The 70,010-nt window shown below is 45.2% G+C and overlaps 4 protein-coding genes across 18 annotated transcripts; 1 reads left to right on the plus strand and 3 right to left on the minus strand.

The window, feature by feature from the left end:
- Window positions 1-4,706: 4,706 nt before the first annotated feature.
- Window positions 4,707-23,460, plus strand: MTFR1L (mitochondrial fission regulator 1 like). 12 transcript variants are annotated; one of them, XR_006278239.1, is made up of 8 exons: window positions 4,916-5,052; window positions 8,449-8,584; window positions 9,425-9,529; window positions 10,301-10,410; window positions 11,435-11,646; window positions 15,863-16,172; window positions 20,687-20,885; window positions 22,555-23,460. XR_006278239.1 is itself a non-coding variant. In XM_038377943.2 (7 exons), exons 2-7 carry the CDS (start codon window positions 8,495-8,497, stop codon window positions 22,658-22,660), a joined length of 933 nt encoding a protein of 310 aa, XP_038233871.1. In that variant the 5' UTR covers window positions 4,707-4,863; window positions 8,449-8,494; the 3' UTR covers window positions 22,661-23,460. The 12 variants fall into 12 exon arrangements, 10 of the variants coding, with proteins under 10 accessions (XP_038233871.1, XP_043361999.1, XP_038233870.1 ...); XR_006278240.1 differs by having other exon boundaries at window positions 4,921-5,052; window positions 9,443-9,529; XM_038377943.2 differs by lacking the exons at window positions 4,916-5,052; window positions 20,687-20,885 and adding an exon at window positions 4,707-4,863.
- LOC119845533 (aurora kinase A and ninein interacting protein) lies at window positions 23,435-33,401 on the minus strand. 3 transcript variants are annotated; one of them, XM_038377934.2, is made up of 4 exons: window positions 33,247-33,401; window positions 29,503-29,609; window positions 28,915-29,068; window positions 23,435-26,980 (listed from the first exon to the last, which is right to left on the minus strand). In XM_038377934.2, exons 2-4 carry the CDS (start codon window positions 29,593-29,595, stop codon window positions 25,938-25,940), a joined length of 1,290 nt encoding a protein of 429 aa, XP_038233862.1. In that variant the 5' UTR covers window positions 29,596-29,609; window positions 33,247-33,401; the 3' UTR covers window positions 23,435-25,937. The 3 variants fall into 3 exon arrangements, with proteins under 3 accessions (XP_038233862.1, XP_038233863.1, XP_038233864.1); XM_038377935.2 differs by having other exon boundaries at window positions 29,503-29,634; window positions 33,247-33,392; XM_038377936.2 differs by having other exon boundaries at window positions 29,503-29,631; window positions 33,247-33,355.
- An 8,136-nt stretch (window positions 33,402-41,537) lies between these two features.
- PAQR7 (progestin and adipoQ receptor family member 7) lies at window positions 41,538-47,219 on the minus strand. The gene is made up of 2 exons (XM_038377937.2): window positions 47,025-47,219; window positions 41,538-42,970 (listed from the first exon to the last, which is right to left on the minus strand). The coding sequence occupies exon 2, from the start codon at window positions 42,925-42,927 to the stop codon at window positions 41,869-41,871; it is 1,059 nt and encodes a 352-aa protein (XP_038233865.1). The 5' UTR covers window positions 42,928-42,970; window positions 47,025-47,219; the 3' UTR covers window positions 41,538-41,868.
- Window positions 47,220-53,623: 6,404 nt separating this feature from the next.
- STMN1 (stathmin 1) lies at window positions 53,624-59,795 on the minus strand. 2 transcript variants are annotated; one of them, XM_038378004.2, is made up of 5 exons: window positions 59,637-59,795; window positions 56,942-57,011; window positions 56,029-56,201; window positions 54,868-55,059; window positions 53,624-54,418 (listed from the first exon to the last, which is right to left on the minus strand). In XM_038378004.2, exons 2-5 carry the CDS (start codon window positions 56,952-56,954, stop codon window positions 54,350-54,352), a joined length of 447 nt encoding a protein of 148 aa, XP_038233932.1. In that variant the 5' UTR covers window positions 56,955-57,011; window positions 59,637-59,795; the 3' UTR covers window positions 53,624-54,349. The 2 variants fall into 2 exon arrangements, with proteins under 2 accessions (XP_038233932.1, XP_043362008.1); XM_043506073.1 differs by lacking the exon at window positions 59,637-59,795 and adding an exon at window positions 57,833-58,268.
- Between the last annotated feature and the right edge of the window lie 10,215 nt (window positions 59,796-70,010).

Raw genomic sequence — 70,010 nt, forward strand, 5'->3', positions numbered from 1 at the left:
AGCATCAACTGGCGCTAAAGGTAGCAAAGATGTGATTGCATTATGGTAAGACAATCCGTGCAAGTATTTCTCTCACTGTTGTGCTAAGGTGCATCCGTCACCACAGCAGAATAACCAGGAAGCAGTGCTGGGAACTCTGGGATACATTCACAGAGTACAAAGTGCCACAGTTAGCATAGCATCAATATGGACGCAGGGCAAAACCTTCCACTACTACAACATTGAATGTGTCTACGGATAGTGGAAATTAGAACAGTTGGGTTGACATTGATTGATAGGGTACCAATGAATCTTTAAGGCAGACAGTGCCTAAAACATTCCCAACCAAATTAGAACCCAAACCAAGACCTATGGTATCCTTAACATTGTCCAAAACAACTACATCTCCCTCTTATGTCCCTGAAATGGGCATTTTCCCCACCTTAACTAGAATCAGCTCATTAGAAATTAAGCTTGGTGAGAAGAATTCTTCTGTTTCAAGAATAATCAATGTACTCCAGGGGCTCAGAAGCTGTTGCATGGCTCTCAAAAGGCATTCGATTCCAGTATTAATCTTGCAGTCGTAAAGCTGCCTAGAAGAACTTTTTGCTGTTTTTACTATTGTTTAATCTTTGATCAAGTTTTGAGAGGTAAACTCTGAACAAAAGCGGTGTCTTAAACTTTTTTAATATGTGCCAAACTTTTCATATTTTACTATATACTTCATAGGCTTTTATAGATGGTTTTGATATCTCTGAAGAGGATGAAGTAGAAGCTTTTTTTTTCCCCTGATCATCTGTGCTTTGTGACGGTCTGATCTTAAATCATTAATGGGTCAGGGCTGATTTCCGACAGCTGTAATTTAGGGAAAAACTTATTTCATTTCCTCCTCCTCTGTGAGTTTTTTAATCAGCATATGTAAAATATATTTTCATCTAGTGTTCTTGCCCAGAGACAATTCACATTTAGAGGTGAACATTCTCAAATCGTGTATTTTTTACAAAAGTAAATGTTTCCGTTCTGATGTGCGAGACTAATTTTAGAACATTGTAGTCCGGCTATGCTGGACAGTTTCTGTAGCGGTATTTGAGAGATCTCAAGGATTATTTAGTGTAGTGGAGGGAAGAATTACCCAACATAAAGTAATACCAGCCAAACTATAACTCAGATATATACTGTGTGTCAACCATTGTTGCTCTTCATTTGTGTTCCCTAGTCATCCTGGAATTAAACAGCGGTGTGGTAATAAGCTAATACACACAGAGGTCAATATGGAATAATGATTTTTGTGTTTTGTGCATACCTCATTCTTCCTAAAATGGCTTTACATACTTAAATACCTATTTATAGGTTTGTTCATAACTGCACCTACAGAAAAACTATTACATTAAGCATTAGCTCAGTGTTCTGATTGAGCTTTACAGGTAATTCTTGTGAGAAATGTTCTCAATTTTATCATCTGTACCAGCTTAGTTCACTCATTTTTGTGTAATAATAATAAAAAAAAATCTGAAAAATAAATGCTTGTTTGGCTTGTCATTTTGATATGTTGGTAATTGGACTAAACCAAGACTTGGTTTCAAAAGAGTAATGTGTGAAAGGATTAGCAGGGTTGAAATGGCTGGGCACGTATTGAAAGATAGGAGGCATAGATAGCGTGAGGGAGAGGACGTCAAAACTTTTAACGTCTCAAGGCCAATGTTTTGAGCCAGAGCCAACACAAAAGTCAACCCAGGGGTGAAAGTAAAATTGAAAACTTACCAGTATGGGGCTGGCTCCGACCCCCACCTCCGGAAGGGGCGGGGCCTCAGGCGGAAGGAGTGGGGCTGGAGGGTCAATGTCCCCCAGCCAGCCCTTCCATGGTGCCTGGCCCATGCCACCCAGGACTCCAGTGGCAATGTAAAGGGCCCAGGGCTCTGGCTGCTGCTACTGCAGCAGCAGCCGGAGCCCTGGGCCCTTTTAAATTGCCAGCCCTGGGGCAGCTGCTCCTCTTCCCCCCCCCCCCATTGGCAGCCTTGGAGGGGGCAAAAAGGGCAGCAATGATAAAGCGCTGCCATGGCAGCACTTTAAAGTAAGGTGGTAGGGTCCAGTACCGGCGGCCACCTTTTACCGGTACACCATACCAGCCCGTACCGCTTACTTTCACCCCTGGGTCAACCCTCTCTGCATACTGCAGAGCCTCAGATCCATACAATTTCATTCTTCCTAGGCAAAACTCCTTTGGTGCTGCTAGAAGTTTGGCAGTGCGACACCTACATTAGAATATTGCTGTCAACTCTGAACCTCACCAAGAATCTTAGAAGGAACAGATGATGAAAGTTCTGGAACTGACAAAGGAATCCAGAACAAAGTCCATTTTTGAGGCGACTGATTCTCCTGTAGTCTGGATGTGGATAGACTCAGATGCCAAGGTATTTAAAGTTTGACTGGGTAAGGCCAAATAGGCTATGTTGCCATAGAGATGGGATTGGAGTTGAGATGCCCTGACTCCTGGACCCTTCCTCATGGGGCATGTTTATGTCACTTTTCTGCCAGTGGCTCTTGTCTCTTCTTTAGCAACTGGCCTATGCCCAAAACTCCTCTGTAAAAGCAGGAAGAAACTGAGTCAGGGAAGGTAAATTCCCTTGTCGCAAACTGAATGTGCTTGACTCCTCTCGGAGAGCTCTGGCCTGAAGGGTTACAGTACTGGTGTAGTGGGCGTGAAGGACGTTCTGAAATGGAGTGGAGATCAAACACCTCACTGCTGAGCACCACCTAACAATCCAAAATCACTCTGCATTGTGTTCTAAAGCTAAATCATCCCAATCAGCTGTCGGAAGGCCCCTTGCAAAGTGAAAAATGCTACTAAATTGCTACTACATATATACCTTGGCCTTCTGGTCTTTGATTAAAAATTGTTCGGGCAATAGGAATTGGTATGGCAATGGTATTTGATAGCTCTGGTACAGTTGAGAGACTAGGTAACCTCCAGCATGGAGAAATCTGTCTCTGGATGGGGTGGAGAGTAGGGATACATTTTGCATAGCTGAGTTGTGCACCTTACCTATGGGAGCACCAACCAGCCCTTGGGAAGCATGTATCCCACCACAGGAATGTAGGCATCTGTGTGTTGGAGGGCAGGGAAGGGGAGCTTTGACAATGCCCCTGTCAAACCAATATGCATCCTGATTTGGGTACTCCTTCAATGTGTCCCCTGTGGTCGTTCCTCACCCCAACCAGTTCCTCTATGGAGGCTTCTACCAAAGCTCTAGGTAGAAGGGAAGGAGCAAGGACAAGAGCAGCATGTTGGTGATGGGGCACTACTGAACCTGAAGGAGATCAGAGGAAGGTAGAGCTGGTTAGGAATTGTCCCATGAAAGAAACAGTTTAGTTGGAAAAGGTCAATTCATTAAACCACAAATGTTTGATGGAAACAATTGCTTGGAACTACAGACATGTTCTAATTGAAACCTGTCTGGTTTCTGGATGGGTTGCTGGGAACCCTGGGTTTCTAGAGTCTGTGACCAGGGCAATCTTGCCCTGGAGCCTGTTAGCCTGAGAACTCTAGCTCTCAGTGGGGCTGGCTCCATAAGTCCCCAAGCTCCAGCCAACTTCTCCCAAGAACTGGGTGCACCTGGCTGCTTCATTTCTTTTTGGGAAAGTTGAACCAAAATGGTTTGATGTTTTTGGAACTGTCCTGTTTTGTTCCAAAACTGACTGAAAACCTTTGGGGAATTGCCAAAGGGACAGAAATTCTGATTTTTTTGACCAGCTCTACAGGAGGGATTCCTAGGGATGGCTCTGTGTCTCTGCCCCCTATAAGCTAATGGTTCCCTGGGTCTCTCCCCATGTCTCTGCACCCCCGCATGGGGTGAAGGGGGTTTCCGGGGGTAGGGTTGCCAAGCGTCCAGTTTTTGACTGGAACACCTGGTTGAAAAGGGACCCTGATGGCTATGGTCGGCACTGCCAACCGGGCTGTTCAAAGTCCGGTTGGCGGTGCAGCAGGCGCCCAGGTCTAAGGCAGGCTCCCTACCTGCTCTGTGCTCCTGGATGCGGCCGCCAGGTCCCTGCAGCCCCTTGATGCTGGGGTGGCCAGGGACTGGGAGGCTCCGTGTGCTGTCCCTGCCCCAAGTACCAGCTCCGCCGCTCCCATTGGCTGGGAACCGTGACCAATGGGAACTGTCGGGGGTGGTGTCTGCAGGCATGAAGGTGCAGAGCTGTCTCGCTGCCCATGTAGCTAGAGACCACAGGGACGTGGGGGCTACTTCCCTGGAGATGTGGTGCCCCCGGGACCCCACCCCCGGTCTGGTCCAGCCCAGCCCCCCTCTTGCAGCTCAAGCCCCTCATCCCTAGTCCCCCCCCCCCAGAGCCTGCACCCTCAGCTGGAATCTTCCCCAGCCTGGAGCCCGCTCCTGCACCCTGAACCCCTCATCCCCAACCTTGCCCCCCTCCCACCCCCCACCCTCCTGCTCCAGCCCCGTGAAAGTGGCAAACAGTGAGTGGCGGGGCAGAGGTGTTTGGTTTGGTGTGATTAGGAAGTTGGCCCCCCTCTCCCCAGGCCCCCTGTGTCTCCGCCCCAAGGAGGGCGGGGGGGGCGCTGGGGGGACCCTCTTGTCTCTGCCTGGCCCCCCCTTGCTAGGGCCCCTCCCTCCCTTCACGCCTCTCGCCCCCGGGGGCGGAGTCAGCCCAACAGAGCCGCGGCACGTCTGGATGTGACGTCACCGCGCACAGGAGAGCCCGTGCGACGCCGGCCCTGCGCGGTGGCTCACGGGAGGGGGCGGAGTCGCTCGCTCGCTCCCCAGCGGTAACCGGCGGGGCGGAGGCGCCATGCGCCGGCTAAGCCGGAGAGACGCGATACTGCGCAGGCGCATAGCGCGGAGCTGGGGGGATGAGCAGCTATCGGAAGTATGTCGTGACAGCGGCCTGAGTCGGTTATCGCCTTCTACTTCCGGGTCAGGGCCTCGATGGCTGACCGGAAGCGGAGGTGAGGGGGGGGGGAGGCGGAGGCGGAGCTGGTACCGGCGGGTTCTTCTGTGGAGAGAATTTCAGGGGGAGGGGTGACTGCGGTGGAGGTGCAGGAGGGGTTTGCGGCAGGTAAGGTGAGCGAGGGAGTCGGGGGCGAGGGCGGGGGGATATGGGGGGCGCGCAGGGCGGGGGAGTCGGGGGCATGGGGGGCGCGCAGGGCGGGGGAGTCGGGGGCGAGGGCGGGAGGCCATGGGGGGCGCGCAGGGCGGGAGGCCATGGGGGGCGCGCAGGGCGGGGGAGTCGGGGGCCAGGGCGGGGGGCCATGGGGGGCGCGCAGGGCGGGGGAGTCGGGGGCGAGGCCGGGGGTCAGGGCGGGGGAGTCGGGGGCATGGGGGGCGCGCAGGGCGGGGGCATGGGGGGCGCGTAGGGCGGGGGAGGCGGGGGCGGGGGGCATGGGGGGCGCGCAGGGCGGGGGAGTCGGGGGCATGGGGGGCGCGCGGGGCGGGGGGCATGGGGGGCGCGCAGGGGGTTGGGGGTTGGTGAGAGCTGCGTAACTGAGTTATGTACGAAGGGGGAGGTGTTTCCCTCGGGTATTGCCTCTGCCACTCTGGGCTTATCTGTAAAGTGAGGGTGAGAGACTGAGAGTCCCAGGGCTGGACTGGGGGAGAGGAGGGTGTGAATACAGGACCTCGCTAACAACTCCCCCAGCTTGATCTTTCTGAAAACCTTTCTTCTCTAGTGCTGCCCTTGCTGGGTTTTAAACAGCAGGGATATCTCCTCGGAAGCAGGTCTCTTTCACACACACACACACACACAAACAGTTATTTTACAAATGGGGAAGCTGAGGCACTGCGAGGTGAAGCCGATAATCAGCAGTAACGGTTGACAAGCCAGGAATAGAACAGAGGCTCCAGCTCTAACCACTAGGCCACACTCCCTCCCAGAACTGGGACTAGAATCCAGGAGTCCTGGCTCCTGATTTGACGCTGAACCACTTCACCCCACTCCCTCCCGAGTTCATCTTGCCCAGTCTTTTTTTAGTTGGAATTAAAGCTGCATCACTAATAGTCTCCAATTCTCTCCCTAACACAACAGGCAACTGGGGAGCATGCATGTCTAATTTTCATATCACTTCCTCAAGGGCCCTAACAGTAAAATGCACTGTGTCGTCATCATCATTAAGTGTTTTTTAAATGAATACTATTAAAATAAAACTCCCCATTCAAACCAAAAAGGCCCCTAGCCCCACTTGGGGCAAGGCTAGGAAAATAGATGAGCCTGGCTTTCTCTGATGGGCATATTGAGTTTCTTGTATTTTCCACTGCATGCATCCAATGAAGTGAGCTGTAGCTCACGAAAGCTTATGCTCAAATAAATTTGTTAGTCTCTAAGGTGCCACAAGTACACCTTTTCTTGTATCGTAACTCAAGAGTGAAGCTTGAGTGGTTTGTCTCTTGAAACATGGGAGGTTTCTCTTCAATTGTGAAGCAGCTGAGCTTATCCTGGAGCAATAGATGTCAGTCTCCATACTGCAGTTGTTGTCAATTCCTCTTTGGCTTCTCCCCCATTGATTACGCTGTGGGCTCCTGGGTGCACCAATGTTTGTACTCTTGTGTAAATGACATGAGCCAGGGAACAGTTAATGGTGGTTCTGTGCATGCTGCAGGCTGAAGAACACTTTGGCAGTGCCCCTCTCTGTCATGCGTAGTTATTTTTGGTTGACTGAGCTGTGGACTGTTAGCATATGCCACTTAACTGACCTTGGCTCAGTATGGAGGAGGGCTGTCATGTCTTGTTTTCTCTACATGGCTGATGTTTATATGTCCTTTGCCACACTTGTTGCTCTTGAGCCACCAATTTTGTGGTAATCACTGCTGAAAAAAGGTGGTGATTTTATCACAGCAAACCTGAGGTGAACTTGTATTTGTATATGAAGGCACCTGGATGCTATGGTGACTGCAGATTTCATTAGAGACAGTTGCTTGCTTCATGAAGTTCTCCATGTAATTCATATAGTTCTAATGTTACTGGAAGGGATGAAAGTGGACTACGACAAATTAACTCTCTCCCATGAGAAATCAAGGAGAGGAAATGAGCTGAGGGGAAAAAAATTCCTTTCAGACAACTAACTGCTAAATCTTGAGAGGCCTGCTTATGTTAGGGAGACATGTCATTTTAAATGCCTTTTTTGGCTTCTCTTTGGATCTTGGCAGTCAGAGCAGCAGCTTCTTTCTGCAGACCTTTGTCAGCATGAGACTTTCTCTGTTGTTTCGCTGGTGCTTAAAACACCCTAGGCATGTTGAAAATAAGGAGCTTAAAAGGACACCATCAGCTGGAAGGTAGTCAACTTCAAAACCCTGAGTTAGATGTATTTCCAAGTATACGCCTACCCCTGAGCGCCCCACCCCCAGCCAATCTCTATGGGATTTTAATCACATTTTACTAGTTTTAAATACCTTTCTCTCTGTTATGTGAGAGATTTTCCCCCCACGCGCGCGCACACCCATCCGCAACTAACCAGGGGAACAAAAATCCTGTCAAAGGTATGAAGTTGACAAAACAGGAAACCCTCCCTCCCCCCCAAAACCTAATTATTCTCCTCTGTGCCCATCACTAGAGGATTCTCTTTCATGGGTCTCAAGCATCCTCAAGGCCAGATGGAACCGCCAAAGCTTAATGTTTTCCGATGGTGTCATCCCCCTAACCCCCCGCCCTTCCCTCCAGTTCCCCTACCAGTAAGTGGAATGTTCTGATCCTGTGATGTGAGTAGTACAGTGTTCAACTGCCTCCAACTGGCAGTTCCTTTGTCACTATTAGCAGGTGAGGAGATCCCCTCTAGCTGCTCCTGTGGGTTGGGGGGTGTGGGTGTGTGTGATTTTTCTGCCTTTGTTCTTTCCACCTTCCTGGGGAGTGTGAGTTTAGATGTGAGAGGCCTGTCTTTACAGAACCTTGCTAAACACATTTCCTGTCCCCTTTATCTGCCTGAAAACCTGCCCTATTGGTACCTACCTCTAAGGAGCTCAAATAAGAGATGCCTCGACTTACCCACCTAGCCTTATTTGGGAGGCAAGTGCCATGGCTAAGAGGGAGAAACTGCCCGTCACCATGGTAACTTCGTGGCAGAGCTAAGAGTAGAATCCAGGGGTCCTAGCATCCAGTCTGGCTCTTGAACCATGTGATCACACACACTCCTTAGTTCATTTTGTACAGTATTTCTCAGCTGGGATTAAAACTGCTTTTTGAGGAAGGCTGCCTGATTACCTCTATTCAAGGTCCAGAAGTATTGTGAGTTCGGAAGGACAACATCCCACTTGATATTCACCTCAGCTGTAAGGGTGGCAGAATTTCTTGGCCTTAAGGGCTATTTTAAAACCACTGACTGCATGCCCAAAAAAGGGCCATGTTAACTACCCTTCTGATAAACGTAGGGCTCTTTGTAAAGTTGACTTAGATATTGATGTTTAAATACACAAATGCAGAACTTGTCCACATCTAGGCTCATCGTGGGGTGTTTTTTTTTTTTAGTGAGAAAATCTGTGTTTTTCAAGGTGAAATAATATGAAGCCGCCTTATGTTTCTTGGCGCTGCAATTTTCATCTCTGATTTAATTGATCATCCAGTTTGGGAACTTTCTCTACAGCCTGAGATGGAAACAGAATCAGTAAGTACAACATTTCTTTGAAAAATACTTAATTTTGCAGAGCCAGGGGATCCCAAAACTTCTCATTCTGCAGAACACATCATGAGAGAGACGGTCTCATTTGTCATCTCTCTTCCCAGTACCCCAACCTTTATTGCTTGTTTAAGAGCTAAAGAATGGACTGTCACTTCATATACTCACTATCTATTCGGTTTTATTATATATAAAATTTAGCTATTCCGTTTGAATTGTGAGATTACAAGTACATTAAGGAACTTCCTGGTATACCATAAATCAAGTGTTGCTTTGGCTTTCAAATCTATATTATAGGAATTGGTGGATTTATAGCCTGGTGACTCAATTTATTGTTTAATATACGGGTAAACAATTTAAAACCAGCACTATCTGGTAGCTTAGGTCCAAAATACAAACTTTGGGCTTCTTAAAACATTTTTGTATCAACCAACTATTAATAGAGGTTTTTGCATGAATTGAAAAATAATAAACTTGTTTTGGATTTAAACATTTACCTCCAGAGTTTGCCAAAGTCTAGAAGATGACTATAAACAGACATGAAACTGACTAAAGAGGTGATTTTCAAAGGCACAAATACCAGTTAGGCACCTCACTTTTTCATTGGCTTTCATGGGTTTGTAGAAAGAAGATCCTAATTTGAAAATAAATATTGGTACTTGCTGGTACGCTTGTTTAACTTTTTATTCTTTTAAAAATGGCTAAAAGAGGTGCCATAGGTTTGAATTTAGTTTATATGGTGGCTCTTGACACTTTCAGAAACTACCTTTTTAAAATCTATTCTTTATTTATTTGAAATATTTCATAAAATGTTGTCTTGATTCTCAGACTATCCCAATTTGGCAGAACAAACCCTATGGCTCATCACGCAGTGTTGTCAGGAGGATTGGGACAAACCTTCCTTTAAAACCCTGTCCTAGAGCATCTTTTGAGGTAAGGGAATTCATGAGAGATTCTGGAAATACATACAGGACTCTGCAGTTCTTTAGCAGCAGAAATAATTCTGATTTGCCATTCCTTCCCATAGCAAAGTAAAGTATTTTTTGAAATTGGAAATGCACCACATGCAGTCAATAGGGTTGTATAAATTATCAGTTTTAACAATTTTAACTCTTCCTAGTTTTGTAAATCCCTGAAATGATCAGTGGCAAAATGGGAACAGCAAGTTCTATACAATCATGCCTACAATCGGGAAGGAGCATGAGCTAATGATTAGAGGGGACTGAGTCCAAACTTTTGGATCCTATTCCCAGCTGAGCCACTGAGTGTGTGACCTTGGGCAAGTCACTTAACCTCTCTGTGCCTCTGTTTCCCAAACCATAACATGAGGCTTATGATACATGTCTACCTCATTGGGAGTTTGAGAGTTAGCTCAATAATGGTATTGCTTTGTAGCTGAAAAGTGGTGTTCGTGTGCTTGCTAATTTTTTCCTTTTTTTTGGCTGCATTTCAGGCAATAGTGAGTACATTTTTGCAGGTTCATTTTCCAGTTTTATGATACATATCAAAAAAGCTAAGAGGACAGTTTCATAAACCAGTACATGAAATGCTGGGTGTGTTTATCTGAATCCATCTACGCTGGCTTCGTACAACGAAGGCTCAGCTTTGAATCTGATGCAGAGAAGGCTTCATCTTTAAACTGTACCAAACGCATTAAACAGAACAAAACCATTGTTTGTTATAATGTCACTATGTTCTCCCTAGGTTCTACCAAACATTTCAGAGCTGTATCTAAACGATGGACCTCCAGTCCCCACTCTGGCAGATATTGCATGGATAGCAGCAGATGAAGGAGAAACCTACGCTAGAGTCAGGTATTTTTTACTTTCTTTCTCTCCCCATAACTTTGTCTTTCCATTCTTCCTGGGTGTTTTTTCTGAAAGATAAAACAGTAATTGATCAAATGCTCAAAATTTCTTGACACTTAAGCATCTGACCAGAACAACTCATTGATTTATTTTTTTTTTCTTTGAAAATTGTTCCATAGAGAGGAGGGGATGAGAAATTTTGGCCAAGGACACTAGGGCAAACTCTTACAGAAAGTGCCAGGGGATACTTAACGTTCAACTAGAGTGGCTGGGCTCTTAGCTTTTAAGATCGTAACTGAAAGACCTCCACCTAGTAAACTACATGGTGCTCGGGGTATCTACTTCAGAAGGATGAAGGGCTGTCATATCCCTTCTGGGATTCACACATGGTGGTCCAGGGTCTACTTCTATCCATTTCACTTTTTGAAGTTCTAGGGAAGGCCACGTTAATGTGTCTTGAGAAAAAAAATGTAGGCCTTTTGCAGTTCGAGAAACTGTGTAATGGGGACAGGTGATGCCCCCATGTGCGCACACTATCAAATGCCACTCCATTGTACAGAAATGTAAACCAGCCAGAAGAGAGGAATATAGAATATCAGGGTTGGAAGGGACCCCAGAAGATCATCTAGTCCAACCCCCTGCTCAAATTGGGGATTGGCCCTGCTTTTTGTCCCAGATCCTTAAATGGCCCTCTCAAGGATAGAACTCGCAACACTGGGTTTAGCAGGCCAATGCTCAAACCACTGAGCTATCCCTCCCCATCCTGGTTAAGGCTCTAGACCGAAAGTTCGGAGGCTTGCTTTTTTTGTTCCTGCATTTGCCACAGACTTCCTGTGTTGGGCAGCAGTTTTTGTGTAGTTTCTGTGCCTCATTTTCCTCCTCTATAGAACAGGGATATCATCTACCTGCCATGAGTATCCTGATGTATTGTTTGTAAAATACTTTGCAGTTCTTGGGTGGAAGGCTGTAGAAATACAAAACATTATTGCTTGAGTGTGTGACTGATGGGCTTTTGTGCTGTACTTCTTAGGAGTGACACTCGCCCATTAAAGCACAAGTGGAAGCCCAGCCCGTTCTTTGTTATACAGCGAAATGCTTCAGTCCCCAACTTGAGAAAGCAGGAAGAGAAGCTGCTGATCTTGAAGAAACCTGGTTTACCGGCCCTCAGTCGGACGACGGAGCTTCAAGATGAGCTGAGTCACCTGCGGAGTCAAATAGCTAAAATTGTAGCTGCAGATCCAGGTAGGAACATAAGTCCTTCTTTTCTAACAATAAAAGGTTTGAGACAGTGAACCGTGATGATTCCACGATAAAAAGCAGTGAGTACTGGTCAGATACTTTATCAAAACATTGCCAGTATTCTGGCTTTTTACATAAAAATGCAAGACAATAGATATTTTGTCGTCTTTGGACCCCTATCTCTAGCATGTGACTTAGCGATCTAATACAATATATACGTTTGTAGCGGTATGCATAGCCAAAGCTGTCCTAACAGCTCATTGTTATAACTACAGCTGAGTGGAACATCGTAGGAGTTTGACTAGTGGGGAGATGACAACCATGCTGATCCTATTGCTTCCTAAGAGCTGGCAGTGCATTAATGGAATACAATCATTTCCAGCATCCATGTAGTGGAACATGAATGACATAAACGGCTAGAGTTGTACTCTGCTATTGTGTATTCTACATGTTCCTTCCTTCCCCTTGTTTGTGCAATGTCCTCTATGATGTCAGTAGAACGAATGGTACTGTTTGTACGTATTGGCATTTGTTTAATACGTTTAATATTTACAAGGGAGGGATAGCTCAGTGGTTTGAGCATTGGCCTGCTAAACCCAGAGTTATGAGTTCAATCCTTGAGGGGGCCATTTAGGGAACGGGCAAAAATTGGGGATTGGTCCTGTTCTGAGCAGGGGGTTGGACTAGATGACCTCCTGAAGTCCCTTCCAACCCTGATATATTCTATGATTCTAATTAGTACTACCAAAATCAACTGTAACTGTACTGGAGAGAGAGAGAGGTGGAGGGTGTTTAGTTTCCAGTCTGAGCGACTTCCATTGAATGAAAATGTTGGGGATTTAGTCTTGTCATTTTTGCACCCAGGCCTGTTGTTTAAAAGGGGTTGTTTTCCTCTTTCTTTGGGAGTGTGATGTAAGTGTTCTGGTTTTTCGTGACCAGAGATGAGTACTAATTGTTCTCGGGCCAGTTAAGCTTTTTCAGAAGAGGCCAGCTGGAGTTCACAGATTAATAGATTATAAAGCCAGAAGGGACCATTGTGATCATCTAGTCTGATCATGTGCACAACATCATCTTGAATTAATTCTAGTTGGTTGACTGCTGCCTGTCATAAACACACTGATTTTAGTTGTGTGTTAAGCTCAAAAAATGCAAGTAATTTTAATGTGAAAGGGGAAATTCCATCCTTCAGTTTGCTCTTATGGTCTAGCTTCTGCTGGGTGGCTCTGGAAATAAACAGGATGCTATTTTTGGTGAAACCCCAAAGTACATAGTGGCATCACATGCTTGTTCATACTGCTGACCAGAATCTCAGAGCTGTGCAAAACCAGAAGTAACCTTGAGGCCTTGTTAATCTTACAACTTTAAAACCTTTTAAAAGTAGCAACTTGGCACATTCCTGGAACTTGAACCTTTTCCAAAACAGCTTCTCTTGTAGGAAGCTGCATCTGTTGTTCGTGTGCAGTGTACTTGAACTGTTGGTGTACAACCAAGGTACAAAGAGTGGTTATAATTTGGCTTTCTGTCAATGACATAAAAGAGGGGAAACTTGTAACTTTGTTATGGCAAAAAATGCGAAAGCCTTTTCCATTTTTAAATAAAATGCAGTGAGCTTTGAGCAGGGGGTTGGACTAGATGACCTCTTGAGGTCCCTTCCAACTCTGAGATTCTGATTCTATGATGTCATGACACTATCTTAAATACTGCTCTTTGTCATGGGAAATTGTGTAAGTGAAATATCCTTTATTCTGCAATTAAATATAGTTTTGCTTGTTTTGTTTTTTTTTAATTTAAAACCCAGGGCACGCTTCCCTACTCGACTACAGAACCAAATCTAATCCTTCAGGGAGAAGGAGACAGTTGAGTAGGGTGACACTTTTATGAAAAATACATCGTCCTAGGATCTGTCTGAAGTCATAGCTGTGATGAACTTGCAACCTTATAAACAATATAAGCAATTGCTTATAGTTAGTCCTGTTACAAGGGGAGACACTTACTCATTACATCCTCAGACTATACTGGATTTAGTTTGAACATTGGCCTCTGCATTTCAGACAGGAATCTTATGTATTCGGTTCAGCCCATTCTAACTTATTTTATCCATCTTTAATATAGGATGTTTTTGTCTAGATCACAATTAATTTTTAAATGAGATGCTGTACAAAGTTGGCCATCTAGTGTATCTGTAATGATCCACTCAGGACAGAATTTGGCCACAAGTTCATGGGTCACAGTTACATGCACAGAATACCTAGGGGAGTGCTTGTGTGAGTTTGTTTTTTCAGATGTGGAAACTGAGGCAGAGAGGTTCTCTGGGACAAGACTACACTGGATGAGAGTGAAAAAGCTGCTTTTAGAACTTCAGATTTTTTGATTCCCAGGCTTGTATTCTAACCACTGGACATGCTGCCTCAAAAGTAACTGAAGGCAGAATTTAACCCTTAAAATGTCAGTGTACACTACCTCTTAATCAGCTATTGGTACCTTTCATTCTCCTTTAAGCCATATAGCGTCAGAAACAGCTTTAACGCTTCCAAGTTGAGTAGTAAAATGGGGGTTTAATGATAGAATAGTTATGACTCTTGCTCAAACCACATGAGCCTTGTCTCATCCCCACCCCCTCCCTATGCCAGAAGATTAAGAATTTTTCCAAACTCTTCCAAGATACTTCGTGGTCATATTTAGGTTGCATATGTAGAACAATAATTACATTTTTTCCTGATCTCTGGCGCATTTGTACTCTTAGAAAAAGACAAAGCACAGATGAAGGGGGAAAGGCATTAGCTGATCTGTACGCAAAACAATCTGTAATTTAACACAGCATGTACTGTGCAGAGGTCAGGTAGTTTAAGGAAAGTACATATGCATCTTGTTGTCTATTAAACCATAAGGTATCAAAGAACATAAGCACTAAAAGGCTGAAAGAACTCCAGGGGTGGGGGAGACTGTGAAAGTGAAGCATGTGCCCTCTTTGGAAAGACTGTTACCCTCATTCTTCCTCCTCATGTAAGATCCAAGAGGAGCAATTGAATTAGAAACACAGACTGGAGAAAATGTCTTGAGAGCAAGATGTCGGATCAGTCAACTAAACTGTTCAACTCCCCTTAATTAGAGGAAGGTGGTGATTGTGAGCGAATCAGAGGTCTACATGGGAAACACTGATCATGTGTTTCTCCCTCCCTGGCAATGTGACCAGGTTTGTCAGCTCGCTTATAAGGGCTTTTTGCAAAGTCTACAGCATATTTTGATTTCAGTACTTTGGAATTATAATTGAGAAGATAGTTGCAGCCAAGTAATCTGATGATCCAAGTGCTAACTACCGTTCTTAATCTCTTTTTGGAGGTGTTGGTGGAAAGTAATGGGTACTGTGCAACTGGCTTTATCTACATCAACAAAATGACTCTGGTCGCTGGAAACTGAAAGCGAGTCTGTGCGGTTTTGTAAGCTCCTTTCTGACATAGAAAAGGCTCTTCTAGAAGATGCGTGTACTCTAATGTTAAATAAATTAGGGAAAAATCCAAGGTCCCAAAGGGCATTCATATCTGTGTCAATATTTAAAATGCAGGAGTGCATAGTTCCCAGTCCTATGTTCATACTGTCATGTGTAGAAATGCCTGAGATCCATGTGTAATGGTTTTCAGAACAAAATGGAAAGGAACAACTTGGTAGAGGCATTGTGTAAGGGGGACAGCCCTGGTTAAAGGCTTGGGATGGTGCTGTAGGAGGAAGACCCTGGACTGGAAGAGGAAGAATGGCCTTCTGCTTAAGGAATTCAACTGGGACCCAGGAGACCTTTGTTCTGTTCCCAGATTTCACAGATGTTTTGTTTGTCCTTAACTACGTAACTTAATCTCTGTGCCTTGGTTTCCCACCTGTAAAATGGAAATAATACTTCCCTGGCTCCCAGGGGCCAGTGAAGATAAAGTCCATCTTTGCAAGATGCATGGTAATATAGTGATGGAGGCTGTATGTGGACCCAGATTTGTAGACAGAAGCATGGTATAAGAGGCAGTGGGGATGAGAGCTGTAAGGGAGGGGCAGGAGGGCTGTAGGAAGCAGTGGGCATGTGGAGGGTAAAAGGGAAAGCCCTGGGTCATATTTATTTTTGCATAACTTGGGGGAGGTTGGCCAAGATCTGAGCTTGATTTATATTTTACTGCTTAGAAAAATAAGGTGGTTTGGCACTAGTTTACGTATCTACGTATATTGTTTTCTTTTTCAGCTTCCGCTTCATTAACGCCAGATTTATTATCTCCAGGAAGTTCAAATGTATCTTCTCCCTTACCTTGTTTTGGATCCTCATTCCAATCTACAACTTCCTTTGTCATTAGTGATATCACAGAGGAGGCAGAATTAGAAATTCCGGAGCTTCCATCGGTTTCCATGCTTTGTTCTGCAACCTCTGAATGTTGTAAACCAGAACCAAAGGATGCTGACGAGGAAGATTCTGTGTCTCTTTCGAAGGCCAGCAGTTTTGCAGACATGATGGGCATACTTAAAGACATTCATAGGATGAAACAGAACAAAGATTTGTAAGTCTCTCCTGAACCTCTTTTATTTTCTGTGTGAATGTTCCTGTCTTTTTTTTTTTGTGTTTCAAAGCATTGTAGACACATTGAATATTGTGTTTATCTGCTTGTCTTTCGTGCTATAATCATGCTTTACAAAGAAATTTGTTGTACCTTAGAACTGCTGATATTTCTAGATCTGTTTTATTTGCCTCCAAAATGATTGCCTTTGAGCCAAGCCAAGCCTTTGAATTTAAGGGTAGAAAACACTGGAAAGAGGGGGGAAGTAGTGCATGTCTGCTAGCATACTGCTTGACAACTCTGCTTCAACCCATCCACACCAAAAATCATCTTGCTTTTTTTTATTGTTTAACAAAATGTGTGGGGAGAGGAGACATCCATGCTGTGACTCTTCATATGTGAAGCCCTCTGAGACGCTGCCTTACTATTGTCAGATATCTGCACACCCCTCACCTCTAAGCTCCGTGCCCACCTCGTGCCTTTTTCCTCATAAGTGCTGTTCTGAAAGCAGATTTATCGTACTGTTGTCTTGTAACCTGGGAACACCAAGTCACTGACATGCTTACCTGTGCATTGTCGGGGACAGGACCCTCCCAATGAAGAAATACCTTCTCTAATATCTCAGTTGGCCTTTGTACTATCCTTGTTTCACATGGACGACATGGAATTAGACTGATGAAGCTCAACCCTTTCACCAGGACACCCCAAAATCCATGTGGCCATTTCTATGGTATTGTGAGGAGCCCTATTCAATATCAGAATAAAGAACATTTTGAATCATCTTTCTGCTCCTTATGAATGTTACGCCTAATCCAATTAAAGAGAGTCTCTGGCACCAAAAAATAAAGCACTGAAATATACTCTGTACAGCTCAGCCTGCACCTAAAGTATCATTACTCTCAAATTTTCCAAAGAAATATTTATTCAGAAGTGGAAATTTATCCCTCCTCCATTACAGTTCTTGTTGTTAATCTTTCTGGAGGCTGGAGTAGGAGTCAAACTTAAATGAATTTCTCCCGCTCATGAATACGCACTGGATCTGTATCCTCTTTTGAATTGCAGATTGAAGTTTTTTCCTGTCCGTCCATAGGACCTTTTTTTGGGCATCCATTGCTATTTTGATTTATCACAGTCAAAGGAGATGTAATTTTCAAAAAAAAAAAAAAAAAAAGTTTTTTTGCAGGATTTAGTAGGGTTGCATCAATTTCCGTTGTCAGGCATTAGGTAATTTCGTCTGCGATGTCATAGTTGGGAAATGTGAATCATCTTCTTTTTCTGATGGAAAGCCAGACTTTCTTCAGACTGTTAAGTTTGAACCCCCATCAGAAATGGGCTAAAACGTAGCTAAAGTGCCTACAAGCATTTGTTACACTTGTGCAACACAATATTTAACCCTAATTGAGTAAATTCATTTTCAAAAAGATAAAGTAAACTTCCCCTGGAGGCTCCACTCTTGTGTGAGGGGAAATTGCCAAACACCTGGGGCATACTGGGCCTAGGAATCGTGCACTATGCAGAACAACGCTGATTAGGGAAAGACCTGCAATAATTTTTTTTTTCAGGTGGGAGATTCAGGAAGCTCATTCCGTGTGTCAGAAGCTGCAGAGAAGGTGGCTCTCACACCAGCATTCCCAAGTTCATGGGGAAGGTGCTCGATGAATAGGGATTGGTGCTGAGGCATTTCACAAGGTCTTTGAGGGGGACCTGGAGCAAGTTCGTGGAGAGTTTTAGAAACAAGCACACTGACTTTCTTAGGCTTATTCTTAAAATGACTCTTGAACTAGTGGATGCACTTGGTTGAGCAGCTTGGTTAGCGTGAGAATGCAGGTAGCAATATTATCCCCATGTCTATTCAGTCATCTTGTGTACGCTCCTGCATGGATTAGATATGGAGTTAGATAACAGACGTAGCTGAAGTCCTCTTAAAGGCTTGTCATGGATGGGGTTGGGGCCTTATGGTACAAGTGCTCATATTTTGACTTTATGCTTTCCTGGCCAAAATGCATAGGGATAACTAATGATGAATGAAAAGGACACTTCGTGGAATGTTTACATCTTGTTCCTGAACCGGCCGAATAGGAGAAGGAAATAACATGAGCTATGGCTCAGACACAAGGAGATTACCACTGGGGTGAATATTGGGCTGGAGGGTAGGGGGAGAGAATGTCAGACATGACCTCTCTCTAGGATCAGCAGGAACGGAGCACGGCCACTGAGAACAGTCTAGGTGAAACTGTGCCCCTGTCTGTGACCAGAGGATTTGAAGGCAACCGCAGACTTTAACTCTTCCAGCAAATATGTACACGCATTCCCCCCGCCCCCCATTGTGCAGGGAGGGCTCTAGTGTGAACCCTCAGGGCGTTTCAGATAAAGTTAAAGGACTTGTCCGGCACAGCAAGATTTGATGGTGTTGACATATATGCGGCTGGTCATGCAGATAGTTCTATAGAAGGTGTGTGTTTGACTTTCAGGGTAGCGCCCTCATCTGTTCCAGTCATTCTGTTTCCCCAGATGAGATGGAATTGCATGATTCCCCGGGAAGTCAGTATACATACACCTGAGCAGTAGGTGAGTCTCAGTCCCCAAGATCAGGCTCTTGTAGGTGGGGGGAAGGTAGTCTGAGCCATGGAATGGTAACACACAGCTATGCAGAACTGAGGGTGGCATAGAGAGAAGAGCCCCAATTTTCTTGCTGCTTATTTATCAGCAGTTCCCATTGACTTCACTGGAAGTCGCTCCGATGCAGGAGCAAGAGAATGGGACCAGTATAATTTTAGGGACTGCGGGTGATATGCATACACTGCTTCGATCATGCTGCTGTAGCGCCATAACATAGACCCTTCCTGCGTCGACGGAAGGGGATTTTCTGTTGATGTAGTTAATCCACCTCTCCAAGAGGTGGTAACTAGGTCGAAAGAATTCTTCCACCCAGCTAGCTGCCTCTACACTGGGGTAGATTGAGTTCACCATGCCACAACATTCTTCAAAGCCCTGAGCAACTTAACTAGATGGATCTAGTTTTTAATTGTAGACCAGGCATGTATCTGATGGTTTATGCCTTTATCCAAAGAAGGGGCTAGTCCTTCTCCAGGTAGCTATGTTCCAATGGCCTTATTCTGTGAAGGGGAGGTATTACCAGTAACTATTAGCACAGACATCTGTAAAGTAGAATGCAAAAGTCTTGTATGAGGATATCTAACAAATTCTATCCCACTGGGACTGGACGGGCAGAGAGCCCTGCTTTTCTGTTCAGCCAAGGCCCGTTTCCCACAGGAAATAACTGCTCGCCTGATTAACAGGAGAGGCTGAATCGCATTGTATGCAAATTTATTTTAGTCTATTACTGAGAGTTCTTTTTTTTCCTGATTAAATTGGTATTCAGAATGACTGGCCCAGATCCTAGGCAAACACTGTGGTAGCAATAACATGAATTGCCATGTCTCCAGTGGATTTACCGAAAGATAACGGCCTTCATTTGTGGAAAGGTTGTGGTGATGTTTTCCCTAATGCTTCCTCTTACGCTGTATTACCAAATCTGTAACCACAGGCTTCACGCCATATATTGCTTGAGCTCAACTGCACTGTTCTTGTCTGTCCCTCTATCTTAGCCTATTGCCTTGTCTCCAAAGTACAGTACGAGCACTTGGAGATGAGGGTTACAATATCTAAATGAGAGCTGGGTGAATAGCTGTGAATAATGTATTCCATGTGACTTAGAAATTAACTGGTGAACAATTGTCTTTGTTGTTTGACCAGCACAAATTGACGATTGCCCTCCAGGCTTGCCTCATACCATGGTGATGTGCCATATATCTGATGAGAGTTGGTTGGGACTCCCTAAAATGCTGTGGCGGTGAGCAGCTTGTACCTCCCTGACCAGCTGAATACAACACTTAGTTATTGTGTGCCTGGAAAGCAACAAGACCCTAAAAGCCTGGATTTATTGTGGTGAATTGCTGGGCTTGAATCGCCCAGCCCTGGAATCTAACTGATACAGCTTTTGCTGTGTCTTATCCTGCTGATATCAGTTCTGTATTTCACATAAAATGTTTAGTGAACAAAAAGTGAATGTGAAAAGATCTAGTGGGGTTATTCTTAGAACATCTGTTATTTCACAGCAGATGTACATTAATGAGTTGTGAAATATCCTTTCCACAGCCACCTATAGTAAATGATCTCAGTCATCTTAGAACTGATTATAGAGTCCTTGATCTCTTTGAGGTTATTGTGGTGATTTATATGGCCATCCCAGCAGGAGCAGGTGTAGAAGCAGCGTCATGAGTGTCTGACTTAGAAGAATCATGAGGCAGCATGAACTGAAGTTGTTTTCAAGCGGCAGCGTCCCTGGGGTCTGTCCCTCGTCTGACCAGTTTCCCGAACTCCGATGGTACCAGAGCCAGCAGTATAAAGTGAATGTGTAAAAAGGGAGTTCAATGACCATTTTAATTTTTGTGGGTGGAGATGCCATTTACACCTAATGATGATTAAATCAATGCTTCTCTGATGCTCCTGTTTAGGAACTGGTGTTAAAACCCACAGCCTGGAAACTTCAGGAATGAGTATGAGACACATTTGCATGTTTCCACCATTAAAATCAGAATAGAGCCCTTTTAATAGCTGATGCCCTTTGGAAAGGAATGGTCTGTGTAGTGTTCCAGCTGATCCGTTCATTCAGTGTGTGGTTAAAAACATTTAGCGTGAGGATCTGCTTTGAATGTGAGTACGTTTTTATAAGTACTGATGGTGTGACTGATCTAATTCAGGTGTAATTGCGCATTAATTTGTCCATGATTACTTTCCTGGTTGTTGTAGTTCTTTGGTGAGAATTTCTAGAGAATCAAGATGCTGATATTTAATTGCAGTGCTGCTTGATGTTGGTTGAAGGTACCCCCTCTGCTGCTAGTTGCCTGGTGTCAGTTTTCTACAATAGCTGCTGGTTGTGCGCTGTTGCTGGAGGCTTGTTCTCTCCCTCTCAGATTTCCCCCATATCTCTTTTAGCTACCCATGGTGGGGATGAGCTTTTTCCTTGTGATCTGTACTACTTCAGTCTTTATTGCTGCAGTCTCACTTTGCCTCTTCCTGCATCTGCTCTTGCCTTCTCTCCTATACCCATTGCCCTTCGGAAGCAGTTTATTGGAACGCTGGATGATTTTGGATTCTCTTAAGCTTCCCCAGGTGGGATTCTCTAAAGCTTCCCCCAGCTTCAGAAGTTTTCTCCCTGTCTCTGCACTCGTATCAGAGGGGATCCTGATTCTGGTGAAATCAGTGGGGTGTTTCTATCTACTGTCATGATTTAAAAGCTGAAGTTAAACAATATATTACAATTGTGGCCCAAGGCCTTGCCCCTTGGGTTACTTGTGAACTTCTTAAATTTAATCACTTTGTCTAGTAAAACCTTTCAGTGCAAATTCAAGATCAGGTGTTTAAAACAAATACATTTATTACAATACAAATACAATTTATTTTTTGCTTTCATCTAGTTAAAAATAATTGGCTCTTTTAAAGGCTTTTAAAAGATTTCAGAACTCATGGAATGTTTTCCAGCCTATAGGAAATTTTTACTCTAAAATATTAAACTCTGAAATCAGTGGCTGTTATCATGGAATCCTTATTTTCAAGTATCATGAATGACCCAATATAATTCATACCTTTTTGGTTTCTTGTGAAGTAGGCTCCCTTATTGTAAAGTAAACTGATCACCAGGGCTCATAAAACACAGGACCCACTGCTTACCTGTCATGCAAGACTAATGTTGGATTATGTGAGAAAAGGGGAGGTAAAGCTGAAGAATCCTGTTTTTATTGTACAAAGACATGCAAGTGAGCATTGTACCCATTTCACAATTAACATCATCATAGATAATTAGTTCTACCATTTCAGTTCAAAGTAGTGTGTCTTTTGGTTTTAATAAAGAAGGGGGCCAGCATGCATACAGCTTGTATTTTTGCACATTTCTTCTGACCTGTTGTTAACACTTCAGATTTAAAATTTGGGGGTGGGGGGAATGAAATGTTGACTGAGATTTTCTACACCACTAGGGGCATTTAGAATGCGCAGTTTCCCCTTGAAATTAATGGGAACTCTGTCCCTACATTTCCCAGGCAGCTTGCAAAATCTCAGCCTTAATGTACTATTCACTTTGTCTTCTATTCAGGTTTTGTACTTTACCCAACTCTGACAGACTGTCAGGGTTCCCAGTGCTGCAGTGAGATGCTTTAATAAAAAGGGGGTTTTAGAGATGCACAATTTTCTCATAATTTGGTTTAAACAATTTTTTTAAACAAAATCCTAAAGCTTGGGCCTAGCAGAGACAATGTCCTCTACAGACTTCGGAGAATCTCTATCCAAATTGCTGTTAATACGTTAATTTTGTATCCTCCATCAGGAACCGAACTTTATTGAAGGAGGAAGACCCTGCTGTTCTTATATCAGAAGTGTTAAGAAGAAAATTTGCTCTAAAGGATGAAGATGTACCCATGAAAGAAAACTGACATTACACTTGCTTACAGATTTAAATGGAAGTGTATCGTGCTCCTGAGATTTTTCTCCACAGTAGCTGCCTTCCTAAGGATAAAACTTTTTTGCCTCTTTACTAATTAGAAATGATTTCTGTGCTGGAAACTCTTTCAAGAAAGAAACTGGATTTCCAGTGTTTTCCACGTCTCTAAATATATATATATAAACTTTTTAAGAAAAAAATTGTTTTCCACATATATTTTGAAGCATTGCTGGTAACGGATTCTTCTACAGAGTGATGTGAGTGTTGCTAAATGAAGTTATCTTCCTATCTATGTTTACCCCAAGGTGACTTTAACTTGAATCATTAATTTGACTCATGATGGTCTTGTTGCAATATGCCTAGCTACTAATTTATAATATAAATGGACATAAATCATCTAATTCTTTCTCCATTCAGGGAAAGTCAGGTGCAAAGCTATCAATGAGAGTAAATTGCTTCTTCCTTCCAGGCTGTCAGTTTTTAGGACATTCTTATTGTATCGAGGGTGGTTTAAGAGCTTGCATTATTTTCTCAAAAAAGGATTCCATTCCCTAAAGTTTCTTCCAAATACTTTCCTGTCCCATTTGGGATGGGAGACATTAAAGTGAATCATCAGACCATTTAACCAAGCTCAATTTGCTAGACTGGTGTTTGCTGGTGAGCGACTTTCAAATAGTTTGTAATATTTGAAAGATCAAAATATCCCGAGTCACATTACATGACAATTATATCCTGCCCTAAGGTAACTTGTCAAGAATTGTATGTGTTTCATTAAAATGATCTTTTTATTCAGATTAACTTTATTAAAATTCAGTAAGGATTTCGTCCAATTAATGTGACTTAAAGTTTATCTACTGAATCATCAAAGCTAGGAGTTGAGTCCTGTAGAAAACCATGTGGGGGAAAAAGGAAAGGAGAGAGTTAAATCAAAGTAACTGGTTGAAGTGTCTTTCTGTGCTATGTCTCTCAGCTGTATTCCAGGTAGATGATGATTCTTTTATATAAATGGATCCCTATACTTAGTTCTCCAATGATATTTGCAGGTTTCCTCGATAGTCAACAGCTGTGCTGGGTTTTTTGGAGGATTGTCTGCTTGTGCTGGTATCTGAAACGTTGCTTGTAGCAGAGTATCGGTGTCTTGAGCCGTAGCAACTGTTTTGGTTTGTTTCTGCTGCAGCAAAGGGCATGAATCATCATGCTGCATGTTGACTCAACTTGACATCTGTCTGTCAGCAATCACTGGGTCCTGTGGCTCCCTCTTCCTGGTCTCTCCTGCGTTGCTTTCTTGTGAAGTCACTCTACTGTCCTTGCAACTCAGCAGAGAATTGGGGTGAGTGAGCAGCTCCCACACCATAATTCCCATAATATTTGCGCTGCAGGAAACTAGACAATATATTGTCATTCTGCCTGAAACACACCACGCACAGTTAGTATCTAACTCCGTTAGTTCCTACTTATCACCACTTCTGTAGGATGGGAGAGTATAACTGGGGGGACTGGCTGGTACATATTTTAGGCCAGGGTGTGGAATAATATTCCAAAGGTGCATTGCACAATTCTACACACCCATACATGCAATCCTCTGCTGAGTCAATAGGGAAGATTAGCCATGTTTTCCCAAAATACATCTGTAGCTACACAGCTGTGGCCATACCATATTGTCAGAGGAAAACATGGGAGCCTTGTCCTACATAATAGGAACAATAGCGGGTCAGCTAATGCAAATGATTGCACTTTTGAGTGATCTTCCTGCCCTATACTATCATGCTGCCTCTGAATGGGGTGAATTAGCCTCTCTCCCTCCTTACAATGTACCCAAGCCAGATTCTTCCCCACACTGTGACCAGCGAACGGAAAACCTCACTTCAAGTCCAGATTTGCTCCTGCAGCCAGTAACTGGCTCAGAGAGGGAGGAAGCTTGCTCTGTTAGAACCCCCTGTTGGTAGGGCCAGCAAGAAAAGTCACACTAACTTCCTCTCCCTCCTTACTGTGGCAGTTGTGAGGCCCTGCAGATTGTGAAGCCAGATCTGGCGCTAATCTCAGGGTTTCTATTTTGAAATAAGTGAACCTACCACTCCACTCTTGCTTTGTTTCAGCACCCTGGTGCCAATCACAATTAGCACTGAAATTCTAGGATCCCACCCTCTACACAGCTACAAACTTTGGCTTGCAAGGTCTGAAATGCCTGTTGTGTACATCTCTTCCTTCTCCACACCAGTGCCTTTGGTGGGGATGGTACAACTATAGTTTCTGATGATGATCTCTGATTTTTCTAGTGAGCAAAGTAGCTTAATCCTACTAATTTAATGAAGGGATGTATAGCTGACAGCTGTGCCCCTTAAGAAGCATTATAGTGTGCATACTCCCTTTAAGTCAAAATATTCTGTTGCTATAGTAACATAATTACCATACATCAGACAAGTAACCAGTACCACATGCTTCAAAGGAAGTTGCAAGCAACTTAGATCTAGTCCTCATAACACCAGTCAATTAGGGGTTGCCCTATCTGCTGAAGCAAGAGGCTCTGTGTCCTTTACAAACTTGTTTTTAAATATTCCCAGGGTTGTTCTTAGCTATATAGACATCCAGTCCATTTTTGACTCTTACTGAGTTCTTGACCTTAGTGCCACTTTACCACTGAATTCCACAAGCTAAACACATGACTGGGCAGCTGAACCTAAATTTTGGGGGTAGATAATCCACCTGTAGATGTGTTGAGAGACACTAGACTACACAGCATGGGTCCTCAGGTTTGTGGACTCTGACTTCTGAGACATATTGCAATGTTCTAAATCAAGGGCAAGGTGTCTCTTTTTTCCCTTGAATAAGTAATGGGTCCTTATTCTTCAAATGTGGGATTGAAGGTATCCTTCATGCTTCCTTTTATATAGCACCACCCCTAACCAGAGCCCTGCCAAACGTGCAAATTAATGGTCACACTCAGATAGTGTTTGACAACATGGTCCCTGTGTTCATAGGAGCAGATGTGGAAACTTGATTACAACACATCTTGCTATAAAATTATCACTTTGATTAAAAAGAGATTATACATGTGCAAATAAAGAATTCCACATGCAGCATAAATAGCCTGTGTGTTTGGGTCTATACCACTCCTAGCCAAAGGCCATATATGCAAGGTATACACTTACATAGTCCTTGTATCTTTCTTAAAGTGATGCACTGTGGAGGCTTCAGAGAAATTTTCACAGACATTAAAAATGTCAATTTTTTCAGCATCCCATTGTATTCAGAAAAAAATTACTACTCAATCAATGTTTGATAATTCTATTTCCTTCTGAATCCTGTGTGAATAGCAAATCATAGCATGACTCAGGCTCACATAAATTAATGGCTGTAGTAGCTAAAGGAGTCCTGTCCAGTGCCACTGAAGAATAAACTTTAAAGCAATCCACAGAGGGTGGGCTAGGCACCCTCTGGACAAAATTGGTTTTGTCCTGTAGATACTTTTTCTGCAAAGGAGATCTGGCACTCTCATAGAAGCGCTGGTGAGAAATGACTCTGTGTCCCTCTGAATCCTGGGTAAACAACTGTGTGGTAGGACTGCTCTTACTGTCCCCCTGCTCTTCTGCTGAACCAGCCATATTGTGACAGTCAGCAAAATTTTGACTATTGTCTCTCAAAAGCTCTGTTTTAGCTGTTCGCCCCTGGGAGAGACGACAGTTGGTCTGCTGGCCTTCCTTACCCTTGGGAGCAGGACTTATATTCTCAACCTCTGAGAAATCCATGAAAGAAATTCCACGAGGGGGCAGGTTTTTGCATCTCCTCCTACCTCGCTTCATCAGGTGTTTAGGTTTGAGACCCACTCTAGTTATCCCCCTCTTGGAGCACAAATTGGCCTCTTTCTCACCTATCCAGTAACTCTCTCTCTTCCTTGAAATTATCCCATTTGCTACAGAAACACTTCCAGTGAACGAGTCAGCTGAATTCCTGTGAGCTAGAACCCTATTGCCCTCTGAATCCTGGGTGAAGTTTATGGAGAGAGAGCCTTCTATCTCACCAGCTGAGGTCCTTGCAATGGCTGTGCACTCACTCCTGCCATTAGCCTGTGCTTGTGGGAAGGTATAGTGCACCAGGGGAATGCTCAACCCTTGTGTGTTTTGTACAAGCAGCTGGCTACACTCCTGAATGTTGTCCTCATGAGGGCTCAAGGTTGGTGCCTGGACTTCCTCTAACTTAGCAGCTCCTGAGTTCTTCATAGAGGAGGCAGCCAAGAAATCAGAGCCTTTTCCTATGTGTGTTTTATTTGACATAAGAGGATATGGCTTTAAGTTTTCTTCATCATCCTTTTCACCTGGGAAAAAACAATGTATTTGAATAAGACAACACAGCTGATATGCAAACTTTTCAAACTCAAGATTAGTAACCACACAATTATGCTTCTCCTATAACTCTGCACTGTGCCCCACCCCTCCTTTAACTAGTTTGGGCATGACCAGACTCTCTCCTGTTTCACAACATCCTAATAGCTCTACCTCCTTGTAGAAATTATTGAGAGGACTGGTCCAATATGTGAAGCAAGAAGAGGACAGTCAAGCAAGTTCTGCCTCCCATGAGGGAGAAGTGACATCTGAGCAGTTCCAAGCTCCCCTTGGTGCTCTGTCTCTTCCTCAGGCCTCCCTCCCACAAAGAGTCAAATTCCAACTTGAGTAAAGCCATTCCACCTACCTTAAGTTCCCCTTATACTTTTAATAGGCTGTGCCATTTAACAGTTATGTAATGCCTCTGCTTTCCATCCCTAAGGTGGCTGCAGTGATTTTGATGACCCTGTATATTTGTGAAGTGCTTTACCAATGAATAGTGCAATAGAAATTAAGATTCTAATAAATCTGCCTCTGACAAATGACAAAATAGTGTCATTGATTAACTACTGGAAGATGCTCCACTTCTTTTGAAATTAGTGATGCACAAGGAATATGGAAAACTGAACTGTAAAATTTTCCAGACACCACATCATCTCTTTGAAGGGAGCAAAGAAACAGAATAAGTCGTCTGCTTTTGAAACCGTTTGAAATAGGGTAATTTCTAAATCCTACCCCAAGATTCTAGCTTTTTCTCAATTTCAGAATAAAGAGTTAATATTTACACAGCAATAGAAAACTTTACAGAAATTACTGCAGGGAAGTCTCTAAATCTTGCCATCGGAATCTATACTGAATGAAAGGATAGTAGCCTTCATGCAGTAAATCCACAGGGAGCAGGAAATAGCACAAAGCATAAGCAGAGGTTGAATGGCACTACTACAAGCCCTGCCCATTAGAGACAAATAAAAATCAGACTCAGAGTAGTTTGTGCATGCGTTTAAAAAAATATCATGCAATATTACTAGGCTCAGCTCCCCGCAGGTCATTGTTGCGCTCACTCCAACAGCCAGAGCATACAAATGTAAAAAGCACTTTTCATCATAAACTGCGCCATGGCTTAGCTTGCAGTCAGCATTTCTGAGCTGAAATACCATGTTAGATAAAATTCAACGACACTAGATAGACCCAGTTGACTAAACCAATTAGAGATGTGTCCATAGTATGAGTACACTCCTTCCCCTACCATTTTCTCTCAGCTTCAAGACTTCAGGGTTAACATGGTGCCCTTCCCAATAAAGGTCCTGATCCTTTAGCCCTTCCACAGCACAATGCTCCTGTTTAAATCAATGGGAGTTTTGCACAAACAGTGTATTGTAGCATCAGTTCCACATTTATAAAAACACATAGGATGGATTTGGCACCTAATTATTTTAGGTTAATCCCAGCCTTTAACATTAGTAGGAAATGCAATCTGGCAAATGTGGGAATGGATCTGAATGGTCTTTGTTCATTTTGGGTCAGATTTACCCATCCCATACTATTTAGCCTCTAATCTACTTTAAGCTACCTGACAGAAGCAATGCTGGAAAGTGTCCAGACTCCTAACTGCACACCAGTAAAGGCATTCTCTGTCTCTGCCCATGCAAAATGCCTTAAAATGAGACTAGGTGGTTTTTCTGTCCTATCAGGAAGATATATATATATATATGTATGCACAGAGATTTGGTCAATCTTTCTAGTGTACTCAGAGGAGGAAGACTCCCCAGCCAGCAAGCCATAATTTTTAGCCAGGTTCTATGAACATTAACCTGATCCTGAATAAGTAACATATGATGTAGCGTGATATAATGTTTCACTGTAACTTCGCCATATTAAAAAGTTGTGTGCGCGCATGTATGAGCGTGCAAAAATTGCTCTACAGTACCTGTTGGTTGAATGCTGAAGAATGAAGAGATGGTAGTTTGCCTGGTGTATGGCTGGGAAAGTCTTGTCTGAGTAAAATTAACTGAAATGTGACCGTTATAGTTCCTCTCAAGAAGTGGATTTGGTGTGTTTGAAGTTGGCTTGGATACGAGAGTCTGGGTGGGGAGAGAAGTGCTAGAGTGAATTTAACTTGTTAACAGTGACATAATTCCCCTCTCCTTGTTATTCCCTTTATCTCCTTTCGTCTACAGTTGTACCACACTGCTTGAACAACCCTCTTCCCCAATAAGCCACATTTCCTACCTCTTCACCTTTAAATCCTTCCTTGCTTCTTTGCACTGCTAGTCTCTGTTAGGATACTCCCCACTGCCACATTTGAGACAATTCAGTGATGTCTCATTTAAAAAAAAAAGAGGTAAAAATACTCTAAGCTGCTTCTTCTGCCAATCTCTTGTTCCCATGCTATATCATCTCCTCATGTGAGCCCTTTAACTTGGATTGTAAACTCCTGAGGGCAGAGAACATTGTGTACTAGGTTTGTAAAGAGCTGTACCAAGCTATGACATCACAAACAGTACAGATTTATTACCTGGATTTTGCGCTTCTTTAACTTTGCAGTGTCCAGCCAGATGCCACAAGTCTCGGTCTGCTCAGCAGTGCTTCTTTTTCTTACACATTTCATGGCTGATCCTTTTTCTGTATACAAATAATGAGGGACCTGCTGCAGCGTAAAATAAGAAGGCAGGCTAGAGCATCACCAGCAGTGTTCTTGTATATACTCTGTGCGAGGACAGGAACAATTTCCAATGCAGTAGTGGGAGAGTGGGCAACAGCGATACTGTGAGACCTTGGGCAAGTTATTTCATCCTTTGCACCTCATTTAGCAAGGGATAATTTGGTAACTGCTTGGAAAGCCCTTTGAGATCTACTGTGTAAGTGCCAAATAACAATTATAATGATGATGTGCTTTGTAACTGGCTGCGCCTAAAAATTCTTGCCGCTTCTCTTTCATACAGTTCTTAGCACAGCTGGATTTATAATTGCTGGAAACACTTGAGGCTATGGCTTCACTACAGAATTAATAGGAGTTATCTACACTGGAGTTAGCCTAGCTTCAGTGAGACCTGCCACATGGTGGGTATGTATATATTGCAATAACTGGGATGTACCCAAGCTAGCTTTCATCTAGCTAGCTCAAGTCCCAGAGCAGCAAAACCATGGCAGCACTAGCTGTACAAACTTGCCCAGAGACCTGGGTAGTTACTTGGGGGTGGTGGGGCTAGTCCACACTGAAGCTTATACTGCTTTTGCTTCACTGTTCCAGGACCCAAACTACCTAGCTGCTCAAGCTGCAATCACACATCATGGCTGCAATCTCAACATATCCTGTGAAGTAGCACAGAAGCTGCATGTCTATACTGGTGCTGCATGCACTGTTGTGTTTTAAACAGGGCCACGGTGAATGGTCAATAGCTGATCTGCAGGGAGGAGATGAGACGAGGGCCTATGGCCCAGGACAGTGCGAGAGAAAGGGGCATAGGAAGGCCAATAAGGCTCCATCAGCAGCTCTTTAATGACCTGAAAATCAAAAAGGAATCCTACAAAAAGTGGAAACATGGACAAATTGCCACAGTGGTGTACAAAAAAATAGCACAAGCATGTAGGGACAAAATCAGAAAGGCTAAGGCACAAAAGGAGTTACACATGCCAGAGGACATAAAACCCAGTAAGAAGAGATTCTTTAAACATATTAGGAGAAAGATGAAGGAAAGTGTAGGTCCTCAACTTAGTGGGAAAGGAGAGCAAATAACTGATGACATCAAGAAGGCTGAGGTGTTTAATGCCCATTTTGCTTCAGTCTTCACTGGAAAGGTTAAGGGTGAGCAGATACTCAACACAATTAATATTAACAACAAGGGGGAAGGAACATAAGCCAAAATAGGGAAAAAACAGATTAAAGAATATTTATATAACGTTATATGTATTCAAGTCAACAAGGCCTGCTGAAATTCATCCTTTGGTTCTTAAGAAACTAGATGAAGCAATCTCAGAACCATTAGCAATTATCTTGAGAACTCATGGAGGATAGTTAAGTCCCAGAAGACTGAAGAAGGGCAAACATAGTACCTTATCTTTAAAACGGGGAACAAAGAGGACCCAGGGAATTATAGTCCACTCAGCCTAACTTCGATACCTGGAAAGATACTAGAACAAATTATTGAACAATCAATTTGTAAGTACCTAGAGGATAACAGTTACAAGGACTAGCCAGCATGGCTTTGTCAGGTTTAGTAGCCTACTGGATGGGGGGGAAGCTGTAGAGGGGATATATCTTGATTTTAATAAGGTTTTTGACACAATTTCACATGACATTTTGATAAGCAAACTAGGGAAATGCAGTCTATATATAGTTATTATAAGGTGGGTGCACAACTGGTTGAAAGACCACATGCAGCATGGTTCCATGGTTCATTGTCAAACTGGGAGGACATATCTCGTGGGATCCCTCAGGGGTCAGTCCTGGGTCTAGTAATATTCAAGGTTTTCATTAACAACTTAGAAAATGAACCGGAGAGCATGCTTATAAATTCTGGAGATGACATCAAGCTGGGAAATGTTGCAAGCACTTTGGCGGACAGGATTAGAATTCAAAAGGACCTTAACAAATTGGAGAAGTGATTGAATTCAACAAGATGAAATTCAATAAAGATAAGTGCAATGTATTTTACATAGAAAGGAAAAAATCAAATAAAAGACCAGGGTGGTAGTATTGCTGACAAGGATCTGGAGGTTACATGGAAGATATGGGCGGTAACTGTCGCACTCTATTCAGCACTGGGGAGGCCACAGCTGGAGTACTGGACCCAATTCTGGGCACCGCACCATAGGAAAGATGGGGATAAATTGAACTGAGTCCAGAGGAGCTCAACAAACATGATAAAAGGTTTAGAAAGCTGACCTATGGGAAAGGTTAAAATAACCTGGGCACATTTATTCTTGAGACTGAGGGGGGGACGGGATAGCAGCCATCACATACGTGAGGGGCCACGAAAAAGAGACCGATTGTTCTCAGCAGCCTGTGAAGGTAGGACAAGGAGTAATGGGCTTCATGGGCAGCAAGGGAGATCCAGGTGAGCTGATAGGAAAGCTTTTGAACTCACGGGACAGATATTAAGGGAGGCGGGGGGGCAGGGCTCCCCATCACTGCAGATGTTCAAGAATAGGCTGGATAAGCCCCTTGCGTGCTCCCTTCCTGAGCCCCCCAGCTCCCCATTTGCTCCTCATCCTAACCTCACAACCCACCTCGCCCCAACTGTTCCTGAGCCCCCCGCCCCCTTGCTCCCAACCCCTCCCGCTCTGAGCCCCCACCCCCTTGCTCCCAGCTCCTCCTGAGCTCCCCTGCTCTGAGCTCCCCAGCCCCTTCTCCCAGCCCCTCCTGAGCCCCCCCGCTCTGAGCCCCCCACCCCCTTCTCCCAGCCCCTCCTGAGCCCCCCGCCCCTTGCCCCCAGCCCCTCCTGAGCCCCCCCGCTCTGAGCCCCCCCGCCCCTCCTGAGCCCCCCTGCTCTGAGCCCCCCACCCCCTTCTCCCATCCCCTCGCCCCCAGTCCCTTCTGAGCCCCCCCGCCCCTTGCTCCCAGCCCCTCCTGAGCCCCCCGCTCTGAGCCCCCCACCCCCTTCTCCCAGCCCCTCCTGAGCCCCCCGCCCCTTGCTCCCAGCCCCTCCTGAGCCCCCCGCCCCCTTCTCCCAGCCCCTCCTGAGCCCCCCCGCCCCTCCTGAGCCCCCCTGCTCTGAGCCCCCCACCCCCTTCTCCCATCCCCTCGCCCCCAGCCCCTTCTGAGCCCCCCCGCCCCTTGCTCCCAGCCCCTCCTGAGCCCCCCGCTCTGAGCCCCCCACCCCCTTCTCCCAGCCCCTCCTGAGCCCCCCGCCCCTTGCTCCCAGCCCCTCCTGAGCCCCCCGCTCTGAGCCCCCCACCCCCTTCTCCCAGCCCCTCCTGAGCCCCCCGCCCCTTTCCCCCAGCCCCTCCTGAGCCCCCCTGCTCTGAGCCCCCCACCCCCTTCTCCCATCCCCTCGCCCCCAGCCCCTTCTGAGCCCCCCCGCCCCTTGCTCCCAGCCCCTCCTGAGCCCCCCGCTCTGAGCCCCCCACCCCCTTCTCCCAGCCCCTCTTGAGCCCCCCCGCCCCTTGCCCCCAGCCCCCTTCTCCCAGCCCCTCCTGAGCCCCCCGCCCCTTGCCCCCAGCCCCTCCTGAGCCCCCCCCCGCCCATGGCTCCTCCCGGCCTCCGGGGGGCTCTGAACGGCGGCGAGCTCCCCCACAAACGCCCCCCACCGGCTCTCACCGAGCTAGCGGCGGCCAACGACCTCTCCCGCCGAGCAGCTTCCCTTCCCGCCGGGCCCCCACCCCCGGCACGGGGAGCGGGGGCTGGCCGGGAGAGGGGCCAATCACAGAGGCCGCCTAGGCCCCGCCCCTGCCCCGCGCGGCCGCAGCTAGGGGCGGGGTTAGACTCAGCTCTCCGCGCGCGCGCCCGGCGCCCCGGTCCCTAATTGGGCGCTGCGGAGCGAGGCGTTCCAGGGCCCCGCCCCGTTGTGGCTGCGTCCAAGGGACCCGCCCCCGAGTGGCGGAACTATGAGTAGTCAACAATCATACAAAGGGGGCGGGGGTGTAGCTCGGGCCACACGTATTTATCCAGCCCCTAGCAGCGGGGGGCAGGGGCTGGGCACCCCCCCCCACACTATGCACAGTAAATAATTCTGTGATGATGGGGGAGGAGGGTGGAACTCAGGCAGAATGGGTGTGTCTGTACAGCACCTAGCACAAAAGGGTCCTGTGCACACCCACACGATGAGCAGTAAATAATTACGGGTAGGGTGGCTCTCGGGGCAGCTGTAGCTAAGGGTACCAGGTCCCACCCCCCCTGTGAGCAGTCAGAAGGAGAAGGGGTGTTGGCCCAGGAAGCAGCTGCGGCGCTGCGATAAGCTCCCAGAGGCTCAGCCAGGACCACTGTGGCTGGGGAGGCAGGACGGAGCAAGGCGTAGCCCGGGGGGGGGAGGGGACACCGAGGCTCTAGCATAGTAGTGTACAGGCCCCCTAAGCATGGCCCGCCACCATCCTCGGTGCTGTACAAAGACACCCATTCTGCCTGAGTTCCACCCTGCTTCCCCCTCCACCATCATCATAGAATTATTTACTATGCATAGTGTGGAGGTGCTCAGGCCCCCTAAGCATGGCCCAGCCCTGCCTTGTGCTAGGTGCTATACAGACGCACTATAATTATTTACTACTCATAGCATGGTCATGCACAGCACCTAAGCATAGCCCAGCCCCCGCCTTGTGCTAGGTACTGTACAAATAATGGCAGGATCGACTAGCGTTTAGCCACGCCAACACTGCTGGCCTGTGGCACAGAAATCATCATGCCACTGGGGGCCAGGGGAGGTCTACACCACACACTAGGTTTGCATCTGCTTTTACTCACTCCATTTAACAAAGGTTAAGTTCACCCCACAGCAGAGGGTGATGAAGCCCCCACATCTTACTTGTTAAAGCTTTTGGAAAGGCAGATGGTCATACACATGCTCTCTGCCTCAGGGTGAATTTCTCTTCCGCACGATGGGCTAGCTATGGGACAAATGGCTCCTATTTATTGTTATAAACGGGCAACAGACAAAGCCAAGCCCATTGTTGCATAAAGATGGGAGGGAGGGAGGGATTTCTCAATTGCTTTGCAGATTGGGTAAGAGGAGAATGTTTGTAAACCAGGAGTTAAAAACTAGCACCCTACTCCTGAAGGGTGTTCCATCAGGGTGGATCTGTGCTCCTGTATAACCCAATTATCCTCTACTGCTGAGTCCATCACCATGGCACCAGTAAGAGGAGCAGGGCAGAAATTTTTCTTAAAGCTAGTTGATTTTTTTAAAGGTTTGTCAAAAACACTGCACCTAAAAACACAAATAAAGTGAAGTGTAAAGGGGAAGTTTTGTCATATGTTTACAACTAATGGTCTTGAGGTTTTTGTACTCAGCCTATTGCAGCAAGATACCAGATCCTCTAAACAAACACACAGTACCAACCTGATTAGATCTAATGTAAACCCACTCAGCTGTTGTTTCAACCACTGGATGAAACCCAACAAGTGCTGTTTTTCAGTTGATGCAGCAAACTGGAACCTAACATGGTAGATTAAGAGAGAGACGAGGTGGGTGTGGCAATATCTTTTGTTGGACCAACTTCTGTTGGTGAAAGAGACAAGCTTTTGAGCTCCGCAGAGCTCTTCTTCAGGTCTGGGAAAGGTAATTGGAGTGTCTCCCAGTGTCTTTCCTAGCTGTGAACAAGAGCTCTGCAGAGCTTAAAAGCTTGTCTCTTTCACCAACAGAATTTGGTCCAACGAAAGATACTACCTCACCCACCTTGCATCTCTCATATTCTGGGACCACCATCATGGCTACAACTACACTACAAACGTGATAGATCAAGACAATTGCAAAAGAAACGAAGCTGAATTGCACATTCGTTTTATTTTGTGCTCACCACATATAACACAGGATCTCCAAAACACCGCTTGAGGGATACCTACATAAACGCTATGTGCCTTTACTGGGGCTTTGACTCCAGCCTGTCCTGATTCTCTTAACAGTTATGCTGCTCTGAAGCTGGCACAGCAAAGTAGGGGATATTTGACAGTAGAGTTTGGTCATTTGAACTGATATCTTTGCCAAATGTTAAGGCTTGCAAGTTTTCACAGCTCCTGATCATGCCAGCTATTACATGTTTGTAATATGGTCACTGTTGCAGACACTATGGAAGCTGTACTTGTGGCACCTTAGAGACTAACAAATTTATTAGAGCATAAGCTTTCGTGAGCTACAGCTCACTTCATCGGATGCATCTGATGAAGTGAGCTGTAGCTCACGAAAGCTTATGCTCTAATAAATTTGTTAGTCTCTAAGGTGCCACAAGTACTCCTTTTCTTTATGGAAGCTGTAATGTCATTGCTGATCTTGTGATAACAGAAAAGACTGTTCATGTAGCTGCAGTGATTAAGAACATGGCAGAGCTTCCCAACTTGTTCAGGTAACAAGACCAGTTTGCCAGACTACTACCACCATCATACTAGTTGGTGACCTCTCCCCACCCCCTTGGGCCTGCAGCCAGCAACCTCTATTGCCTTCCCTCCCTTAATAGGCCATCCAGTCCCCACCGTGCTCCAGGGCTGGTGTGATACCTGCAAATGACCCCGGCAAGATACAGCAAACAATGAAGTGGAAGGTGGGTGGTGATAAGTACAGTACTAGCATTACTGGCAACCATTAGTGGGAACCACCAAGCTATGTCCACGGGAGGAGACGGATACAGGCATAGTTAAAAAGCAACACTTACTGTAGTGATAACCATACGTAGCCTGATATAAACATGTGCCTACTGCCCAAAGCTTGTGGAAGCATTTACCCCACTAAAGCCCAATTCATTATCAACATTCTGCATCAACAGGATGTGTGCCATATTTACAATGGCCACAGGGCCCTAATAAAGGGCACACCTAGCAGCTTCCCTAGCAACCTTGAAGCATAACCCCTTAGTTACCAACCTCCATTAGCCCAAAACCTGAGCTGAGGGCTGGACCTTGCTCTGCACCCGGCAGGGTAAACTCAGGTACAGATGAACTTATTGGGGGGGGCTCCAAAGTCAAGGACCCGTCACTGAAAATGCTTTGAGCCCAGCAACTCCCCTCCATTCTGGGTCCAGACCTAAGGACTGTTAACAGGCTCAGTAACAGGCTGAACTTGACACAGTCAATGGGAGTTGTGGGAGTGCAGAATGGCACTGGATCAGGCCATTAGGTACCATACAGGGCTTTACAGATGGACGCCTAAGACAACAGAGGCAAGTGGCGCTAGCAAGGCAAGTCATACTCAGTAGTGTAACTCATCACTGTTATTGTTATTCTTGCCTCCTTTGGGGATTAAAAAAAACAGAGTTAGCATTCAGTTCCTTGAGCTAAGGATGGAATGTGTGCGTACGAGCAGCAGGAAGGAATGGCCTGCAGTATAAACAATGACGCACCAGTAACATCTGCTTTGAGAAGTACCAGCCAGAGCAAGGGGGCTGAATCCTTTGGCAGCAGAAGAGCCTGATCACACACGGAGGCTGCAGATGGGTCAGGCCAGGAGAGGCATCATCTCCTCAAAGGACAAGGAGAAGCTGAATATCCATGGAAGTGTTTAAATGAACATCATGACCAGGGAACGTCCCACACCAAAGCTCAGATTCGAATACCCTCAACTTTTAGGGGATGTTTGAAACCTGCACTCACATCTGAGCTTGAGTTTTACACATGTTCCCCCACCTTTATATTGAGCCCTAATATGACCAAACTAGGGGGCTGTTTGAAATCTGGCTCCTAATTTTCATGGGCCTGTTTCCAGTTGCAACAGGACTGAATATAAAATTGCACAAGCTTTGCTGTGCTGCATTCAGTCCTGCTCCTCCGGGGACTGCTTGGCCTTTCAACACAATGCAACCAATCCCATGTGCTGCCTGCTCTGGGGCTGCAAGTGAGAAGATATAGTCCCCATCAGAGGAGGCACCGGCCTGCACATGGTGCTGCAGAAGGTCTTACGGTGGAAGCTAGGAGCATGGGAGACATTGCTCACACTTGTCAGATCTTGTTCTTCTTGTTGCTCTAACAGCTCCTCTGTGGCTGACCAATTACCTCCTACAAGGAGGAGTTCAGCAACACAAACTCTGCTGCCAGCAAGAAGATGTGCAACTAAACAAAGATCCATCTCAGCCCTGCTCCTGCCAACAGAGGTTTGGCCATTGTCTTCAATGGCAGCAGGATCAGACCCCCAGGGATATTTTTCAAAGCCCACCAAGCTATCGTCTACCTCTAGGCATTCCCTTCCTCGAGTCTTTCCAAGGTGAAAAGTAGCCCAAGTGTTTGCAAATCAGTTTTAAATCACAGTGAAATAATTTTCAAGGAAGCAAAGCTTTTAAACATGTCCCGGAGTGATCTCTGGTGAAGCACAAATCCTTCCTGACCATTGGTGATGGGCCCTACCCTTCACCCCGAACCAGGCAGCCCCAGTCTGGGGACATCAACGCAACTTGGGCTGATAATCCACATTGACTGATCTAGTCTACTCATATGACATATTAAATATTTGAATAGTTTATACAAACTAGAGATCAGTCCAAACCAAAGTTCCTCCAGACTGTAAGAATGGTCCCTATTCCTGTCACAAATTGACTCCAAATCCTAGATCCAAACACACCCAAACACTAGAGAAGTTCAAATCCGGACCCTTCCCCATGTTTGGGAGGCACATAGGTGTTAGTTTGTTGCCATTCTAAAATCTTAGGGGCAGTGAAATCCTGGATCCCCCAATAAAGTAAACTAAAATTCAAACTACATCCTAAGGCTTTTTGTGTCGTGATAGAGGAATAAAAGATTTACATTCCAAAAATACCACCTACCAAGAGGATAAACTTTAAGGAGAACTGAAGTCAACTGGCTCATTCAAGCTCCATGTTGTTCATGCTCGTGAAAAGCTGGAGTGAAACTCCCTCGCTTCAGGATTTTAGGAACATAGATTTCAGAGTAGCAGCCGTGTTAGTCTGTATTCGCAAAAAGAAAAGGAGTACTTGTGGCACCTTAGAGACTAACCAATTTATTTGAGCATAAGCTTTCGTGAGCTACAGCTCACTTCATCGGATGCATCCGATGAAGTGAGCTGTAGCTCACGAAAGCTTATGCTCTAATAAATTTGTTAGTCTCTAAGGTGCCACAAGTACTCCTTTTCTTTTAGGAACATAGAGGAACCCTTCAAATGGGTTGTGTGGGACACATAGCTGGTGAAGTCACTCCTCTCCCCCTTGAAGGGAGAGGGAGAGTAGAGAGGCACTAATGCCTGTTAATTATAGGATTCTCTAATATTTGTTAACATTGACAAGTGTCTTTCATCTTCAAAGAATTTTACACACATTAAACTGCCATAAGAGTTTAGCGCCTGAGCCAGAAAAGTCCACTGGGAGCTGCAAGGGCTCAGCACCTCCCAGGATCAGCTCCTGGCTCAGTTAAAAATGGCAGAACAGAAATGCACTGATCAAATAATTATAAATATGTGGGTTATGCATCTTAAAGTCAATTGATGTCCGGTGAGCACAGCTATGCTTTTTTACAAAGCTGTCTCATTAGCCATTAGAGCTCTCCGATGAAATTTGTATAGCTTTAAAAACCATGCATATGGCTAATGCATTTTAAAGCTTATTTAAAATACTTTCTACCTACCAGGACTTGAATTAGGCCCTGAGAGGTCTGTGATTCCTCCTGCAGCCCTAATTACCCAAACCAGATCAGGCAGCTGGATTCCTTACACTGCAGGAGGCTCCAGCACCCGGAAATGACAGCGTTCGCAAACCATTTTCACTTACAGCTCTTAAAAATGGTTTCAGGTGAACCTGCTTCGCTGACTTCTGCTGCCCAGCTTAGACAGGGCAGAACATTTATTTTTTTTACCATGGTTATTGAAAACCATCACTAGGAGCAGCCGAAGTAATCAGGTTCCTGAAACCCTTTCAGACTGGACAGAGTGAGAAAGCAATTTCAGGACATGGTCAATTTTGCCACTGTGGACAAGGCCTTAGTCTAGATCACTGAGGGCAGCAGAGGAAAGGGAAACCTGGGGGGAGGAGGTGGAATGAGCTCAGGTCCTGGTAGGAACTGGAACCAATTTTAGAACCAAAATTAAGTCTAGATTCAAATCAGTTGTTTTAAACTTTTCTGTTCACCCCACTTCCCAGGCCAGAATCTTGGATCATCTTTGCCTCAGCTTTCTTTCTCCTCCACAGCCAAATTCTTGCTAAATCTCAATCACTGCTTCCTTAACATCGGCCCTTTTTCAATTATCCCAGCGGCTGCAGCCCTCACCCCAAGCTGAATCCCCCTGCCTTTGAACACAATCATCTCCTCCTCCTTAGCCTGTCCCAAAAGCTGCTGCTAAAGTCATCTTCCTGCCCTCCACCCACATTCCAGCTGCTTCAGCCCATTCCCCCCCCCCCCATCTTGAATCTTTCCCATCTCTTGCCACATTGAATCCAGGCTCCTTGTACTCACCAATCTCGTCCCCCACCCATAGGTGCCAACTCCGTGGGTGCTCTGGGGCTGGACCACCCATGGGAAAAAATTGGTGGGTGCTCTGCACCCACTTGCAGATCTCCAACCCGCCCCCCCACCCAGCTCACCTCCACCTCCTCCCGAGTGGGCCATCGCATCCTGCTTTCCCCCCTGCAGCGTTTGCACTGCGAAACACCTGTTTCTCAAGGCAAGTGCTGGGAGGGAGGGGCGAGGAGGAGGAATGCGGCATGCTGGGGCAAGAGGCAGGGCCGGGGTGGAGTCGGGGAGGGGGCATGAGCTTTTGCCCCCACCTATCTCTCACTGCTTGCAGGTCCCCTTCCTTCTGCTCCTTTTTCCACCCGCAGATTCACCTCTGCATTCATGCCTATGCCTGGGACACACTCTGGCTATCGAGTATCAGGAGGTAGCCGTGTTAGTCTGTATCCAAAAAAGTAACAAGGAGTCAGTGGAACCTTAAAGACTAACAGATTTATTTGAGCATAAGCTTTCGTGGGTAAAAACCCCACTTCTTCAGATGCATGGAGTGAAAATTACAGATGCAGACAAATATATTGGCACATGAAGAGAAGGGAATTACCTCACAATTGGAGAGCCAGTGCTGACAGGGCCAATTCAATCAGGGTGGATGTAGTCCACTCCCAACAATAGATGAGGAGGTGTCAATTCCAGGAGAGGCAAAGCTGCTTTTGTAAAGAGCCAGACACTCCCAGTCCCTATTCAAGCCCAAATTAATGGTGTTAAATTTGCAAATGAATTTTAGTTCTGCTGTTTCTCTTTGAATTCTGTTTCTGAAGTTTTTTTGTTCACGTATAGCTACTTTCAAATCTATTATAGAATGTCCAGGACTCTGGCTATGTTTACAAGAGTGTCTCTCTTTACCACTCTTGCCAATGCTGGTGTAGCGACAGTGGTGGCAGCTGTAGTATAGACTAGCTGCCAGTATTTTTATCACCCAGATCAAGTCTGCAAGACACAGTGGTTAAAACACCAGTGATTCATTTACAGTAGCACTCACATTATTGCTACCTGCAATGGAACTGAACCAGTGGTAGCAACAGAAGGAACAGGGTACAGGGTCAGTAAAGACAAAATTTCCCTCTTCTCAGTGGCCTGCTGGCCTCTCTCCTCCTTCAGATCCCACCTAGAAACCCATTTCTTCCAGCTATCCTTTCTCCTCTTCATCATCACTGGTAACCTCCTCCCTCCTCCTGACAGGGCCTTGTCTTCAGTGTATCTTGTCTTATTTAGATGACAAGGGCAGGCCACATATCTTTCTCTGTGTGTAAAGTGCCATGTAAAGTTCCTGTGCTATATAAAGTGACCTGAACAGAAAAAAAAAGTTTGTCTTGTCCTCTTGTTTGCTGGACTTGTTTTTTCTGTCTTAACTTCTGCCTGAGAAATAGCAGAGCTGGCCACTCCTGGTTTTGCTAGACCTAGATCTCAGCTGTGCAAGTCAGCTTTCTCAGCCCTTAGATGTCGGGGCAGCGGGATGAATATTTAGCAAAGAGAGCGTTGTTCCCAGCTCTTCATTGAGGCCTTTTAAAGACAACACCAGAATTTCGAAGGCAGAAAATCAGCAGAAAAAGAAACCGGTTTAACACTTATACACACATACACCTGTCCAGGTCTTCTTATCCATCATAAAAAATCCAAAAGAGCACAAACTTCCAGCATTTTCCCTTTGCAGCTCACTTAACAATAACACATTTCCAAGCATTCCATAACTCTTTACACTAGTCCATAGCCAGATTTGAATCCAGATTGTTATGGTGGCATCCCCTCAAACAGCCAGGATGGGAGAGATCAGGAGCTTCCCCTCCACAGCTTTCATTCTCCTTTGCAGTTCAGTTTGCACTTCACTTTGCTGGTCATGTAAGCGGCAGTGAGGAGGCAGCAGGCTACGGTGAAGAAGCACAGAGCAGAGAAATTGCGAGTCTGGTCACTGTGCAGACTGGTGTAGATCTCCCTCCTTGACTCATAGTCCAGAGCCACTGCCTGCACCTGGGCTAGGGTGCACAGCACCAGAAACACATGGAAGATCTGATGCCCCTGCCCAAAGAAATGACATTTCCCTGGAAACCATTTCTCTGGATAAGGGTACGAGAAGAAAAAAGCACTGATAAGAAAAAACAGTACCTGGCATTTGTGGTATAAAAGGGCTGGATCTGCCTGCTCAGAGGGCTGAACAGTGTAGAGCCGGTGAATTACTGGGCTAATGTCTAGAGCATACGCCAGGCCCAAGGGCAATTCCTGACACAGTCTGCTCAGATGGCGGGGAAGCTGATGGTATCTATATTTAGCATAACAAGAACCTGCACAAGATAACCAAGCTAGCAAAACAGCCCCCGGCATGTAAAACCCCATGATCCTTGCATGCCAGTCTGGCTCAATGGCATAGTAGTAATGCACCAAGGCACTGCTGTACTGGTAAATGGCTACTCCCACATAGTCCATGAAAAAGAAGCTATAATGCCAGAACTCTGATTTGGCCTGGAGGAGGTGAGCCAGGGTGCTGAAGGTTAGGTAGGTGATAGAAGCAATGACAATGATGAACAGGGGATGGGCATGAGGATCGCTCACAAAATCCACCGTCTGGGAAAGCCGCTGGAACCTCAGCAGCAGGATTAGCGCAGCCACAAGGTGAGTCCAGACGTTGACAGCTTCGTTGTGCTGCTGGAAAAGCGTGAAGAAGTAATACTTCCAGGTCCGGTTGAGGGGTCTGTAGCCGGTGTGAATGTAGGGCTTCCAGAAGACCTTAGGCACATCTGAGGTGCCCACGGTGCAGGGAGGCGAGGGGAATGCCGTTTCCAGTAGCCTGGGGACCTGCCAAAGCTGCTGCACATTAATGAAAAGGCGGGTAAGTTTTTCCGGGACAATGGTTGCCATGACAAGGAGACCAGTACACTCAATTGCTGCCAAGTGAGCAAACCTTCATGAAGAGAAGAAAGGAAAGTTTAGTTTAGTTTTAAAAGCAGCATTACTGGGGATCAACATGTAGGGTTCATTTGTTTGTTTTTAAATCTTAGCAGTTCTGCTTATCAGAGATAATGTTCTCCTGACATTTACAATAAATGAAGAATGAAAAGTAGCATGGAGGGTTTTTTTGGTTTGGGTTTAAACACTATTCTTTGTATTATAGCAGGGCCTAGAGGTCACAAGCAAGTTTGACTCCATTGGGGCAGGTGCTGTACAAATATACAATGAATGACAGTCCCTGTCCCTAAGAGCTTACAAAGCAAAAACGGCAAGACATAACAGGAGGCGGAGATAAACGAGTGGGAGGGGGTGAGGAAGATGGGATAATACCTAAATATAGTAGGTGGTGCACAATTCTTAGCTAGTGATCACAAATCATCAGCTGCTTAGCCAGTAGCAGGTTGTGACGGCCCAAGCCCCAACCTCCTGGACAAACTTGTAACTCAATTAGTTACGTTCCACCACCCAAATTTCCCCTACCAATGGGATTCAGCAGCCCCCTTCGCTCCCTGTCATAAATGCTTGCATAGTGTTGCTGTGAGCTGTTAAACACCTGGTGTGTTCCACCTCAGAGAGGGCTGCATTTTAGAGTTTATATACAGTTTGTAAAGTGTTCTAAGTCTTAGCTGCTTTTTGCAGCTCTTAATTTTCCATATGGCTTTATAAAAACACTAGTTACAAAACACATATAGTCTAAACACATCATTTAGATTCCCCAACACATTCTGTGGGAGCAAACTGTTATGTAGTTGCGTTCTACTCAGAAACTACTGTCCCCAAGGAGATAAAAACCAAACTTCTGGGCTCCTTTTACTGCATTCACATTGGCCTTGGAAGTGTATTAAGACCACCCGGTTCTAGGCTAGAACGTTCTTTTTTTTATTTTTTTTAAATGTGTCTACCCTAACTTTATTTGCTAAAGCCCTGTTTAAACACACAGTTCAAACTCCATTCCAGGCCCTGTGCAAGTGGGTGCTTTAGATTAACTCTTACATTTCAGACATGAACCCATTGGAACAGCTCAGGGTACAGCTACACTGTGATAAAAAACACACAGCACCGAATCTCCTAGCCCAATAGGGTTGCCAACTTTGGTTGGATGAATTCCTGGACTTTTCATCACATGACATTATCTTTAATTAAAGATTAATCCCCGGAGACTCCAGGACAATCAGCAATTAGCACAATGAGATCCAACTTGTGGTTGGGACCACTAGACCCCACTGTGATATTGAAAAAATAGGCTTGAGGACAAAATCTGATTGGTGCTGAAATCACATTATATAAAAGAATTCCAGGGTATGAGACAGAAAACTCTCTGGGAGGCAGCCTCCAAACTGCTCCTACCACCCTCCTCTCCTCCTGATGGGAATCACCAGAACTGGGAGGATGACAATGGAATGTAATCACCAACTTCTACACTCCAACTAATCCTCAACAAAAAGAACAGAAACCATCCTGATCCCTGCTGGGAAAGGCATGAGCAAGAAGGCAGCTGCACACGTGCTTCCTGACTCAAACACATTGTTGGTCACATACATTAAGCAATAGAAAATCTTCCATGGTTTGGTAAAAACCTCAAGCCTCGTCTGCACTGAGAATATGTCCTGATTCCTGCCGTCAGTGTAGCTGCACACCAGTGCAAACCCCAGGTGGAGACAAGGAAAGCCACGATTTGCATGGGTGGTGCTTATCCAGCTTTGAGCTATATTGGTGGATGCGTGGTTGGTTCATCAATTGCTGGAATCAGTGCAAATTCCCAGTAAAGCTGAGGCCCCAGTTTGCTACATTTTAGGAGACACTGCTCCAGAATCTACAAGGCAATAGAGAAATATGCATTTGAAGCAGTGGTATGCTTGCAGGCATAAGCAGTCTAAGTATTTACTTAAGGCCCCCAGCTCAAGGGTTCCCCGATTTAGTATTACACCCAAAGTACCATTCATCTTATTTAACGTGGACTTGTTAACACAAGTGAATGAGTATATGTTGGTATATTTTTTGGTTTGTGGAAATAACGCACATAGTATTTTTAGTGGCGGCAGAGAAAAGGGACCCAAAAATATTCCTGTAGGTTAGCACCACCTCTGATTCAGAGCCTTAGATTCATAGATACTACGGTCAGAAGGGACCATTCTGATCATCTAGTCCGACCTCCTGCACAGCGCAGGCCACAGAATCTCACCCACCCATTCCTACGAAAAACCTCACCTATGTCTGAGCTTTTGAAGTCCTCAAATCGTGGTTTAAAGACTTCAAGGAGCAGAGAATCCTCCCTCAAGTGACCCGTGCCCCATGCTACAGAGGAAGGCGAAAAACCTCCAGGGCCTCTCCAATCTGCCCTGGAGGAAAATTCCTTCCTGACCCCAATATGGCGATCAGCTAAACCCTGAGCATATGGGCAAGATTCACCAGCCAGATACTACAGAAAATTCTTTCCTGGGTAACTCAGATCCCATCCATCTAATATCCCATCTCAGGGGATTCGGCCTATTTACCCTGAATATTTAAAGATCAATTAATTACCAAAAATCACATTATCCCATCATACCATCTCCTCCATAAACTTATCGAGTAGAATCTTAAAGCCAGATAGATCTTTTGCCCCCACTGCTTCCCTTGGAAGGCTATTCCAAAACTTCACTCCTCTGATGGTTAGAAACCTTTGTCTAATTTCAAGTCTAAACTTGCCTTAACAGTAGCAAGGAAATATATCATTCACAGAGTGACCTTCCATGTGGCCAAACAAAACAGAAGATAGGAAACAGATAACAGCTTCAATCAGGCAGCCCCAAGACTGGTTTGAGCAGCACTAATCTTTCACTAGTGAACTTCCTTACAACATAGTGGGAGCAAAGAAACAATAAGGGCCCTGTACAGCACCTAGGAAAATACCAATCTCATTTACACTCTGAATCAAGAACATCTACCTACCTAACTAGATTGTAACAGTGCTGCACCAAATACCTAGGCATCTCCAGTGCCATAAACTAACTCTCCCACAATGTATCCCTGACTCATGTTGAGTAGCACTTACATCGGTAGTCTCATAGAGTGCTACTTAATGTAAAGCTTGCAGCATCTGGCCCTAAATGTTTACATTTGCTTGTGTACACACGTGTAAACATCCTGTTAAAAGCACAAATAAAAATTGGCATATTTTAAATGTCAGCCATATGTGGTTTCTTTTAAACTAGGGCAGGAACAGCAAAACTCACTTCAGTTGCAGGCTTAAACTCAGTGTGCCCTGTAGGATCAATTTCACCTCAACTGAATTTTTATCTTATTTCTCAAAGTTCTGAAAAACTTTTATCAGACAGGCAGAAACTGATCCAAAACAGAGCTGTGATTTTTTTGTACTTGGTTGCTGTGACTGCATCAGCAGGACCCAGCCATGTACAGGTGGAAGACTCCCCTAAAGCTCAAGGGCCAAATTCTGCCAGTGTAAATCCAGGATAGCTCCACTCAAGTCAATGGGCGTTCAACCACATAACTGAGAGCAAACTCTAGCCTCCAGATACCAGAGTCCCTTTATGTGCCATATATTAGGGGCCTCCAAAAGGCTCAATGTATTAGGGTTTCTGAGAATTTCCTAATATTAGGATTTATAGGATTAGGGTCCCCCCAGGAGTATGCAGTACCAGGGCTCCCCATCAGTCTCCAGGTACCCCAAAAGATCTATAGCTATTAGGGTTTCCACACAGGGTACCCCATTTTCTAGCGCCCTAAATTGTTAAGTATTGGGGTCCCATACAGACTCCTACTATGAAGGATGCCCCAGGGTGTCCCCTAGAGATCCCTGGTATTAAGTTTAAAGGCTATGGGGATCTCGGAGGTTTGTAGTGTTAGGGAGGTACCCAGTATACTGGCTCCCCAAGCAAACAAGGGTCTCAGAGGTGCCCAGCGCAAGGCAGTACCTAGGCTACTCCTAGTTCTCAGGGGTCCCCAGTATCGTGCGCTCCTGGCACCCCCCCAAACAGCTCAGTCCCTCCCTTGCCCCGCTCAGGTACCTGCGAAGCTCGAATTCCCTCGGCCCCTGTCCGATGCTCCTGGCTCTGCTCCGCCCTAGTCCCAGTGGCACCTGGGAGACAGAGGGGAGGAAGGGGATACCCAGTCCGGCCGGGCCGCCCCTCTGCAGCGCCCGTCTCCCCACGGAGGCCCGCCTCGTCCCCTTCCCTGCCCCACCTATCTGGCAGGGACGCCTACGTCGCGGCAACCCGGGGTCCGAGGAGCTGCAGCGAGGGAGCGGCGCCATCTGGAGGCCGTGGAGACCTGACGCTGGGGCAGCCTGCGGCGGGGGGGCGGAATGGGGCAGCAAAGAGAGGGAGATGCCGGGAGCTGAGGGTGGAGGAGGGGTTGCGGGGAAGAGCCCGTCCCCTGCAGCTCTCCCTTTTCCTGCTCGGACATTAATTTTCCTAAGAAGTTATTTTAAAACCAGTAGCTTTAATCCCAGTCTCAGGGTGACCCTGTCCAAAATCTGCCTTGATCAGGCGTGGGGGATTAGGGGCATTTTTAGAATTCAGAGTATTTACATTTTGCAGGGTGGGGAGAGGATTTAAGATCCTTGAACCTTCCCCTCTGCCCATGGCTAGCAGCTCCATGAGCCTGTATTTTCTGCATGAAAACGAAAAAACAATGAGGAGTCCTTGTGGCACCTTAGAGACTAACAAATTTATTTGGGCATAAACTTTCCAGGCTAGAACCCACTTCATCAGTTGCATGGAGTGGAAAATACAGTAGCAGGTATAAATACACAGCACATGAAAAGATAGAAGTTGCCCTACCAAGTGGGAGGTCAGTCTAAGGAGACAATTCAATTAACAGTAGGATACCAAAGCAGGAAAAATCCTACTGTTAATTGAATTGTCTCATTAGACTGACCTCCCACTTGGTAGGGCAACTCCCATCTTTTCATGTGCTGTGTATTTATACCTGCTACTGTATTTTCCACTCCATACATCTGGTGAAGTGGGCTTTAGCCCACGGAAGCTTATGCCCAAATAAATTTGTTTGTCTCTAAGGTGCCACAAGGACTCCTCATTGTTTTTGCTGATACAGACTAACGCGGCTACCCCTCTGAAACATGAAAACGAAGTGACCATTGCATTATCACTGCTTAGGTCGCTCTATTGACACCTCTTTGTTTTCAAGCAGGCAGCTCCAGAGTCTAGTGAGGGGCATCTGCCTTCCACATGAACACACACTTCTCACACCCTCTCCAATGGCAACCGGTCTGGATCCTTCTGAAAACCTTGGCAATCTTCCCACATTTCCCAGCCCAGCTGAGCTATGATGTTACAGTGAAAAGAAAAGGAGTACTTGTGGCACCTTAGAGACTAACAAATTTATTAAGCATAAGCTTTCGTGAGCTACAGCTCACTTCATCGGATGCATTTGGTGGAAAAAACAGAGGAGAGATGTTACAGTGGTGGCTTTTCTGGAGCCCAGTATGTTGTGGCAAACTCTTTTCACTGGGTTTTTAAATATTTATGAATTCAAATGTATGACCATTATCTTTACATGGCTATCAACATCCAATCACACTGGTGTAGCTTCAGATCAAGATTTAAATAGGCCCGTTCCTAGGGACACTTGCCTTTCTGCACTGGTTCCTCAATAAAATATAGCTCTATGATGTGAATCTTAGTGTAGCACATTCCTGCAAATTCCCTGCTGTTTTCATGAAACAGTGCTATTTGTACCCATATTACCAGGCATTCCATCTATAAAATAGGCTCAGTAATATCACACAAGTGGGTTGTGAGGTTTAACTCACTACTGTTAGTAAAGAAACTTCAGGTGACACAGAAGTTGACAAAGGTTCTTCTATTGTCTTCTGATTCTTCGTGGTTTGGTATCAGTTTTATCAAACAGGAGTCAGGGATCAGTGCAATATCTGACTGCTGTATCTCTGATCTGAATTCATCCCCAAATGGCCTCTCAGCTCTCCTTATTTTAGACCACTTCATCTCGATACCCAACCTGTTTCTGCCATGAAAAACACTTTAGTGACTATTAACATTTGTCAGTATCTGCAAGATCAGGGCGTTAGAATTACCCAGTGCATTTGGGTACCGTTAAAAACCATTAATGAAACACAAGACCTTCAAAATAAACTCAGGTCATGGAGAATGTGAAAAGTGACCCACAGAGAATTTTTAAAAATTGGCTTGTGCATCTTTTTTTGCTTCTTTATGACGGATAAAGAGCTGAGTTTTTGTTTCTTGACTTTGGAAGTATCAGGAATGTCAAGTCTGGTCTTCTCTGGGGTTGGCAGAAAATGTATTGGATGCCTCAGAGGATGTGTATTTTACACTGAAACACCTTAACTTACCTTGAAGGGTTGGGAGTTAAATAGTTAAATAGGTGTTACGTTTGAAAAAAATGCTTTAAAAGTATGATTAAAAATTCCTTCCCTTCTCATTTGCTCAGCTTTCACTCTCTGGACTTACAATTTCACCAGATCTCCAATCATACAAGATTCACCCAGTGCAGACAGAACCTGGATTTCTATTTCTATTAGGAAAAAACTCCTTCTAGGTCTTCTCTATGGCAAAGAGGCAAAACAAGATACAACCCCCTTTTTTCCCCCTTCACAAGTCACCTTTAAAATAATCTAAAAGTCAGTCAAAAGCCAGTCTAGACAGGTAATTCTTACATTCTTACCTGAAGCTTGCCAAATGCAGGCTCTAGGGCAGTGATTCTCAAGCTTTCCAGGCTTCTGTACCCCTTTCAGTAGTCTGATTTGTCTTATATACCCCCAAGTTTAACCTCACTTAAAAATTACTTGCTTACAAAATCAGACATAAAAATACAAAAGTGTCACAGCACACTATTACTGAAAAATTGCTTTCTAATTGTTACCATATAATCATAAATCAATTGGAATATAAATATTGTACTTACATTTCAGTGTATAGAGCAGTATAAACAAGTCATAGTCTTTACCAAATTTTAGTTTGTACTGATTTTGCCAGTGCTTTTTATAAACTAGGAAAATTTCTAGATGCATTGATGTACCCCCTGGAAGACTCCTGGTTGAGAACCACTGCTCTAGGGAAATGGCCAAAAAAAAGGTTCCTGCAATATCCTCAATGAAGAATACTCAGCCATCGGTCCTTGAGCGGTAGGAACAATAGCAAGTATGTCAAAGCCATTTATAAAGGAACATAGATCTTTCCAACTGGATTGCAGACCATTTGGGGCTCTCTAAATCATAGCTAGAGCCCCTAGGTAATCCATGATTCAGTGGCTATGGAATTCACTCCTTGATGCACAATTGTGCTCCAGAATCTGAGCTTGCATTTTAAAAAATATTGTGTTTGTAGCACTCATTATTGCAAACATAACCCTAAAATCCTGAACAGAATAAAGGCTTATCTACATGGGGAAATAGGCTGCAGTAGCTATTTTGTACTACCTCCCCATGTGGATGCTTATTTTGCAGTGAGTGCCTTTATATAGTTTAGCTTAAATCACTTTGCAAGTGCAATAAGCTAAATATGCAGAAATCACTCAGTGTGGAATAAGGGCTTGTCTACACTACACAGCTTTTAGCAACAAGGCCTTGTCACAGAAAGTCAGCGTGTGTGAATGCTCTCTGTCGATATTTTGTCGGCACTTTTGCCAATAAAATACTTCCAGCCCCACCAGCGACATTAGCTTTGTCGGCAGGAGAGTGCTCCTGCTGACAAAGCCACGTTCATACTGCCACTTGTCGGCAAAACTTTTTATCTTTCGCAGGGGGACTTTTTTAAGTACCCATGAAAGACAAAAGTTTTGTTGACAACGTTGCAGTTTAGACAAGCCTAAGAGTGTGTACATTCGGAACTAGTGTGGAATAACTATCATGTTTTAAATTCACACCCTAGTTTATTTTGCAATAGCTTCTCCGTGTAGACAAGCCCTAGGGCCTATATCAATGCAGTGACATCTTCCAGAGTCTGCAGACAACTTGTAACAATACCTGAAGGAGGTGTGAACTGGCCTGTTCATCTGAAATGAGTTAACTATAAAACCTAAAGATGACATTTTAAATCCCAACATGGTTAAATATTTCAGATTGCTGTAGCAAAAACATCCAGCTAATGTGTTTATTCCGCAATCCCAAATTGTCATCTATACCAGTGAAGGGGTCAACCCCAATATCCCCTACTCAGATGCCACACGTCTAGCTTCCCCTGACAATCTCTATGATGTAGTTGGACATTATCACTGCAAAAATCTGTGGTATACTGAAAACTGAAAATATGAGGGCAGCATAAAATAAACAACATGGGATTTTATAATACTGGCTGTATTAATTTTCATAGTTAATCCAATAAAAACATCTCACAGCCTTTTCCCACTTTCCAAGCCACAATTCTTTTAATATGGACCCAAGAATTATTATATAGCTTTGTAGTTTCATAGATATTAAGGCCAGAAGAGAGCATTAAATTATCTAGCATAACCTCCTGCATACTACAGGCAATTAATTTTCATTTATACTTGTAATAAGCCCAATAACTTGGGTTTGGCTAAAGCATATCTTGCAGACAGGCATCATCTTGAGCTGAAGACATCAAGAGATGGAGAAGCCACCTTCCCTTTGTAATTGGTTCCCATGGTCAGTCACCCTCACTGTGAATTCTAAATTGAATTTGTCTGTTTTAACAAAGCCTGGTGCTTTTTACAGGCTGTCCAGCCTTTCACTTTTTCCAGATGTCTATTCCCTTTCTCTCACTTCATCTTATCTGTTCCATCCTATCTCTCCCTGTAATCCGTTACTTCACTTTTCCCCTCCCTTGTTGTGTCATCCTTGCAATTCCTGGGTCCCTCATGTTTTAATTCCCTCCTCAAATTCCTTTATTACCCTTCTTTAAAGACCATTTTCTTCCACCAGTCTCTTAAGATGGAAGGAGACTAATTCAGCCATATCCCCTTTGTGTTGTTCCTTTTGGATATAACAGGATCTAGGTTAGGCATGACCAGATCTTTAGATAGGGCTCCAGGGCCCATCTGGCAACATACTACAGGAATAACGCTGAGGTTTTAGTGGGTGGTGCTCTTCTTCACAGCATGGCAGTAGGGTGCTGACAGGGATGGGCTTTTTCCCTAGATGAGACAAAAAAAATCAATGTGATGAATACTGTGGAATCCTCTGACTTTTTTCACAGGAGTGGTTTAAGTGCAGCCCAGTGCATTTCAGGAGAGTTGCACTGGACTGGTAGTTGCCAAATCTACAGTTCATTTCTGATTGGCACTGCTATGTGATCTCAGAAAAGTCACTTTGCCTCTGCTTCGGTCCTGTCTCCCTTTGTAGTCTTAGCTTTTCCCCCATTGATGGTGTAGCACCCCACAATACTTGGACTAAATATGCAGAATAGATTCTTGATCTGATCAGATCTGTCATTACACAGGTAGCAGCTAGGAGGAGCCCCAGTCACAGACCAGGGTCTGATTGTTCTAGATACTGTACAAACACCGAATAAAAACACTGCACATGGTATGTAAGGACCTGCAGAAACAAGGTTTCCATATCAACAGCCCTCAGAAAACTGGAGGAGCAGCTTGGAATTTGGGTCAGCAATTTAAAAACCTAGAACCCTGTCTCAGCCATCACACCATCCTCAGGATATCAGATGCCCTGTGACTTTTATTCCCATGAAATGGAGCTGGATTGTGAAGTACCTGTTGTAATAAGAGCAACAAATTAAAACCGTGTCCAATTTTGAGCCCTCAGAACCGTTTTAGCAGTGCCAACCATCCAAAATTCCAGATGAAGTCAGTAGGAGCTGTTAGTACTCAGTGCCTCTGGAAGTCGGGTATTAGCTGTCTCATGTTTGGTACCCGTGTCATCTCCCCCACTTTGCCTCTTACAAGTTTCAGCGGTAAGTGTATATGGTGTCAAGCCATTCAATGGGTACTCCTGTATTTAGCTAGAAAAGTTCTCTAGGACAGATTATAACACAAGCCTGAGTAACAGGGCTCAGTTTAAGAATGAATCCTACCTATGTCTAGGTTGGACACTTTATGGTCGTATAGCTACTTACATGGGCAATTTGCAGTTATTCCTTTACCTCATAATTAGCAGTATACATTCACAAGTGTCTACAAGACTCCTTCTAGAGTCTTTCACTTTGGAAGGAAAGCTACTGAGTGACATTAAGTGAAATAATGGCCTGTCTCCAGTTAGACTCGCATGAATTGAGTTAAATAGAGACAACATATGATAGCTAACAGTAATTAAGGAAGTAGAGTTTTGGGGGACTATTTTGTCATGACAATGGGAGTTGGGTTCCTCTCTCCCTTAAGCTCTAACTATTGTTTGAGTTAGAATAACTCAACAATATTTTTTGCTCACAAAGTGTAGCTCCTCTTAATTGGTAAGAGGTGTAGATTGCACTGTACCACAGTTGATGTACATGGAAAGTACTGGAAGTCTTGATAATATGCCCATTTTTAAATTTAAACCTCTGTCATTTGATTAGGGAAGTGCAAGAACTGCGTCAAGTTTGAAGTCGCTATTTCCCCTGAAGTCTCTCCAAAAAGCTGCATGGTGACACTTGGATTGCTCACTTAGTGTTTCCAGAAAAAGTTGTTTTTAACATAAAAAGTCAGATTACAGTCATGTGGTAACAAGGATTTATTTGTTGAAGTGTCAACATCCAGAGGGAGGTGGTTCTGAATTGTTTAAACAAGAACCGTAACAGCTGACAACTGCTGAGGTGCTACAACAAAGCTCTTATTGTAAGATTAAAACAATGAAGACTGCTCTAGGGAAAAAGGATGCTATACAGTATATCCAGTAGCTGGGTGTAAGAAAAAGTGCTGCTTCAGGCTTTTCTTTCTAATGTTAAAGAGAGTCCGTTTTAGATACGGTCATCTATAAAAGTTGGATTTTTTTTTTTAATGTATTGTCATATTAGTTCCAGAAATAATTCACTTGTGATAATAGCACTGTGCAGCTTTATTAAGTCACTCAGTTACAGTAGAATCTTGTAAGACTGGGACAGTCAGATTTTGAAGTGAACAGATATTCAGCACGGAATAGTATATTACATATTCCTTTCACAAATATGTCTTACAGAGCTTATACAGTACTAGCCATCAGCCCAGTAGCAAGCGCACTGGAGTAGAAAAGGATGCAACAAGATAGCTACACTGGAAAGACAACACTTTAGAAAAAGTGAAACATGTAAGATCTCCCCTTTAGTCCCCAAAGCAAGCGTACAGTTTGGATCTAACTATACAGCTCTACATCAGTTTTCTAGAAATTCAACAAAAAAACCCACTGGCCAATACAGTCTTTGGATATTTAGGGGAGGGGGAGAGTCATTTTCCAGAATGAAGGTCAGTCAGTTTCATTCTCACCAGGTTCTTTGCCTTCTTTGTTCTTTCGTACTTCTTCAATATGCTTGTCCTGAAGAAAGGAAAGGTGATTGAGCGATTAGTTGTTTGAATTAGTCTACTGAAGAAACCAAGACTCTAGGTTTGTAGCAGCATTCAGGTCTACACTTCAGCTGCCAAATCTTCCGATTCCACCTTCACATCTGGTCCCCAAATGACAGGATGAATTGTAGCATACGCCACAGAAAGTTTTGAAGATCAGTGACGTCTTGCTTCCTTTTTTAAAGAGCATAAAAATTCCCCTCCAGTCCCTCTTCCCCAAGAGAATTACTACAGGTCTTTTGGGAATTTAATAAAGATATACAAATCCTCTTTAGTGTGGAGACTGACCAAAAGATACCCCCCAGACCTCTAATTAGACAATTACCCCACTCCGCCAGTAGTTGGTTATGTTTAGCTGGTTAGCATAGAAAAGAACATAAAAGAGTTCTTCCCAAGTGGGAATTAGAACTTGACACCTACTTTCTCCCTCAAGCGCTCCAGTTTAGCGGCCATTTGTGCCTCTCTGTTTTCTTTGTTAGCTTCCATTTTGTGGGTCAGCTTCTCTTCTGCCATTTTGCTGAAGTTATTATTTTCTTCAATTGCTTTCTGAAGCACTTCTTTTTCGTGCTCTCGTTTCTCAGCTAATTGCTTCAAGACTTCTGCTTCATGAGACTAACAAGATAGACCATGTATGTTTAGACACAAGACAGATGAACTATATAGCAAGGTACCCAATTGTCTACATTGGAGACAACATAACATTTTCTACTGCCAATTTCATTTGTGACTGTAGTCTTAACACATATCAGGCACAAATCCCCAATGCCTTCCTTCTCTACTTGCCCAGATTCCATCATAGTTGATTACACAAGAAAATAAGTTCTTGCAGTTAAGTACAAGAATCTAGTAAACTAGACAGCTTCTGAAAGAAAAAGGGCACACTGCTGCCAAGTTTTCTGGATGATTCTATCCTCCTCCACTCATCATACGTTTTAACATGAACCCATGGACACTAGAGACTATGCAAAAATCAGATATTATGTTATGTTAAAAAGCCTTCACATTTATGGCCCTCCTAATTATAATAAAGAATTTGAAGCCATGTCTCAACAGCAGGTGCCATGTCTAGTACAACTTTCAACCCTGGACTTCGTATTAGGAGTGTTTCGGAGATCTCCCAGAAAAATCTGGCTATTGGTAAAAGGAGTCCAAGAGTTTCCCCATGAAGTAAGAGGTAGGAGGAAGAATTAGAAGGAAGACAACCTTTCAGTAAACTTTAGGAGATCAAAGAGTAGCAGTCTCTCTCCCTATTAAAATGTCCCACCACCCCCAAGTTTGGGGCAACCCCAGAAAGGTCACTTTGGGAATGAAGTTCAGATCTTGCAGATATATTTAACACAACTGAGTAAGAGCTTTAGAAATTCTACTGCAAGTCATTTAACAAGCAAACAATCTCCTGCTCTTTTGCAGCGCTATGCTAGCATGTGAGTAGCTAGCTGGTTGTCCAAACTAACAAGTGCCTATATTAAGACTGAAAGTCCTGCAATTTTAGATTCATCAGAAAGGGGTTTTGTTGGTTTGTTTTTTTAAACATGAGCTTTACCTGACTGTCCTTTTAAGCTACTGTTACTTTGGATTTACCTTACGTCTCTCTTCTGCAGCTTCCAACTTTTTCTGAATTTCTTCCAGTGAAAGATCCTTCTTCTTTGGAGGGGAGAGGGGAAATTCTGGGACTGCTTCTTTTGAAGGAGGACTAAGTATCAGCTCAAATGCCTGCCCAGAGGCACGCTTTTCCAGCTCCTTCACCTGAATATCTAAGAGAATGACAAGACACATCGGTACTTGGAGCCAATTACACATGATTCTTCGACTTAGATAACGCAGCTGTCTAATGAAGCAAAGAGTTTAAAATGAGCAGATTAGCCTATTTAAAGCAGCCGCATAAGCCAACAATACATTTGTTTCTTAAGTCACATAGCCACAACAGTATCTGTGCATCTTTACACGTTAATTTATCCTCACAACATCCTAGTTAGATAGGCAAGTATCCCCACTTTATAGATGGAGAACTGAAGGACCAAGATTAAATAACTCGCCCAAGGTCCCACAGAAAGCTGCGGTAAAGCCAGGCACTGAACCCTGGTCTTCCAACTCCCGTTAGCCAGCAGGCCAGCCTTTCTTCCAGAACTTCAGACTATGTTTTTCAGGACAGTGCACAAATGGCTTCTAAACTCCTGCAGAACTGACTTGTCTGCTTATAGGATTTAGGGCATCACACCCACTTTTTAGAGTCATTTTCATCAACCATACCAGATGGCTTTCAGTTAATCTACATGCTAACAGACAAAACTTTTCATGTGTTTTCACATACATTTAATTTAAAGTTTTCTAACCCCTGCATTAAGAGACAGGAAAATAGTACTTTGCTTACTGCTTATTTAACATCAAAATTAGGGTAGTGAAAGAACTTCCCTTTTATTCAAAATATTTACAAAGTTATTGAGAAGATACAATACAGGAATGTTCAATAAAGTGTTCTTAACACATTACATACCAGAAGAAGCCATGACTAAGAAGGTAGACACCAGAAATGTGCTCTGGAAAGACTCCAATCAGTGGAACCCCTAAGTAATTAATAAATAGTCATTAATTCTTTGAGTAAACAACCATAAGAGTTAAAAAAAATTGTTTTACACACCAGAATGCAACACCAATCAAAATCACTGTGTGTTACAATAAGAGAATACTGAAGAGGCATTAATTACTACAACCAGATGACCCTATGATTTGAGAGTTTGTGGCCAATCTAGGCAGTTCGAGAAGTTTCTGCTATTCCAGTGCCTCTAGGCCCAGTTGGTCTGAATATTTTCAGACCTTGTTTACACTTCTAAATTGCAAAGGCCACAAAGTAAGTGTTTAGTCCAGTAATTTCTCTGTCCCCACAAAGGGCTACTAATCCTGCTTTTTCACCAAAAATTAAGTCATTTCATAAACTGACAAAAGTAATACATTTTAAATTTCAGGAGTGGCACTATAGTCCAAAGGAAGGAGATTCAGGACTACAGCCTATTCCAAGTTTCAGAGAATTGCAATGACAATTTAGGCTTAGTCAACACCATATTTAAGACTACAATGAGACAACTAGTCATAAGACAGCTGTCTCTCAAGTTTGGTTGTTCTTGTGCAGATAGGATCAAATTTCCCTTATTTTTATGCTATGACCGGTACCCATCTACTGAAGAGAAACCAAGCCACATTATATAGCATGCTCGGAGCATAACCATTTTGTAACTCTTAGAGCCATTTTCCACCCATAGATCTCAAAGCACTTTACAAAGGTGAACAGTATCATTATCAGTTTCAGAGTAGCAGCCGTGTTAGTCTGTATTCGCGTCATTATCCCCATTTTAATGGGGAAGTGGAGGCAGAGGAGGAATTGACTTACCCAAGAACCCAGCAGTGCAGTAACAGAGCCAGGAAATAGAACTCAGATTTGAGTTCCAGTCCCGCATTCTATCCAGAGGATCTAATGGATACAGGCCAGCTACAAGTGCCTCCATTTACTCATGTACAAAAATGGGTACAGTCCCACTGATCTTGACTCTGTTTAGAATGGTTATTTAGGAGCCATTGGATGAAAAGCACTACATGATATTCTGCACTTTTAAAGACAGATAGCAGAGCCATTTTCCTTAATGCCAGATTATGATAGCCTCACTAAAATAACAGTAGAGATAATTTCAAAGCCACAAAAGCATGACTGATAGTTGAGGTAAGCGAGACAGCTATGAACAGCTGGATTGTTAAACAGCGAAGATTAGAACCAGAACAATAGCTACAGACAGGCAAGGACTGTAAACCTGGAATAGCTACAGACAGGCAAGGACTGTAAACCTGGAATAGTACGGAGGCTATCATAATCTGGCATTAAGGAAAATGGCTCCGCTATCTGTCTTTAAAAGTGCAGAATATCATGTAGTGCTTTTCATCCAATGGCTCCTAAATAACCATTCTAAACAGAGTCAAGATCAGTGGGACTGTACCCATTTTTGTACATGAGTAAATGGAGGCACTTGTAGCTGGCCTGTATCCATTAGATCCTCTGGATAGAATGCGGGACAGAACAGACGGATGGGGCTCTGGAAGAGTAATGGTGGAGCAGTCTGGCTATTGTGGGTAAGCGGGGCTGTGGGGGGCAGAGTGAAGAGCTGACCCCCCCCACCCCGGTAGAGTAATCTCCAGACGGTGCAAGAGACAGGATATAGCTCATGGGGCGGGGCCAGGACCGGCCCCCTAATTGGCCCAATCGAGATACCCCGGACGGGGCAGGCCGACGCCCCACATAGCCACTCAGAAGCGAGCGTGACGCAGGGCTCCCCTGAAGCCCCGCCCCCGGCACGCGCGTTTCGAACAGCACCGAATTCAAACCGCTGGAGAGCGCGCGCAGGGGCTAAGGGGAGGGGGCGGCGCTAACTGTAACATCCGGGCACCTGGGTACCCCCTCCCCATCCACCCCTCCCGCGCGTTTCACCTGATACGGGCCCCCGCCTTTCGCGCGCCAAAGCGCCTCAGGCGGCAGCCCCTTCCGCCGGGGAGCCTCCCCCGGCTCGGTCCCCTGCCCTGCGAGCCGGCTTCGGTCCCTTCCGCGCCCCTCGCCTCGCAGCCCCGGTCCCCGCTAAAGCCTCGAGGGCGGCCGAGCTGGCTGGGCACCGCCCCCTTCCCCGCGAACAATGGCGGGGCCCTGTCAGAGAGGGGGAGGGGAAAGGGAGGGGGAGGGGGGACAACCGCCGCTGCCTGAGCCCCAGCCCACCCCTCTCCCCCCCCCCGTCGGGAACCGCCCCGGGCCCCCCGCCCACACGGCGGCGGGGACAATGGAGCCCCAGGCGGAGGGAGGGGACGCGCCCCGCCCCCAGTTCATTGTCTCCCGCAGCCCCGTCCGCTTCCTCGGCCCCGCTCCCTCTGCGCCGCGGCACCGCTGTGGGGGACCGACCGGCCGGCCGCCCCCTTCGCCCGGGGAAAGCGCAGAGCCGCTGCCGCCGCGGTCCCTGACGGAGGCTGACCAATTCCGCGCTGTGCCGGACACAGCGCCTCGCCATTAACCCCGACCATCCCCTCCTGCGCCGATCCGCACCGGGGGGGGGGAGCCCCCCCGGGACCGCCGCCCACGGGCACCCGCCCTCGGGGGCTCCCACGCGGGCACCGACCCGCTGCTTTCCCGCGCCTGTCCTAGGCGCGCTCCGCTCACCCACCTGCTCCGTCCGCGCGGCCGACCACACTCAGCTATTAACCGACCTGCTGCGGCTCACAAAAGCGCCAAACAATGGCACGTGACCAGCCCCGCCCCGCCCCCATTGGCCGAGAGCGGCGGCACGTGTCGCCCAGCGGGGGGGGAGGGGGCTCGCGCGCCCCCTTCGCCTGGTGCATCGTGGGAGCTGTAGTCCACAAAACAGGGCGTGGGGGCCAGTGCGGGAGGGCCAGGGCCGGGGCGGGTGAAGGTGCTGGGGACAGCAGGAGTTGGGGGCAGGACGCCAGGGTCTGCCCCCGCTCGGCTCCTCCACGCGCTGCGGCACGCGCCCCCCGCCTCGGCCTCACCGTCCCCACGTGTGAAATGGGGATAACGGGACTCCCTTTGTCTCCTGCTCCCACCCCTGCCTCTGCCTGGGCTAACGCTGTGCCAAGGCTCCGTCCCTCCCAGCACTCCCCGAAACCCCCCTGCCCTGGGAGGATCCCAAATGCCCAGGCACGTGCCAGCCCTCGCCCTTGCAGGGCAGCAGCAGGAAGGCTCTGCCCGGCGCTGGGGCTCCCAGGCTGTCAGGGGCTTGGTCCATCTTTCAGGCGGAAAGTGCTCAGGGCAGGGCCAGATCAAGGCTACAAGGTGCTGAGCGATGTCAGCTTCCCCCCGGGGTGCTGCAACCAGATGCCTGCCTGAGGAGCAGGGAAGTCAGTGGGAACTGAGGCTGCTCCGACCCATTTAAAAGGGGGTCTCAGCACAGCAACGTGCCCTTTTTGTGCCTTGCGCGTTGGGCTGGGATTTGTGATAACGAATACCTAATTCAGAGGGGAGTAGTCCAGCTTCATTCGCTAATGTATGTAAAATGCTTTGAGAAACCTTCATGGGAGATGCTACAAAAGGGCTAATTATTATATGACATGTGCTGTCATTTGTATGAAGCCATAAATGTACCTGTTACTTCAGCTGGAGTGAAATATAGGAAAGAGAAATCAGAGTGAAACAAAAACAAGGAGGAGTCCAGTGGCACTTTAAAGACTAACGGATTTATTTGGGCATAAGCTTTCGTGGGTAACAAAGCCATGATGCATGGAGTCTGAAGAAGTGGGGTTTTTACCCAGGAAAGCTTATGCCCAAATAAATCTATTAATCTGTAAACTGCCACCAGATTCCTTGTTGGTTTTGTGGATACAGACTAACACAGCTACCCTTCCGATTCAAAGTGAAACATGCACCCCCAAAACAATTTACAATCTAAAAGCACCAAGAGGTAGTATAATATGATAAATCCTTTGCACTTCGACAGTATCTTTTAGCCAAAGGACTCTTCGTGCTTTGCTGACGCTTTCCCTAAGCCACGCATGCCTGTGAAGGAGGTAAATGTTATCAGGGTACAATACAGTTAAAGAACAGCATACAGCCTTCATTGATGGTTTTTGTTACATACAGTACACTTGGCCAACAACTCACTGATTTGTGCAGTTACACTGGAAACCCCTGCAGCCATGCCGCTAGCCAGCTAGTCCGATTTCTTCATCCATAATGATCATTTTATAATTATGTTCATGTAGGCTGCTTTAAGAACCATCCCTATTTGTGTTCTGGGGTACATTATGAACAGTTCTGGTTCTGAGGTATTGAATTACTAAGCATAGCTAAGTGGTTTGTTCCGAGATGAACTTTGAATGAACTGGCTGGGTTTTAGTGTGTTCTTTAAAAATTATTTCAATATGATTCCCTTGGTAATTTTTGTGATCCACTCATTTAAATTGCATCAAAAGTCAATATCCATGAGAGGTAAATGATTGGGGTAGAGCAGCCTTAATGTGTTATGAGCCAAGCTCCTTATTTCAAAGGCTTGGTATCTGTAGTATTGAAATAAGAGGTTTTATTAAGGGGATCCACCCCTGTTGTGCATACTTTAAAAAAACAAGGATTTTACACACATTAAGGTAGGTTAATATTGTGACAGAAAACTCTAAAGCTTTCAAAACACAAATTATTTTAAACACTTGCTCTGGTTTTTTTGGGGGTTTTTTTTTTTTTTGGTGCTGATCTAATGTCTATTTCCATGGAAACAGCATCCAGCAGCAGAGCTGTTAGAACTAGGTTTTCAGCTGGATCGGCTATTTCAACACAGCAAGAGCCATTTTTAAGCAGTATTTTAGAGCTGATTTTAGGCTCTAGTGGCTAGTGTAATGTTTCAGTTTTGAAACAGGGTCCATCTGCTTGACTATTCAGTAACAGACCTGGTATACTGGGAAAAACAGGTCAGGTGCTGCCCCATCTACAGGGTGCATCACTCTAAATGCCAGCAGCCACATGTTACAGTGCAGCAAGAAACAGCAGCCAAGGGGCTAGTTATAAAATATATATACATACTGATCATTTTGAAATAAAAGAAATATCTTAAGTGCTGTGATTACACTGCTTTAAATGTTGTTTGGAATGTTGTTGACCTGCTGAGAGCTTGTCATTCCTAAATCAAGTGTTCTTCTATTATTAGGTATTAATTATTATTATCCATATGATTTCAACAGTGTGTTAGGTGCTTGTATTTTAAAGCCTTTTAGTAACAAAAGGGAGCTTGTCATGGGTGATCTCAAGAGTCACAGAGTCAATGACTTTCTGGGTTTATGGGTTTTGATTGGCATTCCTATCACTTCCTGGTGCTGGGCCCTCAGCAGAGACTTGAAGAAATGTCATCTGTACCTCCTGCAAAAGGGAGACAGGGTGGGATCCCACTGCCAGTCACTTGGGGCCAGACTCTGTGCCCAGATTCTATACATCTTCTTGGCTTGTTTGCACATTGTAAAGAACTAAAAATAAAAAAAGGTCCGAGACTAATTATTTTTCCTTTAAAGCTCAGATGCCTTTCCCATATAACCTCTAAAATTTAGAGGCAGCATTGTCCAGTGGCTAGGGCTCAGTTCTGCCTATTTCCTTCTGCGCCACGTTGGGCAAATGACTTCACCTCTCTTTGCCTGCCAACCCTTTGAGTACTGTTTAAATAAGCAAGGCAGACAGTTTGGGCTAGAACTATCTTTAACTATATGTGTGCAGACAGCATCAACACAGTAGAACTCTGATCTCAGTAAAAAGAAAAGGAGGACTTGTGGCACCTTAGAGACTAACAAATTTATTTGAGCATAAGCTTTCATGAGCTACAGCTCACGATGAAGTGAGCTGTAGCTCACGAAAGCTTATGCTCAAATAAATTTGTTAGTCTCTAAGGTGCCACAAGTCCTCCTTTTCTTTTTGCGAATACAGACTAACACGGCTGCTACTCTGAAATCTGATCTCAGTGGATTCTTTGGCCCTATTGTAATATAAAAAATATATAATATTCAACATGTATTTCCAAATTCTTACAGCATTCTCAAATATTTACCTTTTGGGATAAAATGTCTCATTTTTGGTCTCCCCTCAGAAGCGATTTTAAGTTTCATAAAACCCATTTGTTTGTCTGGGGCTGGGCTTTGTCACTGCTTGGCTGGGGATCTCCCAGGGAAAATGGAATATAGGAAAATCAGGCATTTAATTTGCATTAGACCATTTTTTATAGGCATTGCTAGTGGGAGACCAAGCAGATTCCTCTTGAGCTCAGTACATGCCAGCAGCTTTTGGTTGCAGGATTCCTTGCAAATAAGAACAATCTTTCCGTTTATGTCAGGTTTTCCAAAAAAGTTCACCTTTCGGAAGAGAAATTTCCCAATGAAAGGTCATAGTTTCTGAACACTGTAAACTACCAAAAATCAGAGCTCAAGAATGAATATGCTATTTCAAGTCTAACTCTACCAAATAAGCTAACGACTATGTGCATCTTGGCAGCAAGAAAGGACAATGGCACAGCCTGAGGAGGACATTGCATTGTCGATGGCCTTATTTATACTGGGGATAAGATTTGATTTCAGCAACTGGTAGCTAGCAACCAAGGTCACCCCAAGGGTAGCTGCATCTGCTTGAAACCAGGTTTCAGAGTAGCAGCCATGTTAGTCTGTATTCATAAAAAGAAAAGGAGGACTTGTGGCACCTTTTGCCCCTCCACCCTCACGAACATGATACAGTTCTGTGGTGATCTAGAATCCTATTTTTGACGTCTCCAACTCAAGGAATATTTCCAACACACCTCTGAACAACATATTAACCCACAGAGACCTTCCTACCAACACTACAAAAAGAAGGATTCTGGGTAGACTCCTCCTGAAGTTCGAAACAACAGACTGGACTTCTACATAGAGTGTTTCCGCCAATGTGCACGGGCTGAAATTGTGGAAAAGCAGCATCACTTGCCCCATAACCTCAGCCATGCAGAACACAATGCGATCCACAGCCTCAGAAACAACTCTGACATCATAATCAAAAAGGCTGACAAAGGAGGTGCTGTCATCATCGTGAATAGGTCAGAATATGAACAAGAGGCTACTAGGCAGCTCTCCAACACCACTTTCTTTTTTGTTAGTCTCTAAGGTGCCACAAGTACTCCTTTTCTTTTTGCTTGAAACCAGGCTCAGTTCCACTCACGCATATCAAAGCTTTCCTTGTCTGATCTGGGCATTTGTACCAGTGCAACTACAGCAGTAACTGGCCACTGATTTCTGAGACTGGGGCTAATTCCCAGTACAAACAAGACCTTAGGCCCCTCAGATGTTTATTGAACACCCTGAACTCTCATTGATTCAATGGAAGCAGGAGCAGGCTCTTTGTCTTCCAGGGGAGTTGATGGTGCTCAGCCCCACTGAGGATCAGGCCCCTCAATGAATCATTATAATGGGTGTACAGACATCTCTGCACTTGTACTCAGTTCCTGGTAGGATTGGGCCCTTGATTTCCCCACCAATCAACCTGTGAAGCATAAATCCCCATGGGGCCAGATTTTCAAAAGTGTTTAGGTACCTAAAGATGCCCATAGGCAGCTAGTGGGATTTTCAAAAGCACCTAAGCAAGTTAGGTGCCTGAGTCCCATTGAAATCACTGTGCTCTGCGACCATTGACTTCAGCCTGAAAATGGACATCATTACATTTACCTACTTCACAGAATCAATGAATGTTTGTAAAGCTCTTTGAGATCCTCGAATTATAAATGTAACATAAATACAAAATGTTTCGAGGCAATTTACTTGGACACTGCCTCAGGTGCACTAACAATATTTAGCATTTATAATCTAAGGGTCTCAATGTACTTTTAAAAAGGAAGGTAAGTATCCCATGAAGAAACTGAGACGTTGTGTGACTTGCCCAAGGGGACACATCAGGTCAGTGGCAGAGCTGGCAAAAAGAATCCATGTCTCCTGACTCCCAGTCCTGTACCTTGGCACTGAACAACGGGGCCTCTCCTCAAAAATTGTCTGAAAGCATAAAAGACCGTGTTAAAATAGTTAGGTTTTTCCTGTAACTGGTAACTGCAATTTGTATTCTTATATGTTTCAAGGTCTCAAGTGGAGGACTGTTTGAACATGGAATTAGGACACAAAGTGATCAGATTTAGCATGAAGATTAAAGATGCTCCTGTGATGTACTTATCAAAACACTCCACAAAGAGACTGACATAATTAGGTGACAGCTCAGCCCACGGCAGCGCCTTTAACTTGCCAAAACATTTAATCTCCAACAAGAAAATGCACTTTTTGAGTATTAAATTGCCATCCTTACAGTGTCCATGGTAGATGGACTGACAGATATTTGGTTCGTTATGCAGAGAATGCCTTAAAGTGCATTTGTAAGTAATGTCAATGGCAAATATTTTCTACATTTGGACATATTAGTAACTGTGTCTGAACTAGGAATCAGACAGGTAGCCAATGCATGGAGTGGAAAATACAGTAGGCAGGTATAAATACACAGCACATGAAAAGATGGGAGTTCCACTCTGATGAAGTGGGTTATAGCCTATGAAAACTTATGCCCAAATAAATGTGTTAGGGTATGTCTACACTACGAAATTAGGTCAAATTTATAGAAGTCCATTTTGTAGAAAGCGTTTTTATACAGTTGAGTGTGTGTGTCCCCACACAAATGCTCTAAGTGCATGTAATCGGCGGACTGTGTCCACAGTACCTAGGCAACAGTCGACTTCCAGAGCTTTGCACTGTGGGTAGCTATCCCACAGTCTCCACCGCCCATTTGAATTCTGGGTAGAAATCCCAGTGCCTGATGGGGCTAAAACATTGTCACGGGTGGTTCTGGGTACATATCGTCAGGCCCCTGTTCCCTCCCTCCCTCCCTCTGTAAAAGCAAGGGCAGACAATCGTTTTGCACCTTTTTTCTTGAGTTACCTGTGCAGACACCATACCACGGCAAGCATGGAGCCCACTCAGCTAACCGTCACCGTATGTCTCCTGGGTGCTGGCGGACATGGTACTGCATTGCTACACGGCAGCAGTTTATTGCCTTTTGGCAGCAGACAGTGCAGTATGACTGGTAGCTGTCGTCGACGTAGTTCTGGGTGCTCTTTTAACCGGACGCCTGGGCAAACATGGGAGTGACTCAGCCAAGTCATTTCCCTTGTTTCGTCTCATGGCGATTGAGTCCTACCGGCAGTGCACTGTCTTTTAATTTGCAGCCAGCAGAAGACGATGGCCAGTAGTCATACTGCACCATCTTCTGCCGAGCACCCAGGAGGTGACGATGGCTAGTGGTCGTACTGCACAGTCTGCTGCCAGCATGATGTATAAAGATAGATGAAGTGGCTCAAAACAAGAAATAGACCAGATTTGTTTTGTATTCATTTTCTCCTCCCTCCCTCTGTGAAATTGACAGCCTGCTAAACCCCGTTTTGAGTTCTATCCTTGAGGCGGCCATTCAGTTTCTCGCAAAGCCACCCCCTTTGTTGATTTTAATTCCCTGTAAGCCAACCCTATAAGCCATGTCATCAGTCGCCCCTTCCTCTGTCAGGGCAACAGCAGACAATCGTTCTGTGCCTTTTTTCTGTGCAGACGCCATACCACGGCAAGCACGGAGCCTGTTCAGATCACTTTGGCAATTAGGAGCATATTAAACACCACACGTATTATCCAGCAGTATATGCAGCACCAGAACCTGGCAAAGCGAAACCGGGCGAGTAGGCGACATCATCGCGGTGATGAGAGTGATGAGTACATGGACACAGACTTCTCTCAAAGCACAGGCCCTGCCAATTTAGGCATCATGGTGCTAATGGGGTAGGTTCATGCGGTGGAACGCCAATTCTGGGCTCGGGAAACAAGTACAGACTGGTGGGACTGCATAGTGTTGCAGGTCTGGGACGATTCTCAGTGGCTGCAAAACTTTCGCATGCATAAGGACACTTTCATGGAACTTTGTGACTTGCTTTCCCCTGACCTGAGGTGCAAGAATATCAAGATGAGAGCAGCACTCACAGTTGAGAAGCGAGTGGCAATAGCCCTGTGGAAGCTTGCAACGCCAGACAGCTACCGGTCAGTTGGGAATCAATTTGGAGTGGGCAAATCTATTGTGGGGGCTGCTGTGATGCAAGTAGCCAATGCAATCAAAGATCTGCTGATATCAAGGGTAGTGACCCTGGGAAATGTGCAGGTCATAGTAGATGGCTTTGCTGCAATGGGATTCCCTAACTGTGGTGGGACCATAGACGGAACCCATATCCCTATCTTGGCACCGGAGCACCAAGCCAGCGAGTACATAAACCTCAAGGGGTACTTTTCAATAGTGCTGCAAGCACTGGTGGATCACAAGGGATGTTTCACCAACATCAACGTGGGATGGTCGGGAAAAGTACATGACGCTCGCATGTTCAGGAACTCTGGTCTGTTTCAAAAGCTGCAGGAAGGGACTTTCTTCCCAGACCAGAAAATAACCATTGGGGATGTTGAAATGCCTATAGTTATCCTTGGGGACCCAGCCTACCCCTTAATGCCATGGCTCATGAAGCCATACATAGGCAGCCTGGAGAGTAGTCAGGAGCTGTTCAACTACAGGCTGAGCAAGTGCAGAATGGTGATAGAATGTGCATTTGGACGTTTAAAAGCACGCTGGTGCAGTTTACTGACTCGGTTAGACCTCAGCGAAACCAATATTCCCACTGTTATTACTGCTTGCTGTGCGCTCCACAATATCTGTGAGAGTAAGGGGGAGATGTTTATGGCGGGGTGGGAGGTTGAGGCAAATCGCCTGGCTGCTGGTTACGCACAGCCAGACACCAGGGCGGTTAGAAGAGCACAGGAGGGTGTGGTGCGCATCAGAGAAATTTTGAAAACCAGTTTCATGACTGGCCAGGCTACGGTGTGAAAGTTCTGTTTGTTTCTCCTTGATGAAATCCCCCGCCCCTTGGTTCACTCTACTTCCCTGTAAGCTAACCCCCTCCCCACCTCCCTTCGATCACCGCTTGCAGAGGCAATAAAGTCATTGTTGCTTCACATTCATGCATTCTTTATTAATTCATCACACAAATAGGGGGATAACTGCCAAGGTAGCCCAGGAGGGGTGGTGGAGGAGGGAAGGACAAGGCCACACAGCACTTTAAAAGTTTAAAACTTATTGAATGCCAGCCTTCTGTTACTTGGACAATCCTCTGAGTTGGAGTGGCTGGGTGGTCGGAGGCCCCCCCCAACGTGTTCTTGGGCATCTGGGTGAGGAGGCTTTGGAACTTGGGGAGGAGGGCGGTTGGTTACACAGGGGCTGTAGCGGCGGTCTGTGCTCCTGCTGCCTTTCCTGCAGCTCAACCATACGCTGGAGCATATTAGTTTGATCCTCCAGCAGCCTCAGCATTGAATCCTGTCTCCTCTCATCATGCTGCTGCCACCTTTCAGTTTCAGCCCTCTCTTCAGCCTGCTACTTACTCTCTTCAGCCCGCCACCTCTCCTCCCGGTCATTTTGTGCTTTCCTGCACTCTGACATTGTCTGCCTCCATGCATTCATCTGTGCTCTGTCAGTGTGGGAGAACAGTGTGAGCTCAGAGAACATTTCATTGCGAGTGCGTTTTTTTCGCCTTCTAATTTTCGCTAGCCTCTGGGAAGGAGAAGATCCTGTGATCCTTGAAACACATGCAGCTGGTGGAGGAAAAAAAAAAAGGGGACAGTGGTATTTGAAAAGACACATTTTATAGAACAATGGGTACACTCTTTCATGGTAAACCTTGCTGTTAACATTACATACATAGCACATGTGCTTTAGTTACAAGGTCGCATTTTGCCTCCTCCCCCCCCCCGCGTGGCTAACAGCGGGGAACATTTCTGTTCAGCCATAGGCAAACAGTCCAGCAGGAACGGGCACCTCTGAATGTCCCCTTAAGAAAAGCACCCTATTTCAACCGGGTGACCATGAATGATATCACTCTCCTGAGGATAACACAGAGAGATAAAGAACGGATGTTGTTTGAACACCAGCAAACATACACTGCAATGCTTTGTTCTACAATGATTCCCGAGTACGTGCTACTGGCCTGGAGTGGTAAACTGTCCTACCATGGTGGATGGAATAAGGCTGCCCTCCCCAGAAACCTTTTGCAAAGGCTTTGGGAGTATATCCAGGAAAGCCACGAATGCCAGGGCAAATTAATCATTAAACATGCTAGCTTCTAAACCTTTTATAGTATTTTAAAAGGTACACTCACCAGAGGTCCCTTCTCTGCCTGGTGAGTCTGGGAGGCAGCCTTGGGTGGGTTCGGGGGGTACTGGCTCCAGGTCCAGGGTGAGAAACAGTTCCTGGCTGTCGGGAAAACCGGTTTCTCCACTTGTTTGCTGTGAGCTATCTACAGCCTCCTCCTCATCGTCTTCCTCATCCCCAAAACCTGCTTCCGTGTTGCCTCCATCTCCATTGAAGGAGTCAAACAACACGGCTGGGGTAGTGGTGGCTGAACTCCCTAAAACGGCATGCAGCTCATCATAGAAGCGGCATGTTTGGGGCTCTGACCCGGAGCGGCCGTTTGCCTCTCTGGTTTTCTGGTAGGCTTGCCTCAGCTCCTTAAGTTTCACACGGCACTGCTCCAGGTCCCTGTTATGGCCTCTGTCCTTCATGCCCTGGGAGATTTTCACAAATGTTTTGGCATTTCGAAAACTGGAACTTAGTTCTGATAGCACGGATTCCTCTCCCCATACAGCGATCAGATCCCGTACCTCCCATTCGGTCCATGCTGGAGCTCTTTTGCGATTCTGGGACTCCATCATGGTCACCTCTGCTGATGAGCTCTGCATGGTCACCTGCAGCTTGCCACACTGGCCAAACAGAAAATTGAAATTCAAAAGTTCACGGGCCTTTTCCTGTCTACCTGGTCAGTGCATCTGAGTTGAGAGTGCTGTCCAGAGCGGTCACAATGGAGCACTCTGGGATAGCTCCTGGAGGCCAATATCATCTAATTGCATCCACAGTACCCCAAATTCGACCCAGCAAAACCGATTTCAGCACTAATCCCCTTGTCGGGGGTGGAGTAAGGAAATCG

The sequence above is a fragment of the Dermochelys coriacea genome, chromosome 19 (genome assembly GCF_009764565.3).
Source record: "Dermochelys coriacea isolate rDerCor1 chromosome 19, rDerCor1.pri.v4, whole genome shotgun sequence".
Classification (NCBI taxonomy): Eukaryota; Metazoa; Chordata; order Testudines; family Dermochelyidae; genus Dermochelys; species Dermochelys coriacea.

Bases quoted from the DNA above. Each gene is read 5' to 3' on its own strand.
- LOC119845533 (XM_038377934.2), bottom strand. From the start codon at position 29,595: ATGAAATGTGTAAGAAAAAGAAGCACTGCTGAGCAGACCGAGACTTGT. The intron at 29,069-29,502 runs GTAATAAATCTG...CTCCCCACCCAG, and splicing joins TAAAGAAGCGCAAAATCCAG to ACTCTCGTATCCAAGCCAAC. The intron at 26,981-28,914 runs GTACTGTAGAGC...GTTTTTTCCCAG, and splicing joins CTTCAGCATTCAACCAACAG to GTGAAAAGGATGATGAAGAA.
- MTFR1L (XM_038377943.2), top strand. From the start codon at position 8,495: ATGTTTCTTGGCGCTGCAATTTTCATCTCTGATTTAATTGATCATCCA. The intron at 8,585-9,424 runs GTAAGTACAACA...CTTGATTCTCAG, and splicing joins CTGAGATGGAAACAGAATCA to ACTATCCCAATTTGGCAGAA. The intron at 9,530-10,300 runs GTAAGGGAATTC...TGTTCTCCCTAG, and splicing joins GTCCTAGAGCATCTTTTGAG to GTTCTACCAAACATTTCAGA.
- STMN1 (XM_038378004.2), bottom strand. The intron at 55,060-56,028 runs GTAAATCCAAAG...CTATCTTGTTAG, and splicing joins CTGCAGAAGAGAGACGTAAG to TCTCATGAAGCAGAAGTCTT. The intron at 54,419-54,867 runs GTAGGTGTCAAG...TCCTTTCTTCAG, and splicing joins TGGAGCGCTTGAGGGAGAAA to GACAAGCATATTGAAGAAGT.
- PAQR7 (XM_038377937.2), bottom strand. From the start codon at position 42,927: ATGGCAACCATTGTCCCGGAAAAACTTACCCGCCTTTTCATTAATGTG.